The sequence below is a fragment of the Phragmites australis genome, chromosome 10, assembly GCF_958298935.1.
Source record: "Phragmites australis chromosome 10, lpPhrAust1.1, whole genome shotgun sequence".
Classification (NCBI taxonomy): Eukaryota; Viridiplantae; Streptophyta; class Magnoliopsida; order Poales; family Poaceae; genus Phragmites; species Phragmites australis.
The window spans coordinates 11,790,966-11,863,054 of NC_084930.1; the positions used below are offsets into that span (position 1 = coordinate 11,790,966).

Consider the following 72,089-nt stretch of genomic DNA (forward strand, 5'->3'; position numbering starts at 1 on the left):
GGTTTGGCACGCAACCACATAAGTACGAGAAAGCAAATAATGTCTCAACTTGGTGCATGTATAACACAAGGACAAACACAATTTTTTAATAAACATGTACCTCGTTTCCGCATCCAAGAGATGCTAGCTTAAATAAGTGATCAAGTATTCTTTCCCTTCACTTTATTGTGTATGAATAGAACCTATCACTGTCTCTTGTGTAGCAACATACAGCCGAAACGGAATCCCTGTTTTGGGCGCCCTCAACACGGGGGTTGATGACAAATATTTTTTGATCTCATAAAAGGCTTTTTCCTATTCTGCCCCCTAGTAAAATCAGCTTCTTTCTTTAACCGAAGTATAGGAGTAAAGGCACTAACCTTGCCGGACAAATTAAATATGAACTGCCCCAAGTAATTAACTTTTTCTAGTAATTTTTAGATATCCCTCTTCGATTTTGGTTCCTATAACTTGCTTCTGGCTGCTATCTTATTGCGATGTATCTATATGCCTCTCTCATGTATTATGAAACCCAAAAACTTGCCCACTATTGGGGGAAATGCTCCAGCCCACAGGCATTACTAGGAAGTCACCGGCTAGTACCACTTCGGAGCCCTAAGGCTTCGGGCTCCCCACCGAGATTACAACCTCCAGAGGTTCTAATGGCTCATCAGGCCACTCCTTCTCCAGGAAAGGGAGGCAGCTAGCCTCCGGAGGGAATATTAGCAAAGAAAGGACACCCCCTGTAGTCATCTAACACGAATTGACCAACAGTTAATGCCAGTGCAAGTGGAGGCTATCCTGACACCCGGGACAGTGCGGCACCATGCCACAATTGACGACTGGCTCAGCATTGCACCCTTACGGTTGCTTGCACTATTGTATTTGACATAATAGATAATATCTTCTAGGTATGGGTAAAAGTATTTTTACCAGAGCTCAGGCTATGTAAGTTTGACCGGTCCTGGGCCCTACAGTCTGGCGATAAATTGTACCGTTATTTCTACTGGGGCATACTTATACATTTATACCCCAAATGGCACTATAAATACAAACCCCTAACCACCAAACCAGAGGACACACAAAAAATCCTTTAACGATCGATACACATGGTGTTCCTTTCTCTCCACTTCTTCTCCAAGCTTGAGCCATTCGTGTGAATGTGCTCTCACCGTGCTTGTTCGTGGAAGGCATTTTCTTCCTCCAACACCCACCGATACACCAAAAGCACACTTGAGTGGGTTCATCTTTAAACCATACCGGTGCATCCTTTCAAAAACTAAACGCAAATCGGCTAAATGACTATCTATAGCATCCAATTTGATAACAATATAATCAATATATATCTCTAAGATAACACCAAGTAAATCATGAAAGATCAAATTCATAGCTCTTTGATAAGTAGCACCGCCATTCTTTAAACCAAACATCATGACAACCATTCAAATAAACCAACAAAACCTGGGCAACGAAAAGTTGTTTTAGACTCTTCTTCGGCCATGAAAAATTGATTATAACCCACATTACCATCCAAAAAACTAATTCCTTTATGAATTGAAGCATCATTAATCAACATATCGGCGATAGGCATAGAATATTTATCTTTAGGAGTCAAAATCAATGCATACTCTCAACTTACCGTTGTTTTTCTTCTCAACCAGGACAATATTGGATATCCATTCAGCATACCTACAAGGACGAATAAACCCCGCAGCGAACAACTGGCTTATTTCTTCTTTGATCCGCCCATACATGTTAGGATTAAATTTTCTAGCCAGTTGTTTATGAGGTCTAAAACCCAATTTTATGGGAAGTTGATGCTCTACAATCTCACGGCTAAGTTTCGGCATCTCATGATATTCCTAAGCGAAACAATCGATATATTCCTTAATCAATGCAATCATTTTGCCTTTTTGGACATCATACATGTTTTTGTTCACAAATGTCAGCCTAGGAACAGTACCATCTCCTATATGTACCTCTTCTAATGGGTCAGCCAACGAAAAACCTTATCCTAGCTTTTCTACTTCATCAAAATCATCAATAGTTTCACAAATATCATTCTCTTTGGACCGATATTGTTCCACACGCTATTGTAACCAATCTAAATTACTTTGTTTATCCATTTATAACATTACATTGCTAAGCCGAGATGAAGAAATTGGTTGTACAGACACGGGTATAAAACCATCTCTAGTAACACTAAGAAAATCATAATCCGAGAGATCTTGACCGGATAAATATTGAACATTCCCATATTGCCAATCTACCTAAGCATCGGCTAAAACAACAAAAATCCATGTATCCGCATGGACAACCTCTACTTCATATACCCATTGAATCCAATCACGTCTTAATAACACGTTGTAATTACCTTACACATCGGCGACGAAGAAAGCCGTAGGCACCATCTTGCTCCCAATGGTGAGCTCCATAGAAATCATGCTCTTAACCTCCGTAGGATCACCGATGAAGCTGTTAAGCACCAATTTCATCTCCACGAGCTCATTGTCCTCCTTCCCTAGTTTCATGAAAACCGAATATGGCATTAAGTTCACGGTAGCTCCACCATCCACTAGCATCCTAGAAATCAGCCTTCCATCAATATACCTCTTAACATACAATGGTCGCAAATGTTGGCTCTATTCTTTAGGCTTCTCAAATATGACTTCCTTCAGACCAAGAATTAGTTGAGCAACCTCTTCATCAATGGCTCGAAACTCCGACGGCAAAATGAAAACCATATTAACGTCCATGCTGTCATGCAGCGGAGTATCATCTCTAATTATTGGAGAGCCAACTAGCATATCATCCTTATCATCACTAGGCATCACACTAGGCGCTACAACTTTCTTTACTCTCCATTCCTGTCGAATAGGCAACATTGGCTTGATTTCATTAAACACTTGATCTCTCACCTTTTTAGCTTGCGCTTCTCCCATCTCTTGCTTGCGGAATCTTTGTAGTCTTCTCTTTTGGTAGTGTGAGAGACCTCTAGGACACCATCGAGACTATGTTTTAGTTCCGGGTAGCAAGGGCATCTTTCTTTCAATCTTTCGATCGCCCGAACTATCGATCGACTTAGCACTAAAAGCGGCTTCTTCAACCCTTGGCTCCACGGGCTGTGGTGCTACTGTAAGAGATGCCAATTCGGTCCCAACATCAGTACCAACCACCTCTACAACTTTCTCTTTGTTGCCGCCTACAAAGCCTTCATTAACCGATTGTTTTTGCACTTTGTTTTCATCAACAACCGGCTGTTTTTCCTTCTGTTCCAGATCTAATTTTCATTAAGAGCACTTGTATTCTTCACACGATATGCCTTTTTAACTTCCTTTCTATCCCTTCAATCATTTGACCAATTATTTGAACCAAATCAGTCTTGTTTATGATGAGATATCCTGTCAAATGCCGATTGCTTTGGTGTTGGCCACCCCGGATGGAATGGTGCAAACAGCATAGGAGGTGGTGCCCAAGGTCCACACCAACCCCATGGTAGACACAGAGGATAAACCATCGGAGGAGACCGCCACATCATAGGCATTGGCGGTCCGAAAGGAGGAAACTAAGCTGCTGCAATATTATACCCTTATTGTCTCTTCCTTCCTTCAAACTCACATTTAGAGATGATCTTGAGCGTTTATGAGTATTCAGCTGATTGCCTCCCTTTTGACTGACCTTGCCACTTTCATACCTAACCAAAAGTGCACTAAATGTAGGTTTTGGCTTTTCAAGCTTCTTGATAGCTTTGCTCTTGCTTTCAATTACCTTCCAACAACCAACCTCTGGACTTTTTGGTTTGATCATCTTTGGTCTCACATTATCCTCACTAATGATCACATTCTTGCCTTTAGTCGATTCGGCTTGAGATAGCCGAATCAAGACTTCCTTCCCCTCAAAGTTCATCATGTTAATAGGGAATGGATCACAATGAAGCTTCATCTTAGAATTTTTAGCAAACTTCAATCATCCTTCATTAATGGCCGATTGAACCTGTCAACAGAAGACATTACAATTATTAGTAGCATGCGAATACAAATTATGCTATTTACAATACACAAGCTTCTTAATCTCCTAAAGTGGTGGAATGACATGATTATAAGACAAACTAATTTGCTTTTCTTGTAGAAAGAGATTAAGTATCCTATCACACTTAGTGACATCAAATGTAAACTTCATCTCTTCTTGCTGATCCTGTTGTGGAGTCAGCTTTAAAGCGGAGCATACAAATGGCTTAGACTTAACTTCCATGCCCACTCGGCTACACACATGTCTACACTATCATCGTCCGATAAATTGTCCTCACATTCAACTACATTAACACCCGAAAAATCCACTTTGTGTTTTTCACTAAATTTTTGAACTTTTCTATGCTCTTTGGCATGGCTTTCTTGAGGTAAAGCCTGCTACAAAACTTGGTTCACATCTAAAAATTCTTGCCCTTCTAACCTCTCTTTGAAGTATGCATGCAAACCAGCAAAAGATAATTCAGCTAGATCCCTATCAGATAGAGTTACATTAAAACATCGGTTCTTAGTATCTCTAAATCTCATAATGTATTCATAAACGGGCTCATTATACTTTTGTGTAACCGATTTCAAGTGAATTAAACTCAACTTTGTGTATCCAGTATAGAAATATTTATGAAATTTTTACTCAAGTTGTGCCCATGTATGAATAGAGTTAGGCGCAAGCAAAGTAAACCAAGTAAATGTATTGCCGGAAAGTGACAAAGAAAATAAGTGTAATCTTAAAGCATCACTACCTCTAGCTTCACCACATTGCTCAAGAAATTGTCCTATTTGCTTCATTATGGTTCTACCATCCTCCCCATTGAATTTAACAAAATTAGTAACTTTAAACCCTTTTTGCAGTGACACGTGATTTGTTTACAAGCAAATAAGCAAAGGATTTTGATCAGTAACATTGGGGATTGTCGCCTGGAAAATTTATGAGCAAATCAACAAAGAACTACCACCCAAATCATGGGGATTCAAAGTAGCAACTAACAACTACTCTAAAACTACCCTAAAGTGCAGAAAAGTGAAGGAGATGCAATAGTTGTGATTGACTGAGTTGTTGATGCAATTGGCTGTCACCCTCAACTATTTATAAGGGGACGTGGTACTGGTCCTAGGAAATCAAAGTAGGACTCTATTCTAACCCTAAACACGTTTTGTTTGGCCAAAAATGCAAAAAGAATTCGAATAAATTTACGAATCCAACTCGAGTCAGACTCAGACTAAACATCGAATGGTCCGGCAAGGGCAATTTTCTAAGCGCTAAAATGTCCAGTGAGTTCAACTCAGCTAAACTCTAAATACTTTCCTTATACACATTGGATGGTCCGGCGCTACCCTAGATAACATGCCGGATTAATTCTTCTAGAGAGCAAACTCTCTATACAAAATCATCTTTACATTCACCGGATAATCCGATGCCTTGCGGATGCTTTCACCAGACAATCTCTTCTAGAGAGCAAAACTTTCTGTATAAACCACCTTTGAACGCATCGGATATACCGGTGTATACACCGGAACATGCACTGAACTGATTTTTGTAGAGAGCAATTCTCTCTGTAAGATTTCAAATATAACGCACCGGATGATCCGGCATTGACGCCAGAACCTTCATCAGACCAATTCTTGCATAGAGCAAATTTCAGCACCAACTTAAGTTATGTTGACTGTATAGTCGTTCATTTTGTGTCTCATCGGACTATTTTCCAAAGAGCATGTTTTTTGGGGCAATAATTGACTTAACTCACCAGATAGTCCCGTGACTATAAATTTGCCACATCGGACTATCCGACGTTCACAAAAAACCTAGTTCATGCCAATTTTTGCTATCAACACTTCCTCCGTAATTGTTGGCAATGGTTCATCCTTTCCTGTCACACACTAAAAACACCACTGTCTCTACTCCTTCACGTTCTCTACATATGTAATGTCTTATTGCACCACACCTTATAAAAAATATTTTATCTGTTGGCTCTTTTACTCGTGAAAATAATGTGACTGTCGAGTTTGACACCAAAGGTTTCTCTGTGGATCTTCCAACCTGGGTGGAGATTCTGCGTTGTGATAGCGATGGTGATCTTTATCCCCTCACATCATCTTCATCTTCTTCGGCAATCTCGATGTGCTTCACTGCTTCTACCACCATGTTGCACCAGCACCTTGGCCAGCAAGGATTCCTTTCCTCATATCTTGCAATCATTTGATTTCAAATGTCATAAAATTGCGAATGAAACATGCCATGCTTGTCTCCTAGGAAAGCATGCACATCTTCCATTTTCTTCTTCCATGACATAAACTGAATTTCCCTTTCATCTTCTTCAATGTGATGTTTGGACCTCGCGGGTACTTAGCATTTCAGGCTTTCAATATTATCTGACGATTCTAGATGATTATAGTCACTATGTATGGACTTTTCCCATGTGAAATAAATCTGAAGTTGCTTCAATTTTGATTGATTTCCATGCATTCATCTCCACTCAATTCTCTCACCCCATTCTTGTTGTTCAGTCTGACAACGGCTAGGAATTTGATAACAACATCATGCGATCTTTCTACTTCACTCATGTCATCATTTTTCACTTGTCATGCCTATATACCTCTCAGTAAAATGGTAAGGCAGAGAGGATTCTTCGGACGCTGAATGACTTGATGCGCATGTTGTTACTTCATGCTCCCTACCCTATTGGTCCTGGGCTGAAGCCCTAGCCATAGCAACATATCTTCTGAGCCTCCATGCATGCAAACCCAAAAAGTTCACCACACCGCATGAGCTACTATATGGCACTACCCCATCCTATCAGCACCACTCCTCATAAACTTGCACCGTGATCTGCTCTAGAATACAAAGGATACCGATGCTACATCCTCTCTACGCGTAAGGTTATCATGTCTCGGCATGTCTACTTTGACGAATGAATCTTTCCCTTTGTGTAGTCCACCTCACCACAATCTACTCCAGCTCTTATCCCTCCAGACCACAATTGTGATGCCCTTGACATATCCACACGCAATGCTACCGAGCCCATCCCTATCAATCTAGCTATGCCAGTTTCGAGTCTACCGCATTTTGGCTCCTCGCAACGCGCACCTGATCCTCCCTCTACTCACGCACCAAGCGTCACGCCTACTAGCTCACCGCCTCTACTGTCGCAAGCACTGCAAGCCTCAACAAAACCAATACCGGGACATCCGATGACCACAAGTGCACACAAAGGCACTTTCAAACCTAACCCTCGATACTCCCAAATCACAACTGCGAAGCCAATCTCACATCTACCCTCCTCGGTTCGTGCCGCCCTTCGCGACTCGAATTGGAATGCTGCCATGCAGGACGATATGAAGCGCTCATCTCCAACAAAACCTGGACTCTTGTGTCATGTCCACACCATGCTCACATCATGCATGGGAAGTGGGTTTTCGGGCACAAACTTCATCCCGACAACACGCTCGAACGATATAAGGCTCGGTGGGTCATTCGAGGGTTTCGTTAGCACCCAGGACTTGACTATGATGAAACTTTCTCACATGTGATCAAGCCTGCAGCAATTCGTACTATGTTAACCATGGCAGCTTCACGTGACCGACCCATGCACCACCTTGATGTCAAGAATGTGTTCCTAAATGGTGTCCTCATCAAGCAGGTCTTCTACCACCAGCCACCAAGGTTCATCGACAGCAGTAAGCCCGACCATGTGTGTTTGCTCTTTAAGTCCCTTTATGGGCTTAAGCAAGCGCAACAGACCTGGTTCACAAGATTCTCAAGCTTTGATGGTACTCTTGGGTTCAAGAAGTCTCATTCTGATGCATCCATGTTCACGCTATGCCATGGTTCATCTACAGCTTGGCCCCTCCTCCATGTCGATGATGTCATACTTACATCTTCATCGATTGAGTTACTGCGCACAATCATCAATCGTCTCCACATTGAGTTCGTGATGAAGGACCTCAGCCCGCTTTCCTCGGCATCCACATTGAGCACTCTCCTCAAGGTTTCTTCCTGTCTTAGCGTGGCTATGCTAAGGATTTGTTGGAACCGTTCGGGATGAAGAACTCCAAAATGGCGGCAACTCCAGTCGACACCAATCCCAAAATCTCCACATACAAGGGTGATCCAATCTTTAACCCATCTGAATATCGCAGCATTGCAGGTGTCTTGCAATACCTTACCATGACTGGATCTCACATTTGCAGTGCAGCAACTCTGCTTGCACATGCACAATCCACGAGCTCCCCATCTCTCCATGATGAAGCGTGTTCTCCACTACGTCTGGGGCACCACTGGCCTTGGTCTTCAACTTCAAGCTTGTCTTTCTATTGATGTCTGCGCATATAGCGATGCCAGCTGGATCGGTTACCTAGACACATGATGCTCGACGTTGGGGTATTGCGTCTACCTCAATGACTCACTCGTTTCCTGATCCTCCAAAAGGCAAGCGACGGTGTCGCGATCAAGTGCCGAGGTAGAGTATAGAGGAGTTGCAAACGCCGTGGCTGAATGTTGTTGGCTATGATAATTGCTTGGTGAGCTCAGCTGCAACATCAACAAAACAACTATTGTATATTGCGACAACATGTCCGCAGTTTACATGGCAGCTAATCCAATTCATCAAAAGAGAGCCAAGCACATCGAACTTCACATACACTTTGTCAGAGAGAGGGTTGCTCTTGGAGATTTTTGGGTTCTTCACGTTCAATGGTGCTGGAGTAGCCTCTCCATCCTAATTTTAGCTTATGAGATGGTTGCTTCGCAAAAAAAAATGATGTATTTCTCTCACCTCCCTCTCTCTCATCCACATCACTAAAATTCTACGTAACATTATATAAAACAACCTATAAGACGGTTGATATGTACCAATATACTTGCCCTTGGATCTTACGTGCTTTAATTTGGACAACAAATTGATGCATGGTCCTAGCTTCCATTTATTATGTGTTTATATTTCCCCCAATTAAGTATTTGCACAAGATCAGTTTCTACAGCAGTTGTGTCATACGTTGCATGGGTACATAATTGGTGAATGACAGCTATTATGAGTTTCTGTAAATATGGAATCCTTCAATATGAACAGTTCGTTATTAATTGTTGCTAATCAACCCATTTAACCTATGCTCAACCTCTTCGTAGTACATATCCCCATGCGTGTTTAAAAGATGAGGCGTCTTCGTAAAGCTTTGCTAGTCTTTCGCCATCACAATTTTGCGGCAGGGCAGCTGGATTAATTTCCTGCTTGCTTGGAGTATTCATCTATCTCATGGAATTGTTCTGGTGATAAGTAGCCCAATCTATTTTTTTTCAATTACTATATGATTCACATATAAAAATATATATTATTATACACATACATCATACTCACAAACTCGTGAGTACACTGTAGTCACCAGGGTTTTTGAACCACAGACTTCACTCACCAAGAGGTGTTTAACGTGGCCCAATTTAGTTTCAGTGCATAGTGCGTTGTATATTTGTGTGAAGATACCTCAAGAACGAAATATCTTTCAACCCAATAATAACATTTGACCTTCCACTTGGCAACTGGCGGCAAGCCATAGATTACAGAATCCTCCTTGATGCATGTGTTGCTCTAAGGGTTTGACGGTGAGGGTGTAGATGAGTGTACGGTTCTTGTCAACAGCTAGGTGGGTGGGCAGGGCGGATGTACCTTCCTGAGACGACTTGATGACTTCACAGATGCAGATGAGGGAGTTTGGCCACCACATATGCAGATGCAGATGGGCAGCTCTCAACAACTTCTACCTCTCAAGATCTCAACTAGTTCAAGCAACAAGACAAACTGAATTGACGTGGTAAACAGTGTGGTGTTGGGGCTTGGCTCTGAGATGCTCAACTAGCTGGATCACTTCATAGTAGAAGAGGAATTCAACGTAATCTGTACAAACTTTGCAACTCGGACATTCGATGACGACATGCTTATAAGTAGCTCCAGAAGTAACCCACCCTGGAAAATTACAATCTGAATGTCTGAAGGATTAACAAAATCTATTAAAATGAAAGCTGAATTATTTCAACAAAATCTGACCAAACCTTGCTAAGTTGCTACTCAGACTTTAAAGACTAAGACCATCTCCAGCAGATACTTAAAAATACATCCCTTATAATACTATTGAAGTATCCCCTGATACTATTACAGTATCTCCTATTTTTTTAATCTCCAGCAGCTACTATATTTCCTACCTTCTATTACTCTCCTCCTCCCCTTAGATCAACACCCATACTCTATAAACAGTGATACGAACTCCTTTTTGTATCAACAAATTTGCCGATCCCGACTTCCACTGCTTTCCTGTATCACCGGAAAAAGCAACTTTGCCTCCTCCGCTAGAGACATGCGGATGACAAGAAAAGCAAAATCATCAGTACAGTGATACGGCTCGCCAATACCGCTCCTGCTGGAGTTGGAATGCCCCACTGCATGAGAACAATTTGTTCTTAAACAAGACCCATACAAACCTATGGACATGTTTGGCAACTAGCCGTAATCCTTTGCAACGTTTTCAGGAGGCCTTCATCAATGGGCCTCAACTGGGCTATTCTGTTACAATGTGGGATACCAGTCCACTCAAATTAGTTAATTCAAAGAGAATTCAAAGCAATGGAGATATGAACAGATCAAAATCTCTTTCCGAAAAAAAATAAACCAAAACCATGCATGCGTTATACGGAGTAGTTTCCAGGACTAAAATACCATTCTTTTATCTTGCATTTTTACAGAAGAATTCAAATAAAGACTACACGCAGGCTGTAGATCTCAGGCTACAGAGGGCAGTAAGGTATTGTAGTGTTGTACAAGCGGAACGAATGAACTTAATCGTGAATATGGACCAGCCACTGAACGTTACAGAATATCAGAACAGGAGGGGCTCGTTACATTTTATATTACAGAAATTACAATGTACACAATGAATGACAAACTGCACATTGAATGTTGAAAGCCATTACATTTAGGAATACAGAAAGAGCTCATCGCATGGCTTCAGCAGACTATCACCTGTGAACCTCTTTTACAATTGAATCTTCACCAACAGAAGATGTTGGAAGCATGTGTTTCTCTTCCAAGTCATCATCATCGAAGTCATCATTGCTGGTTGTGTTGGAACCATCTAAAAGTCAAGAACAACCATAAGACATATAGCCACGAGATTGGGCAATATTAAGACGTATTGGCATGATGTATGACAACAAGAATATACATAATATTGACCATTATGAATAGCATGATCAACCACCAATGAGGAACACCAGTATCTACCTGAGAAACGACAATCAGTTAGATGCTTTGTCTCAGTCGACTCCAACCGCATGCCCTCTGGTAGAAGACAGTTGCAAAAGGCGCCTGAAAATAATTTGGATTATCCTCCATAAGAAACTACGCATACTATAATGCATTGTTTTTTTTTTCAAGATGTGATGTCTCCTTGCAATAGAACAATACAGAACAGAAAGTGTTCATGTTTTGACATGAACCTACATGATGATAAACCCTGGGATGCTTATAGCCACGTGTTTCATTTGTAAGTGGAAGATACTGGCTTGAAATTTTATGGCTTATTTCTAGTTGTTTCTCTCATGTGGCCTCAGTGCCTCACATGCACCATGAGGAAATCATTGGTATCTGGTCAATATCCATTATCAGAATCTCTGCCAAAACAGATACACAGTGTGTTGCATGGGGCAAGGATAAATTGTTATGAATGACTAGAACTATCCTGTATGAATCACACATTTATCTTTAAAATAAAATCCACCTGTTCTGTTGGGAACTTGCCATCTTTCCCCAGGAACTAACTAATTCTGCTAGCAACTGGTGAAGTATGGTAGAACTTTTAAATTCCAGAATGGATTTAGAAATTGTGTTCTCGATATATTGAATAAGATGGATGCCAAAAAGTCAATAGCATGTTGATCATAGATTTGTATAGGGTCTTGAATCATAAACTGGATCAAAATTAATGTGGCATTCACATTTTAATCACATTTGAGAGGGTATTATTAAACATTTTTCTAGTTTGATCATTCAATGATGTTCATTGGTGCAGCCAATCCTTTCTAGTTTTATGCGCCTCACGTCACTCCGAATAATCCACGTACTTTATGAAGCCATCTCTCTACCTGTCAATGTCAACAGGTGGTACTTAGGCATAAAATAAAATCTGATTATTCAATCCCACACTTGCTCTCGACATATAAAAAAGCAGCACAAAACATCCTTTCATGCTATTAGAAACTACTACTACATCCATTCAGCCTTAGCATATGGCCATCCTCTGATGCTCAAGATACAGTTTCCTAGCACAAAACATCCTTTCATGCTAGGAGACAGAACTCGAGATACTACAAGATGAATTTCTCTGCCGGTTTTCCCTGACCAGTCCTCAGGCCAATGGATAGGCTTTCTTACAAAATTATACACCAAAGTGATATTGTGATATTCTGCTTGGCAGTAATATAATCATTAGAAACTTTGGGACAATAATGTAAAACGAGCACATGTTTATTACCTAGCCTAGCGAGTCGATTAACCCAACCAGGAATTGTCTTTCTTGTCAATCTGATGCTAAGATCATCCGTAAAGTGGTTACAGTTCTTGGAAATGAGGTGGTAAGTATCTCCATGATAATCTGAGGCCATTCTCTGAATAAACTCTCGAAATTCCAAGTGATTCAGACTAGTATGGCCTATGAAAATTGAACACCTGTATATGAACCCCGGGCAGCTCTTTGGTTCCACCTCAAAAACCCCACTTGAGGGGTGATCATGTGCTCCAAAACTGTACTCCGATCCATGAACTGTTCCCCACAGAGTAACATAAATCATAAACAATTTGCACGCTTGGATAGAAATAATAATAATACATAATGATGGATTAAATGTTCTAAACACAGCAAGAAAAAAGTTCACTTGGAATTTATATCGCTTATGGCGCGTGGCATGGCGACAACATACACTTAGAGCATTAGGTGACAGAATATGTTCTATGTATATAAAAAGGAAAGGAAAAAAAGAAAGAAAAGAATAATACCCTTATAAAATGGACTGCCCCAACCCACTAATTCGGCCCATGGAATCCCTTAGCACATACCCCTTCCTTGCCCTAGCAGCCACTCTTCTTTACCCCAACAGCGCCACCTCCCTTCTCTATCGTCTCCCTCAAGCTCTCACCCTCAAATCGACCGCCTCGTCTCGCCCAGCCGCTCCGCCTCCCCACTCCCTCTGCATCCTCATCTCCGACGCACGACACCCGACACCACCGTGGCTCCTCCCTCTCCGACGCACAACACCCGCCGCCTCATTTTCCTTTCACCCACCAGATCTGCCGCTCACGACCGCCGGATAGGGAGGGCAGGCAACGGCTCGGCGGTGGGTGGCACAAGGAGGGTGGGTGGGTGGCTCGGCGGAGAACGGGTGCCTGGATGGGGAAGTGGGCGGAGAGTGACTGTCTCAGCGGCGGCAGCGGATGCCATACACGCTCACGCTGTGGCGTCGGCATGGCGAGAACCGGATTTCCGCCACGCCGATATGGCGACGATACTGCAACACCATGACAACTATGGATACATGCATTTCAGGGAAATCTGTACAGGAATGCTAGAGAAGGAAAGAGTTGATCGGTTGATAGCAGGACAGTTAGTCTCTGCACTATTTCCTCTATTCCTAATAGATCAACTGTACTACCTCCCAGATTTACTAGTTGCTCTACCTGGATCAAAATCCCCAATCTTCATAAATTTAACTATATAGCCTCAGAAACATATGAAGGCACTGGAAAAAAATTGAGTCGGTGGAGAGAGATATTAATAATATCTATCATGGGCTGTTAGCACATCAGATGGGTAATTAGGGGGGATGCTTTCTAGAGAAAGATGAGCATCTGAAGGGCTAACCTCGAATGCTCAAATAACTGTAAATTGGATTACAGGTCGAGAGTAAACACTAACTAGAGTGGCAAGACTTTTCAAGTTGCAATTCGAAGCAACCAAAAAAAAGAGCATTTTGCAACAATTGAGAATCATCTGGGAACAGCATTCCACTGAATGAATTTCACAATAATTAAATAGAAGTAGGATCTTAAATAATATATACGATATGGTTCCAGCAATAAATAAATGCAAGGGTCAGTTCGTAATTTTTTAACTATTACTTTATTACTGAATAGTTGCAAGAGAAAAAAGTGTCGTTTCAGTATGCATACAATTGAACCTTTTATGCTTTGGTTATCAATATCTCTATGAATAATTTTGAGAATAAAAATATGAAAACGGCACATTTGGATTTATCCCAAAAAGTACTTTCATATATATGTTTTTATTGGTATAAAAATATTATAATGGAAATTAGTGGTCGAGATTATGCTTTGTTGATCGTGTCAATGTCTCAAACAACACCCGTTCATGACTGGATATATCATATGCAAAGATTAAATTGCTCAGGCTCTTTCTGAGAGAATGTGCCCATAGGCTCCATAATTCTCAAAGAAGGTTGCAAATGTCAAGCCAGGGTTCCGTCTAAAACACTACCGGTAGACTGTGTCAGTTAGATAGTTGCAGGTTCAAACAAATGCTGAACAAAAGACATTACCGACAATGAAAAAAAGGTGATGTAGTCTTTCATGACACGCAATTCAGGGCTCCTTCAGACGTTTCACCAAAATTATAAGAACTTGTAGAGCACACTTTCAAGTGACTGCTCTGAATTATAAGACTCTCTACTGACAACACAGCAGAGGTCCATTACAACAACAACAAAAAACAGGTAATTTACTATAATATCAAGTAGCCACCACAATTTTTTTAACACACAAAATCTAACTCTACAAGAATCGATCATACTTCACATTCACAACAAATGTGGTATAGCCGTATAAGTAAGCTCCAAAGAAACATTTCGAACTGGGATTACCCCATTTTCCATTACTGTCATAACAGAAACCATATATGTGTACAAATAAGCAAATTTGTTCAAAAGTGATAAAGTGCAAATAAGGTATCTTCCTAAATTTAATGAAAAAGGGCTCCATAAAGAAAAACGAAAGGATCTCTGATGCTATCACCAAAGCAGCAATTGACATGTCTAATATCAACGATAATCTTAGGTTCTACCATATTGGAAACTACACAACGCTTACACAACTGGGAGATGGCGAACATTAATTCTGCGACTGTGATGCAAAGGATTTGGGCCTTCCACTCCCCGTAATCTGAATCTGATCCTACCACCATGTGATCTAGAAACCTTTTGCCATTGTCAATTCGCATAATAATTACCTAAGAGAATCCAAGATCTAGCTGATACCCTCAATAAGCAACCACTCCTAAAGGGAACTCGCCTTTCTGTACAACAAAAGCACGGATTCCGACAAAATCGTATCGAATCATCAAACGATAGAACGGCACGACTTCCCCACAACCCATTTCTCTCGAGCCCAACCAACCCTCTCCCGTCGGACCTCGAGCTGGCGGCTCTCACCTTCGACGGCGGAGTGGAAGATGCCGAGCCCGCACCAGTGGAGGTAGTTGTTGAGCGGCGTGAGGTCGTACACGTTGAGCACCACCGGGTACGTCGCCACTGCCTCCTGCCTCCCGGCCGCCGCGCCGACCGAGGCCGCCCCGCCCATCGGCCACCGCCCCTCACTCCGCGCGGAGATCTCCCGAGCTTCACCCGCCGGGGACCGACCCACCGCGCTGCCGCCGCCGCCTCCGCGCGAGGGCCTCCCGGGGCGAGCGCTAGGGTTTTGATCTGGAGGGGGGAGGCGAGATCGCGAGGGGCGCTTGAGCTGTGGAGGAGAGAGAGAGAGAGAAATGGAAGGAGAAGACGACGAGTCGACGAGCGGAACGGGTCGGGGAGCGTGTTTCGAAATACTTTTCGCACGCTGGTGAGGGGAGGGTCGCGCGAGGGATGAGCCACCGAGTGGTGGGGTCATAAAGTTGTGGGGTCTAAATGGCATTGGACGGGTCAGTGGCTCAAAATCGGACGGTGGTCGGTGGGGACAGAGCTCACAGGAGGTCTGACTGGTACGTGGGACCGAGTAGGGATATGAAGGGATATTTGTTTTACGGAGGGATTTTCGTTTTAAAAGGATTTTTATGGTTTTTTTTTAATAGGACTCTGCCTCATTTCTCTTTACGAATCTTTTCGAGTATAAGTTATTGAAGATGAGAGAAAATAAAGAGAACTAGAATGGAGAGAGAAATTAAGAAGAAAACAAAATAAATAGAATATAGTTGGATGGTCTAACATTAGGATATACTCGATTGGATAGTCATTTTTTTAGTTTTTTCTTAAAAAAGCTAAAAGTTATTCAAATGGTTGGCTTTTTGCACGTTGGTGAGGGGAGGGTCGCGAGAGGTATGAGCCACCAAGTGGTGGGGTCATATAAGTTGTGTGCTCTAGATGGCATTGGACGGGTCAGTGGGCTAGAATCGGACGGTGTTGGTGGGGACAGAGCTCACATGAGGTCTGACTGGTGCATGGGACCGAGTGGGGATCTGAAGAGATATTTGGGTTGAATATCATAAGACCATCCTAAGGGAGTCTCTTCATAAAGGTATTTTCGTTTTTTCAGCATTCTAACGGTTTTTCTTCACGGTTTTCGTCACGAATAGATTTTCAAGGTCATTCCCTTCAGAACGGGATTCTCTCTCATTTCTTTTCACGAATCCCTTCGAATAGAAGCTGTTAGAGATAAGAGAAAATAAAGGAAACAAAAACAGGGAGAGGAATCAGGAAGGGAACGAAATGAAGGGAATAAAGTTGGGATGGTCTAACATCTTCAAGGATATACTCGTTTGGATAGGTTTTTTCAGTTTTTCCTTAAAAAAGCCAAAAGTTATCCAAACGGTTAGCTTTTGGTCTCGGTTTCTAGTGACTTTTAGCTGGTTGAGAAAGTGGATGTGGCTGAAATAAACTAAAAACTGAGAAGTAGGTTCTACATGGCTTTTCTGGCTTTTAGATGTGCTGAGAAGCTAAAAGTTTATTATAAAAGCTAACAACCAAAATTCAACCGTCACAGCTGCTTCCTCAGTTAGCCAGAAGCTCTGAAACCATAGCCTATCCAAACGGGTCCATAATCAACTTGAGGACCGAGCTCGGTTGCTTTCGTTACAGTGGCGGGAACAGCCAGTCGGGAGTTTGATCCCTGGTATCAACTCATAAGCCTCTTCGGGGTACGTATCCGTGTGCGCGTTAGCGAGTTTCCATATATTTTTGTGTGCTTAGGGCATGTGTGCATGTGTTGGGAGTGGATGTATAGTGTGAGTGGGTTATGTGTGTTCTTATTTATAATCTTCTTAAAAAAATATAATCAATTTTTAAGCTATAATAGATGTTCATATCATCTATAAATAGCATCATAGATAATTCCTCTAATGAACTAGCTATAGTATGCTCTTCAAATTTAATATAGACACATAAGTAAGATGACATCAAAATTTTGCATGCATCTTAAAATGCGTTATAGAATGATTACTAATTAGTATCTAGTTTTCCTCTGTACTCTCTTCTTTTCCCCACATTAAAAAAGGCTGAGGTGGATTTCTTATAGCTAGTTGATTGTACCTTATTGGAGATGGGCTTAAAGTGCAGCCATGGTTTTGCCGTGAGATCTGTCATTCTTTCCTTAAATGGTTGAGTTCACTTGCTTGGATCATAGGTTTTTTATAACCAATTCTACTAAAAACATACATGTGATGTACTAAGTACTGTCATCCATGTTTTGCCATGCTAAGTACTGTCATTCAAGTTTTATAGCGAAAAGTTTGATGTATCTTTTATAGCAGAAAATATATATCGTTTTAGCATTCTTAACCTTTTTTAAAATGTATGGCATCTTATAATTTTTAAGTAATTTTATCTCTTTTCTTCCTCCCTTGCCCTACTAAATAAATGTTGTCACTCTCATAAATAAATGAGATGTATCTTCTTAATATATTATAAATGAAGAGTAACAAGGTCATTTGATTCACTTTCTTAATTCTTATATCCAACTTTAAAACATTGTACATTTGTGATCGGAAAGAGTACAAAGCATAAAACAAGGCATTTTTACATTATGTACACGTGTAAAAAGGTGATGAGCAATGAAACACTCTAGGTGTGTATCACGGAAACCGATTGTCATGCCCTGAACACGGGCCCATGCAACAGCCGCCACATAATTATAGATTAAAAATCCAAAATCATATTAAAGCAAAAATAAAACTTACATATAGCAACAATGGTTTATAGAGTAACTAGCGGAAGCTTTATTTATACGAAAAATCATAATTTATATGGTTAAGGGTTTGCCTATACAACTTATTTTGATGTAAACAAAATATTTAGTATGGTACTATTAGTGTCACCCAAAATTTCCCGTGCATATTCCTAGTCGTCGGTGTCTTGATCAGGACCTTCAGATTATGCGTTTAACACTGAAGGTAATTATGAGTTTAAAATACTGCAAGAAACAAATTACATGCAAACAATCTCTCCAGTAACATTAAACATCAATTTCCTATTATTTCTTTAATTAACTCTGTAAAGATTATCAAATCATTAATATCACATCGTGACCCACCACGATGAGATCAGAGCTATAGCTTATCTACTAACTGTAGTATCTTAATGGGGTACTGATGATCTAGATTAATACTAATACTAATATATAGTATGTGAGAATATGTGTGTACATGTGTGAAGAAGACTTGAGCTGGTGTGTGTATGAGTGAAGGAGCAAGGGGCCATCTCTATTAATAGCCATAATTAACTTGGCCCCTATGGAAATCAAAATTGGCTGCTAGCTGTTACATAGGTCGTTCGTCAAGTAATCGGCTCTATCCATATCATGTGCTTCATGTGGATCAGCTGCTTGGCCATAGGATCGATTAAACTATGGGTGGTGTAAGATAAAAGTATCAATGACAAGTGGACCATGGAGTAAATAATATGTAGTAATCTAGTGGCTAGTGGAATGTCGACCATAGAAACTATGTGTTGCATAATAACTTTTACCAGTTCAGTTGCATGCAAGGAGACGGTATACTGATGTTGCGTGGAGGATAGGTGAGAGTATGAATGGTCACACAGATACACACTTTAGGATTCTCAAATTAAACGTATTGGCACATTATTTAGAACATTGATAGCACAATGTTATAATATCTATCACACATTATTCAGAACATAAAGCACATGTATTTATATATCACAAAGGTTAAGAACATCATATAGATGCTAATCACATATTATTTATAACATATAAAGCTAGCTAGCTATACATCATTGATCGATAGATGTCGTATTCCAAAAGGATGAAATCATTGATATTATGTCAACGTTGTCTTCCAAAAAGATGAAAAATGATCGACAAACTTGGGTCGATCGACACCATCTTTCAAAAAGATGAGATGATAGGCATCATCTTAGCTTCCTGCGTTTTAACACAATGTCAACCCAAGCATCATCTTCAATTAGTAGCTCATAGTTATCTGGATCTAGCTGCATCTTGACTATCTCAAGCATGAGCCAGAACCAGACTATGTTGCTACCAAATTGTCAGCCATGGTTCAATAAAAAATGGGCATTCAAGCATGTCTTGCAATTGGCAAAAATATCTCCATTCTAACAAACAACAATGGAGAAAATTCCATCCAGTAGAATAAAATGGAGAACGTGATTGACGATGTACAAATGGTTGATGGAGGGGGTCTTCACAACAGTGAAGAAAACGACGTCCACCGGCCGAAGTCGACACCAAGCATCCATGCGCAAAGACATCATAGGGACAACCCTATCCTGCCACCTCCTGATTGACGTGAATTGTGTCATTGTAGATCTACGATGGAAACAAGGTTGTGCCATCAGTTACACAGGTCAAAGCAATGAAAACCTAACAAACTCTAACTAAAGCACGAAGGGAACCATATGATACTCACATCGGCGCAGAGAAAGGGATTCGGCCCCCGCCAAGATCTCACTTCTCCAATGCTGATGGCGAGTGAGGACGCTTCTCAGTGCAATGGAACACTTGGATACGACGAGTAAGAAAGAATAGCATTCCTTATCACTTTATATTGAGGGGAGACAAGGGGTTGCACGTGTGGGAAGCCAAAAGAGCCTAGGGAGATGAGCGAGTTGTGTGTGTGGAAAGCCAAAAGAGTCAGGGTAGACGGGCGGTCAAATTTGAAAATATTTGTGGGTCTTTAAATACAGATGAATGTTTATAAAATTCATCTATGTCTATCGAATAGACACAAATAATTTTTTCTAAAAACCCTATGTGTCTGTATGATAGAAACGGATAGATTTATAAAAACCGTATGTGAGTTCATTCATACCTAGATATCTATCTTGATATAGACACGTCTATCTTAGAAACCATCTAAAAATATTTTTGTCTGTGGTGGGTCCTAAGAAACTGTCTGTGATATATCGTTTGCTTTCAATGATTCTGTGATAATGAAGAAACAAACCTATCTACACGCACCACTACTGTCGGTGGATGAACACCGCGAGCAGGGATCCTGAGGGACCCCCTTTGAGATTTGGCCGGGGGGCTGGTCCTGGAACTACCTCGTACGCGATGTTAATGCGAATGGGACTTAGGCAGGATGGATCGTCAGCTAGTAGAAATGAATGCACCAAGAATTTAGACAGATTCAGGCCGCACGGAGGCGTAATACTCTACTCCTGTGTGTCCAGTATGTTTTCAATGCTCTTCTCCTTTCCTTTTTTCCTATCTCCCTCCTCAAAGTGCTTTCCCCCCCCCCCCCTCTTATCTACCGGGGGGAAGCCCTTCAGGGAGTACCCAGAACGAGGGCACAAGTTCCCGTAAATAATAAATGAAAAGTGACCACCATTGGTCAGTTGATGTTACAGAGGGTTGAAAATACATCCCTCGGACGGTTCCATCGGTCTTCGCGTTCCAGCTTTAGCAGGCACAGGGGCGCCCACCGGCCAGCTTCTGAGTACTCTCTCATGCCCATTTGGTCAGAGTAGGTCTGATGCGGTCTGATGTGACAGGGCGATAAGCCTCGTGCCCATCAAAGATATCTTCAATCCGTCTTTTCTTCATGAGCCCTGTGAGGGGACATGCGATGGGACTCATCGTATTAATTGTGCCCACACCTTCCTGCTAGGTGGCGGTAGGGACTGGCGTATTCAGTACGACAGGCATGGGGGAGAGTGGTTGGATGTGACCGTCCACGCTCCCCATTAAATACGGCATCGGGCCTCCCACCGACCGACACCTCATCGTGGAGTCCCTGCGGGGTCCACCGGTATGGAGCTTGCTGGGTGCTCGGGGACCAACTGTTCTTGGCCCCAAGCACCAGCTCCCGGACCTTACTTCCCTCGGGTCCTCGGGACTCTCTGGGTGCGCGGGACCACCTGTTCTTGACCCCAAGCACCCACTTCCTGACCATGCTTCCCTCGGGTCCTCGGGGAGGTGGTCCCCGAGGGAAGGTGCCATGTGGCACCGCGCTATCCTAGCCTCGGTACTCGAGAACCCCCGGATCCCATATCACTGACAACTACAAAAGTAGTACTTAGTGTCTGCTCAAAAACACCATCAGTGATGATTTTTGAACCGACACTGATAATCATGGATTACTCAGCACTGATAACCATAGATTATCACTACCAATTATACAACCGGTACTAATAATCAGTATCAGTACCGGTTCATAAAAGAGAACTAGTACTGATACTAACACTATCAATGCCGATTCTTATTACCAACCGACGTTGATACATATTAAGAGCTAAAAAACTCACATTTTAGAAACAAAAATGATTTTAACTAAAATGTAGTAGCCTTGTATATATAGCTCAATCCAACATATCTTGTACACATGTTACAATAGATGTTACAACAGACACCACCTCAGAATCTTGTTCTTGTTGTAGAATTGATAGAAAACGTACATCTAGTACATGCCTTTTTTTTTAGTAATTCTTTTGTTGCATTGTCATCTAGAAAATAGTCTTCTGTTGCACAATCTACTGTTGAGTCTAAATATGTAGCTGTTGCTAGTTGTTGTTCACAAATTCTTTGGATAATTGCTAAACTTAAAGATTATGGGGTTAATTTAGAGAATATTTCACTTTTCTGTGATAACACTAGTGTTATAAGTATTGCTAAAAACTATGTGCAACATTCTCGGACTAAACACATTGATATCATATTTTATTTTCTTAAAGACAATATTGAAAAAGGGAATATTGAACTTATGTGTATGGATACTAAACACCAATCTGCATACAATTTCATAAAACCTTTGGATTCTTCTTGTTTTACTTTTCTTTGAGGAAAACTTGGTGTTATTCATCTAATGGTATTGTTTTGAGAGGAGATCTTATATCTTGTAGCTTGTCGGAATTTTAAAATGAGAAAACAGTGAAATATGATGAGCATCATATCTGACACGCATGTGACTTTTAAAGCCAATGCTTATGATATATGAGAGTTTTTACACCTTTATATCTAAATATGTAGGATGTAGTTTTTGTCATGACTTTCTAAATCGAATGACAATTTAAATTAAATCTTGTCATGGTTAAACTCTCTTGATTGCTTTAATCTTTGGTAAAAAAAAATGCTATATGTGAAAGACTCAAAGAAATGAAAAGATACCGAATAATAGTTGATAGAAAAAAGATCAAGGAAGTATGTACTATCACGCTTCTTCTTTACGAGATTGTTTATCATTGCACTTTGATATGAACTTGGAAGAAGTCGTGTATGACCGTAACCATTGTCTTAAGCTTCTGATTGTCTTTTTGATATAGGCTTCGCATGGTTGGATAGAATAAGGCTAATGGCGCATATAATTCCTTGCAAAATAATATAAGACGTTATTGATAGTACAATTGGTATCTTGTCACATATGATTTCAATCAAAACAATGTCATACTTTTTGTATCTATGTTTTTGATAGAATATAAATTGAGGATTCAAGTAGTTGAGATTGCGAGACCATGCCTTGCAAATAAATCATTAATTATACTTGATAAGTTGTGCTCACACTATATTTTTGCATGTATAGACGAGTTTGTGTAGATATTATTGATAGTGTAGCTTGGTCAAGTATCTATTATATATGTGGTTGATCTATGATGCTCATTATAATAAAAAAACAATTCTCTCTTTTGAATTTTTGATGAAATCATTGCCAAAGGGGGAGAAACTTGTTTATTCGGGAGAATTTTTTGGTTTTTCTCAAAGGGAAAGAGATTTTCTATGTTGAAATTATTTCTTTATTTTTATTTCATTTTACGTTGATTTTAAAATCAAATCATGTATATTAAGAGGTTGCCAATGTTCACATGAGCGTTGCCAATGTTTTCATCAAGGGGAAGATTATGAGATCATGTGATGAAAATTAGTTTGAATAATGAAATTGGAAGAGCAAAGTTGAGTATGCTTATGTTAGCATAGATGGTTTGATGCGCTATCTGAAGTTGGGTATGCTTATGTTAGCATGTTAGTTTTGCTTAGAGTTTGCATGGTGTTGCGCAAACTGATGTTGAGTCACGTCGGGAAGGACTTGTGCCCGTACTAGTTTGTTGTTTGATTAATGTGCAGGTGTTGCTCGAAGGCAAACATGGTCAATGATAGATTGACAAACTAAGTTCAGGGAGGAACTGAGGTTCAGCGACTAGGTTCAGGATGAACTGAGGTCGTAGTGATCAAGGTTGTCATGCGGGACGTTTGGGCTAGTAAACAGTGTACGTGAAGATAATGTTGCAGGTATGCGACTATATGCGTTGCGGGAGTGCAAATGTGCGCGAGATCGTGGGTAACCAGATGATGTGTTCGAATGGTAGAGTCATTCAAGTACATGGCTAGGTCAGGTTGCGATCTGACAGGTTGGGAAGTCCAGTCACATAAAGAATTGAGTGAGGGTCGGAGTTGGACTAGAGCACGAGTTGAATTCAATTATGGGTGGACGTGTTTTGGTATGGTTTGTGTCAAGGTAGGATACGACCAGGCTGTTTCCAAACAAAAGACAGTTTGGATAGCTATATATTGAGAGGGTCTCAGTTAGAGTAAGGAGGACCAAGAAGGAGAACATACTCAGAGAACTTATATTTGATCTAAGGAGTAGATATGTCTAGGGTTTCGAATTTCATGGAAATTCTTATTGGATGCTTTGGAGAGGCATCTTGTAAACTCATCTATCAATGAAAATAAAGTTTCGTAAGTTAATGACTTGCTGATTCGGAATTTTCTTTCTGCTGTATATTCAACGTACTTGGTTTTGGTTTTTGATTAATTTGGTGTTTCTATCAAGTTTCATCTTGGTTTAATTCATCCAAAACCTTGCTAGAATATCTAGTGTTTGATCTAAGAAAATTTCTATTGAATTTGATTTGATCTTGAGTAGCTTGTTGGTCAACTCGACTAGGTTTTGATCTACTCGATTCTGATTGATATAGTCTGCTTCGACTAGGCATAATTCTTGATCTACATCCGATTGACTCGATTCTTGTTTGGTTAGTTTTCTATTTGAATCTAGTTTCAGCTGTCCAAATTTGAGAGTAATCAGACCAGTGGATCTTTCTCTACATTATTTTTACTAAAGCTTGTACAATCTATTTCGAGTGAAATACCAAGTTTAGATTGATTTTTGATTTGGGTGCGTTAATCTTTGAATTTTGTTTCTGCAATCATTCAACCCCACTCTAATTGCCTTATTAGAGTATAATAGATTCTATAATTGGTATCAGAGCCTTAATCCTTTTCTAATTGATCTTAATTGGTAATTAGAAATATAGCTTCAGATAGGTATTTCACAAAACCTTGCGTTTTTTATGGAGTTAATTTTTAGTTATGGAAGGTGAAGATGGAGGCCTACATTCAAGCACAAGGCTTTGCAATTTAGGAAAAGTTCTAGAAGCCATATGTTGTTCTAGAGAACAATGAGGTGACGGCGCAGAACATGTCGGTCGTTGAGGTGAACCGCAAGGCAAGAAACCTAATCATCCAAGGATTAGGAAGGAGCGACTTTGACCAAATTGTACATCTCAAGTCAATACATGAGGTATGAAAAGCACTTTGTGATTACCATGGGGGTTCAATTACTATAAAAAAAGGTATGTTATGATTTATTTAAGAAAGATTACATGTATTTTGAGATGAAGCCTAATGAGCCAAGATATTTATTCCTAGGCAGTTGTTGCTAAACCACATCCTCATTAAGCAGCTTAAAGAGTCATTTGCTTAGGAGACAGATATTTTTGACCAAAAAATTGATAATTCCCAAACCACTTTGGTCCTTGGGTTGGCAAAAAATATCTCAACATGCTAGTCTATATTTTTTTTCTTGTGATTATCTCCTTGCTAGAAGAACCTAGATCGCAGGTAATCCAGCCTTTTTATTACATCATGTAGGATCTCGAAGAATGATATCATGAAAATATGAAGACTACTGAGGATCGAACTTAAAAGCACTAACCGACCTCTAACTGATATTATCTTTCCTTTCCAACTGCTCAACTTCCGATCAAACCTTTCTTCAACCCCTTTCAATCACTATTTCTCTTCAACCCCTTTCAATCACTATTTCTTAATTTTCAGTGATACATTAGAATGCTAAGATATTTAAAAAGATATAATTTTGTATTACACCCAAATAAATGTGCATATTGATCTTCATATTCCTTTGCTGCTCCATAACAGAACAACTTATTTTTATAGAAGTTCACAGACTAAATCGGGCTCCAACTAGGTGGCTCACTGATATGCATCTCCATGGCTAGGGTTAGTTGCAGGAAACAAGCAGGTGAGAGGGAAGAGGGTCGGGAGGTAGAGAGGAGGCTAGGTGTGAAAGAGAAGGAAGAGATAACCCTGATCCCTCGTCTTATCAGTTAACATGTACCCCTTTAGGCCTTGTAATTGAGCCACAATTCCATAGTCTCAAGTTTCAAAATAGCTAACAAATACTGATGATTAAGGGCATGTTTGAGAGAGCTATAGCTCCAATTTCCGTTATAGATTTAGGCAAAGCCCTCCTAAACACCTCAGCTCCATCAATTCGTAAAGCAGCTAACTCCCTTCGCCCTCCTAAACGTAGTCTGCCGTCACCCGCCACCACCCTTCGCCCACTGCCTCCCGTCGCTGTAGATCCAGAAGGCCGTCGCCGCCATCCTCTGTCCGCAGGTCATCACCCTCCTCCCAGCCCAAGGCCGCCACCACCGGTCATCTATCTGTAGATCTAGAGCACTTTCGCTGAATCTGCTATAAGAGAACAGGCTGAATCTGCTCAAGAGGAGGCGTCAAAGTGGAAACGAAAATATGAAGTTGCTGTTAGTGAGGCCAAAACAGCTCTGCAGAGAGCGGCTGTAGCACAGGAGCGCGCAAATAAAGAGGTGCAAGAAAGGGAGAACTTGCTAACCAACTATCTCACAAGGTAATCCTTTCTCTCATTGTTATGGTACATTTGAATATTATTTTTCTCCCAAGTCTTGCATGCATTCTGGTGGTCACTTAACTTTTGCTTATTCTGTATAACAGGAAGAGGAAAATAGCAAGATTAAATGCAAAAATTAGCCAAACCGAAATTCATGCACGAGTTTGGTCTCGAGGCTTGAGGTCTGTCTCTCTCCCTTGCCCTACCTCTCCATCTCCCTGTCTCTTTTTCCACATAATCTCATTTCTGCAAATTCAGGCTACTGAAGCAAAGCTGAAGAACCATGAGTCGGATTCGTTGGCTTTGAAGGAAGAGATCAGATTGTTGACTGATAACCTGGAGTCTATTAGAAGTAAAGCTCTGTCACGTGAGAAGTGAGGATCCTGGAACAAGAAAAAAACCACCTTCAGGAGAAGTATCTGTCAGAGTGCAAAAAATTCATTGGATCCGTATTTATTGGTGAAGATACTTACAACGGGAGCCAACAAGGGACAAAGACCGAAGACTATACCAAGTTCACTGTGCAGGAACTGAAGCAGGAGCTCACCAAGCACGGTTTTGGTGCTCAACTGCTTCAATTGAAGAATCCGAACAAGGACATTGTCGCTGAAGTCTTTTTTTTGGCATTTACCGACGCAACCACCAACCAACATATAAGTTTTCTGCAAAAAGTATCGTAGCTTATAGCATCATGTGCATTTGAGGCCGTATGAACACTTTAAATGAAAACAAGTACAAGCAGATTTCTGTTCATGATTATTCTTCAAGTACAATCTCTAGTACAAGTTTTTTTTTTTAAAGTTTTTTTGCGTGATATTTGTTCGGGGCCTCGTCACGTATGTCGCGTAATACCAGATACGTCACGTACGTCAGTCTGGCTAGCAGCGTAAAGGACATGTAACACGATAAAGGTAAATTTTTAAAAAAATCTCTCATTCTTAGATCCGATACTAACCTACTACCCAAATATCTTCATTATCAGCTTCTGCTTCATGGCAGATCTATTCCATCATGGATTTCTGAAATAGAACTGAAAAAACTAGAATAAAACTCTCCCAAACAGTCCCTTACTTTTGACATGCGCAGAATCCTATTCATCTATAGTTCCTTCTTTATTAAATAAATCGCTCTGCATCCTGTTTTTGTTTTTGTTCAAGCACGGTCGCTGCTAGTAACACGCTCTCAACAGGTGTACTCATTTCAGCAACTCCAGTTTCCTGGCATGTATTTTCGAGGACAGTATCACTAAGAACAGTTGTGTGCAGTTTACCAAACTGACGCAAATTTGCACCAGGTACCACAGACAGCAGCAGTTTAGCCTCTTCTCGTCAGTAGGCCGGTCTCAAGATGATGCTTCTTGGAAGTCTGCCTGGTTGTTCAATGGTCATGCTGGCCCTGTACTTTGTTTAGTGAACCTTTGTGTCAATGGATTCACATTCTCATCATCCTGGGGAAATTTTGATGTGATCTCTGTGATATGCAGTTTAGTATGTACAAGTGTATTGTATGTTGCGACATTTTCTATTCGTTAGTTCTAACGGGAGTTCCAAATTCCAATTTTGCAAGAAAGAAAGAACAATCACACCCAAGGCGGCACGCCGGCACCGTTCTTGGCCAGTTCATAACTATATTATCTTGGCAGTTTAAGTTTGTCCAATTTAATTGTCACAAAAATTAATTTGGCTGATTCCCACCAGGAGTGACCGATATCAGGCATTTGCCAACTGATTTTTCTGTTTGTTAATTTGAATTTAAAAGTTTAAGGTTATATTTGAATGCTTCCGGACTGGGAAAATTGGTTTCCGTCGCCATCTGCCTATGTATCGCTGGTATTTCATAACACATGGTTGTGACTTGTCCTATTTATATTTCAGTACCACTTTGGTTTTTGTTTCATATATTTGTCTATGCTAGCTGAGATTTAAACCATAACTTCAAGTCTTAAAAAACCTATAAGCTCAATTAAAAAATTATCTTGGTTGATAAGCCCTAAACGATATGGAATCATCTCATATGATCTTTGGACTTTTCCCAGTGGAAAGGTCTTAGAGTAAGACACCAATTGGAATTCTATATTTCATTTCAAGAAAAAGCAAGTTTTATAAATTAGTTCTAAATGATTTGGATATTTTTTAAGGCTAATATACTTTCATTTTTTTTCCCTGGAACTAAAAATGACCAGTTCACTGCTATTACACAGCGCAGCACAGACAATTCAGGCTAGACTGGTAGTAGATCAAGCTCTAATGTAAGGTGATACAGGTCTTAAATTATGCTGAAATAAAATATGCCCCAATAAAACAATATAGATGGAGTATTCAATCTCATTGGCGATAAAAGTGCCACTGTCATACTATCTCACTGAAACGGATTGAGTAGTATTTTTGAGCGTCGAAAGAATCCTTTGCTCTCTTTTTTTTAATCCCTTTCATGGGCTCACTCGAATAGTCGATAGCATTTCATACGTGATCCACATAAAAAACGACATATTTATCACATACTCCCTCTTGTCATAAATATTTTATATTTACACATTAATTTGATCAAACTTTACTAACTTTGACTATCATTACAGGTTTAGAGCATAAAAATCATATAGGATTTTCCTCGAAAAGTAAGCGTCTATGTCTAAAATATCAAGTACTCGTGGCCAGAAGTGGTAATATGCATAAATTTAGCAGGGCATATGAGAAGAGACTTAAAACTATCTACATCTTCCTTTGCGATAGATCAAGTTGCATAAAATTGAATTGGAAGGAGTCCAAACTACACCCTTAAACTTTCACTTTTGTCTAATTTACAGTTTGAACTACAATTGTGTGACAATACACAACTCTCGAAACAGTTTACTTTACTCCTAGCCCTGAAACCACCACTGTTTTCGCTAACATGGTGATGGTTTTTACACGTCGTTGTTGATTAGTTGTTTGTATTGCTGACTGAATTGATGACTCAGTGCTACTGCTCTGTTAAAACCATCGCCAAGCCAATTAAAACCGTGATGGTTAAGGATTGGGGTGGGGTGGGGACAAAGTAGACTGTTTGCAAGATTTGATGGTTGTAAGTGTAGACGGTTTCGTAGTTCAGGGTGAATTAGGCAGGCATGCAAGGTTAGGCGTGTAACTTTATTTTTCTTTGCGAGGGTTTAGGTCTGTAACTTTGACATCTTTCCACTTGAAATTGTAGCTACAAATTTCACTACTGCCTGGTGCAAGCCGCAACTAGCATGATAGAATGTCGCTAGAAACCAAATAAACTCAAGTATTTTCCTCTGAACTTATGACTCGTCGAAAAGGAAGAGTAGTTATTTTGGAGCACTGAAAGAACAATTATGCTATATTTAATTCGTTAGTTCCTTTCCATGACGTAGTTGATGGCATTTCATACAATACCCATCTACCCAACAATGTCAAACAAATTGCTTGCTTTGGACTAGCTAGAAAAAGATCTATCACCTAACCACATCTAAACACACGCTTTATGATGTTATATTGGGAGAAAAATGTAACACATCACCTATGATCTTATTGATGATAGATTTTTATCTCTCACCAATAACGACTCATTAGTGACATATTCGGAGTAACAGGTACGGAACTCATCGCTAATGACAGTTAACACCCTTCATCCATTTTTTTTTCATGTAGTGACTATGTCTTTGACATGGAAAACCACATATACAAATTAGACAAACGTGTAAACATTACCAGTCAGGTCCAACCCTCAGCTCACTTGATGGCATTTTCCCATACACGATAGCCATGGATCATGGAACTTACCCAGCATTGTCGAGCAAGTTGCTTGCGCTGCTCTGGCAGTCCGGGTAGAAAATGTTATCATCTTGACCCTCCCAAATACTAGTAAAAGAAGAAGATATTATTAACAGCAAGTTAATTAAATCCGATCGGTCGATGTACCAATGAACGAACGAAATTAATTTTAAGGGATAAATGCAAAAACCCCCCCAAAAGTCACTTGGATTTTGACTTTCCCCCCCAAAAGTTGTTTTGTTGCAAAAAACCCCCCCAAAGGTTTGATTTTGTTGCAAAAACACCCCTAAAAATTCAAAAAAATTTAAAACAAATCACAAAAAATTCTAAAAAAAACTAGAGACAATTATAAGACCTTTTGTGAAATTTGTTTTCAAAAATAATATCCTTTGCATCATATTTCATAGAGAGTAAGTTTGAAAAAAAAGAAAAACGTGCAACTCATTTATTAATTCGAGTTAAATGCATAGTTAATTATTTACTAATCCAAAAATCATGAAACAAAATTTTTTAGTCTTCTTACATGATCCTCTATCTTGTAAAAATACATGAAATCTTGAAATAGTTATTGTAACGTGCAGGATTCAGTAGATGGGTTGCAGATAGATTAATTCATAACTAATCCATAACACCCCCAAAATTAGTGAAACCACTTTTATTAGTTTACTTAAATAATTATTTGTGTAGGAAAAATAATGGTAGACATGACAAATTTAAAATAACATGAGTTAATAAATGAGCTGCATATTTTTTTTTCCCAAACTTCCTCTCCATGAAATATGATGCAAAGGATATTATTTTTGAAAACAAATTTCACAGAAGGTCTTAGAATTGTCTCTAGTTTTTTTTAGAATTTTTTTAATGATTTTTTTATTTTTTTGAATTTTTAGGGGGTTTTTTGCAACAAAGTCAAACTTTTGGGGGGCTTTTTGCAACAAAACAACTTTTGGGGGGGAAAGTCAAAATCCAAGTGACTTTTGGGGGGTTTTTTGCAGTTTTCCCTAATTTTAATGGCGATCCATCACATCGCGTGTGCAAAATATCGTACCGGCACTGATTATCACATCCGATTATCACAGTTGATTAGTTTTAATCGGTTGGAAAACGACTGCAATGACCTTACGAACCGACTAGAATAAACATTTATGTGCTAATGACACGTGCAACGTTCGTGTCCGGTGCTCGCTTCCTAGTCATGCTCTAGTCATGAAATAGTTTTTTCTTAATCTCTTTTATTTTATAAGTTGGTCATGACTCATGAGAGAGTTGTTGGGTTACGTCCATCAGGACACGTTGCGCACCAACTTGTCACTTATTTTTGTTAATAGGGTGTAAATTAATTACCCGAGTCAATTAATGACACTATTTTTTTTCAAGTTGAGCAACTTTTTAAAAAATTAGTGTTATTAGTTAAACTAAAAATGATCGACAGATAACTTTAGTTAATTAATTTGCACTCCTATTTGTTGCCTCGTTTGTCTGCTTATGTTTTGGTGCGCGCCTGCATGCAAGCATGTAGCAGTGCACTGTGCACACAGCCAGGTAAGGAATCCTTGTAATCGACAATGGCTGCAAACGTGCAACACATACAACATGTGTGAGTCAAGCGTGTGTTTGGACAGTTATAGAGCATGTGTCCACAACTCCACATAGCGCCACTTCAAGAGTGTTTTTGGACGAGTGGAAGAAGGTAGCTCCGAGATTCTGAAATTTAGTTTAAATTTGAACTAAACTGTGAGAATTTTGGAGCAGAAGTCCCTTGTATCCAATCAAGCACTTAATAAGAGGGTGAAGTACCGATAAACTGGTATTGCATTCAGATGTTATAAGAGTTAATAAGACAAAAAGATAATCACATTTTTTATACATACATTCTTCATCAGCCGAATATACTGGCTTCGGCATTAGACCTTACTACAGAAAGACAGAGAGAGGAAAGATGTGCACAAGACGTGTCAAACATTAGAGATGTTCTTATAAAAATCTTCCTTAAGAATGTGTGGCGATTTAATTGTAAACTATGTGGTGGATGAGATTTCAACTATTATGTAGTTTGTTTATCTATTTTCCGTTTCAACATATAATGCAACAATGATGTAATAATAAAACAGTATGTGTGCACTGCGAATGCAGAGGCTAAAAAAACTTTTTCATTGTCTTAAAAAAATAAGAGCCAATCATGCCTCAGCAGCATCAAGTGCTAGAGACGATGAAAAAACCTCGAGGCACGCGAGCTTACTCCGATGTAGCTTGCTCGCACCTTGCAAAATATTTGGTCAACAAGTCGAGCTGCACTTTCATCTCGTTCTAATTCTTTAAGGACCAAACTTTCTGCTCGTTAGCTTGTGCGAGTCAAGCTGTGTTGCCAACCCTACTGAAATATCTCAGGTCTATTTGGAACCACGAAATTTTTTATACAATTTTTACCTGAAACAATATAAATCCTACGGAGTTTCTGTGGAAATTCTTCATTTCAAACAGGCTTCAAGCCTCCATCTGCTCAAGCTCTTCTCGTTGTCGGCTCTCACAAAATTGACGAGCCGGCGAGCTGAGGTTGCTTGCTTGTTTCCAGCCGTAAGGGAAGTCTCGAGGCGATAACACGTTCAGTTTGACCCTGCGGGTACACGACGCACCACGGCTTTTACTTGCACGCACGCATGCATCCATCCATCCCTCAGGGACCTGACCTGCACGATCAGCAAACGCGGCTATATATTAGCCAGTTGCCAACTTGGACCTGGACAGCTCCATGATAACTTTATCTGTAGTCATCTCCTAACCTGTTGTGCATCACATAATCTTGTCACTTTGTGCAACAGTCAGTACATATGAGCAGGACATGGATCCTGATCTGCGTCAGTGAAAAAGATCCACGGTTAGCAAGAGTGCAAACGTTGCATCAGCAATGCATATTACTTGGAGCGTATATCTTCTCACCCTCGAACATGTGTAAGAAATATATCTTAAAACCCTTTAACTTAAAATTTAAGTCCATATATTTTCTAAACAAAAAGAACAGGAATTTCTCGCACAAAAAGGTTCCTGCTAAATAGAACCGATGAATTTAGTGGTCCCAGCTCAATAAGACAAACTGACCGGTTAATCCGTGGGTCGAGAATTGCTCTCAAGCAGTCTCCTCTCTCGCATGCTATCGCACACATTCAGGATTCATCCAGACATCCAATTGATGCTAACATTTCAAGGTGTTACCTGATGAGTTGTTAGGTTAGCCATAGCTCTCAAGGATCCCTCGACTCGCAGCCACCAATTCGTCTGCACCATATATGGCCTTGGCTACTTGATGAGTTGTTAGGTTAGCAAACGGGCTCGTACCCCAGCGGTAAGGCTCGGTGGAGCCTTGTCTATTGCCGTCGGTTCGAACCCCGGTGTTTCTCCGTTGCCTCTTCATGGCGCGTCTCTGTCTCTGATGAGTATTGCTCACCCCTCAAGATGTCCTTAGTCTTCTGAAATTGGAGGTGTAGATCTTGTTCGTGGAAAAAAATGGGCTGAAAGAGAGTTCACGGATGCAAATGGGATCCCCGTCCCTGTCGCTGGCCAAGGCCAGCCAATCAGCAAGTAAGCCAGGGGGGGGGGGGGGGGCTGCACCAACTTGTTCATCTATATATCATCTATGTTAATTGGGAATACAATTTAATGTAACAATTAATCTCATATGAGGACTTTAGGTGAGTAAGGGAAACCAGTGATGATAAACGGCTCTCAGTTTGTCCCTGTCAAGTGTCTCTCTGTTCACGGCGTCGCCTTCTTGGCGGATGTAATGGTGTTTCTTGGCGTTCGGACCCATGAGCAGCAGTAATGTCGATAAATGATGGGTGGCGGCGTGGTGTTGATATTTTGTTGGGCTTCTCACCTAATTGCAGATGCGGTGGCGGGGAGGAAGGTCGCCGGTGAACCGGCGGAGCTCCTGCTCGACGGGGGCTTGGTCATGCCGGACTCCAACGCCTTCGGCAACACCTTCAGGTCAGCCAGCTTTATTAATTCTACTGTGTTACTGAAACGAAAAGGGGTGTGTGACTGTCTTGAAAATGCACTCTTTTTTTTCAAAAATTAAAAGCTCACGAATCTATCTATCTATTATCTTAATATTTAAGAAGAAAAAGAAACTACAATATTCTTAAAGTCACAAAATTACCATATTAATCAGAAAAAATCTACACTATTTATTATTATGAACATCTAACGGTCTAGATTAAACCAAAGAGCCCATATCAAATATAATTAATACAGTTAAATTCGAAATTAAAATTATAAAAAATTAACAGTTCTATTTTTATATGATTTGAGAAGCAAAATATCTAAATAAAGAGTCCAAATAAAATAAAATAAACAATAATTGAACTTGTGGTTCGAATAGAAAAAAAAGATCCATATCAAATATAATCTTTAAAAAATCAAATATCTAAATAAAGAGTCATGTAAAATATAATTAATCAAATATTATAATAATAAAATATTAGAGTGAGACTAACCACATTATTAACATAAACAGTTCCTATTAATCCAAGTGGAATCAGAAACAATTTGCATTAGCAGAATACATTTTACATAAGAAGCAGAGTAGCACTACCTTGGACGGCACTCGCTCGGTCTGCCTAGGCTAGTGTAGGTGTCGCTCCAAACAAATTCTGCATTTTTCTTTCCCAGAACACGTGAAAAGATCCGTATAGAGAAAAGTAACAGCAATACAAATCATGTTAACAGCAGCCAGCAGGATCAGTACCTTATTGTACTGAAAAAAATTAAGTTTATACTTGATGTTACTATATATAATATTTATATTTTTATTATAACGAACAAACACTTAGCTAAAATGTTATTCTTAAGTTCATAATGAACGAACGAAATTTAACTGAATTCTCTGTAATTTTTTTGACAAACTGTAAAAAAAGAGAGACGTCATTCTTAACGTGCAGGAACTACGACGCGGAGTCGGAGCGGAAGAAGACGGTGGAGGAGTTCTACCGCGTGAACCACAACAACCAGACCTACGGCTTCGTGGCGCGGATGTGGGCGGAGTACGGGCGGCTGGACAAGACGGAGATGAGCGTCTGGGAGTGCATGGAGCTGCTCAACGAGTTCATCGACGACAGCGATCCCGACCTCGACATGCCGCAGATCGAGCACCTCCTCCAGACCGCCGAGGCCATCCGCAAGGACTACCCCGACGAGGACTGGCTCCACCTCACCGGCCTCATCCACGGTACGCAACACTTCCCCGCCAGAGCGATCGCCGCGAACAGTCACAGACAGATGGGCCCCACGTGTAACATGGAACTCCATCTCCATTTCCAGACCTGGAGAGCTTCCTCGGTGGGCAGTCGTTGGTGAGTGACAACTCCAATGGATCAGCAACAACTCTGGCTGGTCACCTCTGAAACTCTGACGCGTGCTGCGTCTTTCAGGTGACACCTTCCCCGTGGGCTGCGCGTACGACGAGTGCAACGTTCACTTCAAGGTAAGCAAGCAGTCATCATCGATCAAGCCAAGGCAGGCCAGAATCCTCTGCCCAGAAACCTGAAAAATGGAGCGACCTACTTGTGATCCGAGCCTGAAGCTGCTCTCTGCGAGCATCTGTAACTCTGTATCCTTGCAATGCGCAGCACTTCAAGGAGAACCCTGACTACCACAACCCCAGGTTCAACACCAAGTTCGGGGCCTACTCCGAGGGCTGCGGCCTCGACAACGTGTTCATGTCATGGGGCCATGACGATTACATGTACCTGGTTAGTGCCCGGCGATTCGCCTTCGGTGATTGCGTTATGTAGAGCAATTTTTCTTTCTACCTGAAGTGTTTTCTGAAAAGTTCAGACGTTTACTTCTTCATCTCAGGTGGCCAGGGAGAACAAGAAAGAGCACCCTTCCTTCCGCTGGGCTGTTCATCATCAGATATCACTCATTCTACCGTAGGCTCCTCATCCTTTTGTGTGGCCAAGTTCAGAAAGTTTTCTTTTTAAATAAACGGATTCAGAGGTCACTAGTAAGCTTACTGAAATTTTTCATGCATTTTCGATGCGGTTCAGCGCTGCACAACCATGGAGCCTACATGCACCTGATGAATGATGAGGACAAGGAGAACCTCAAGTGGCTCCATGTGTTCAAGTAAGATCCTGTTTAGCAGGGTTGAGCTCTTAGTATCATCTTAGATCTAATGTTTATAAGTTAATATAAAACGGTTTAAGTATAAATTTTTAATCTAGAATGTAAACAAGATAACTCATTTAAACACTTCTAATATAATCTCAGCTTCAACTACATAAATTTCTAGAGCTAAGAATATCCTGCTTTAAATAAATTTTAAATTAAAACTCTGTCAAACATACCCTAAGCTATATTACCAAATCAGTCGCTTCCGGATTTGGAATCAATGGGATGCGAACACTTACAGCTTGTGATGTACAGTTTTTGCAGCAAGTATGACCTGTACAGCAAAAGCAACGTCAGGATAGACGTAGAGAAGGTGAAGCCCTACTACATGTCGCTCGTCGACAAGGTACACATGCATGGTTTGCTCATTTCGCAGCATCTCAGAGCATTCCTTCAGTGCAAATTTGCCATCCTTTTTTCTTAATCATTCTGATCAGCTTATTTTCTCTCTTTTTTGTTTGTGTGCAGTACTTCCCGGCGAAGATGAGATGGTGAAGACAGAGGAACCCAAGAGTTGTTTGAAGCTGTCATGTACCATAGGTCATATATATAGTATGTATCATGTATGAACATTTCATACCCGAGTTGATCGAGTGTACTCATTTTGTATTGTGCAGATCAGAGCTCCATGAGGGCCATGCATTCCGAATAAAAGTGCCATTGTGTGTTCTATGCAAGTGTGCTTCGTTATACTGTCTGTCTGAGCTCTGGTCACAAAAACTGAAATCTGCAGCTGCAAAGAGGAGTACTATCTGGATGGCCTTTCCAAATCCAGTACTGAATACAGTGGAAACAGCCCAAGTAATATTTGTGTTCTGGGGTACGGTTTGAATGAGCAAGATGGTAGTTCTCTCTGATGGGCCTGAAGCCTGATGCTGCGGAAATAGGCATTGGCACACCTTATTCACAGCATAAGAGATATCTGACCGTGTTGTACGATGGTATTTTGCTATGTATATTCGCAATCCTCATATACATATATACATATACGTGAAAAAGAAAAGAAGAAGAGAAAAGAAAAGAAAACAAAGAAAAAAAAAGAGAAAGAGGAGAGGCCCGACCGGCCTCTCTCTTTTTTGGACCAGCCCAGCTCTCTTCCCTTTTCTCCTGCACGGCCCAATCAAATCGACCCGGCTCGGACGCCCCCTTTCTTTATCTCCATGCCCCGCTGCCCTAGGGCACTCGGCTGGGTGTTGTTCCTCTCCTTCCCTTCACATGCACCACCTCCCTCTCCCAAGCGCGTTGCCGCCTCCCTCTCCCAAGCGCGCTGTCGCCTCTCTCTAGCCAGCTCGGCCGCTTCGCATGCGTGCTTGAGCCGGCCCGCTCCTCCCCCGCTCTCTCTCCTTTCCCCTTCTCTGCTCCTGGGCCCTCGCATCCAAGCGCGTGCCTCGGCCACGCCGAGCTCGAGCCGCGCTCGAGCCGCACCCCCATGTTTATCTCCTCCATCCTTATCTCTTCTCCCCTCCGAATCTACACCTCCCCCATCCGAATTCTCCGCGTGGGGAGCCCCTAGCCGCCGCTATATATCCCGGTCGGGGGTGCCCGTGGAGGGGGGGAGGGAGGAGGCCGGATCTACGAGATAGAGAGAGATAGAGGAGAGCTCTTCCTCCTTTCAATCCACCACTTTGCCGTCGCATTTTGCCTCATCGGAGCGCTATGGCTGTAGTTCTTGCCGGTGGGTCACTGCAATAGCTACCCCTCCCCTCCTTGCTGCTACAGGCGTGGTCGGCCCTCGTGTCGTGCGCATGGTGATGCCAACCAGGCTTCGTGCCCCCATCCGTGCATAAGCAGGTGGTCGGCAGGGCTTCATGCCCGTGTCCGTGCATAAGCAGGTGGCCGACCGGCTCTTTGGCGTCATGTCCGTGCATAGCAGGTGGCCGGCTGGCGTTGCCGTGTCCGCACATATAGGTGGCTGGTCGACGCTTCGGCACCATGACCGTGTGTATACAGGTGGATGGTAGTGGTTTCGTGCCCGTGTCCGCACATACAAGTGGTCGACCGACGCTTTGGTGCCGCGTCCGTGCTATACAGGTGTTTGAGCCAGCCCTTACGCAGTGTCCCTGGATTTGTGCTATGATTTTGGGGTGCCAGCGGCTGTCTTTTGCTTTCTGTGGTTTGTCCGGCCAGCCGTGTGCCGTGTCCATGGATGAGGTGTTGCTTTGTGGTGGTGACCGACTGTTTTGCTTTGTGGTGGTTCCAGTCGGCCTCTGTGCCATGGTCGTGGAGGTGAAAATAGGCGATGCTTTGAGTTGGTGTTTGGTTGTGGTGGTGACCAGTCGGCCTTCGTCGCCGTGACCGTGTAGTGATGTTGTGATCGGGCCAATATTTTGTGCCATGATCATGTGAGATACATATGCTCATGTAGCTGGTTGTTGATATTTTCTAATCCCCAGTGGATGCCAGCCGGTGCTTTTGTGCTGTGGCCATATGGATCATTGTTGGTTCATGATTCATGGTTGTGTTCCAGCCGGCTATTGCTTGATGGAGTCCTAGCTGGCCCCTTATGCCGTGACCGAGGAGATTAACGTAGATGTGATTTTGGGCTAGTTGCTCTTGTTCTATGATGAGATTCGGTTGGATTTATGCCGTGATCGTGCGTTATACAGGTGTTTTGGCCGGCGCTTTGCGCCATGGCCGTGGAAGTGCTGTCATGAGTTTTGATAGGTGCTTATATGTTGTTGCCCCTTTTGCTGTTTTATGTAGTGCCTATGTGGTCGGCAGGGTGTTAGAGGGCCGCTGGGATGCCGACAGGGGGTCTAAGCGCCGCCAGACGTGTGCGCTATCGTGTTGGTTTTGAGTTTTGTTGCTGCTGTCCTTGTCCCCTCGCAGTGGTGCTGTGGTAGCACAAGATAAGTGGTGCTAATCCTGTTATGTGATGGTGCCTTGTGCAGTGGTAGCTTGGCATGTTGATTGCTATGAGCTCTGTTGCTTTAGGAGTTCTCTGATGTTCTGAGCCTTGCTGTGTTGATGGCTTGATGTGGGTGCCCCCTGGTGCTGCACCTTTTGAGATCATGTGCTTATGGTGCTGCTCCTAGGTGGTATAGTATTATTGTTTAATATGGTTCTGACATGGTGCGTGAGGCTGGCTATTTGATGTCGTCAATATCCTTATTTTTGCATTGTGGCCTTTTATCTACTACTGATATGGCCCTGTGGTTGAATCCTGCTGTTGCGGTCCGACTGTTGTGGATCCTATGATGAAATTCTGAGGCCCTTTCTACTACTCGTACTGATGGTTTGGTGATCATGTTATGAAAAGGACCAGTGATGATTAACAGGTTCATTGTCCAGGAGTTTGGGAGTTTAGTACTATGTCGTGGCCAATGATCCATATTGAGGCTCGGGCGTGCGGTTGCCCTTTTCGGTTGCCACTGTTATTACCCTTTTGCCTTTGTGGTGTTTGCCTTCGTGGCTGAGTGGTCGGTGGGAGAGTAATAGAGGTTGTAGATAGGAATTTAGGTGCTACACAGTTCGCCAGTGTGAGAAATCGTTCAAACAGTATTCTAATTAATCATCATGAGGATCATTAAACATAATCACAACCTCGACGATTAAGCATAATACCATCCCGGTAGTCTCGGCACGTGTTTTGTGCCCAAGATCGAAACACATACGTTTCCAACATACACATCACAACAAAGCTTAAGACAAAGCATGTAATTAACATTACATTACAAATTCTTAAGCATTCAACCATTTTCAATAATTTACAACAAAAGAGACAACTACGCAGTGGAAGATTAAATCTATACAACAAAAGAGGAAATGAAGTCATATGCCATTAGACCTTATTCCCAAAAGCTCGACCTCCAAGAGTAGGATGCACTACTCTTGCCCGCCACCGGCATCGGCCGGCACGAAGTAGCCAAACACCGCCTTTACCTCACCAGCAGAACCTGAAAGCGCAAGCATGAGTACGAAGATACTCGCAAGACTTAATTCATAAAGATCATATATACATAGACCGACTCCAAGGATTATACATTTGATTGATAGCAAGAAAATAGCCACATGGTTAAGTAACTTCATAAGCGAAAGCAAACTTGTGACATAAACATGTGAGCATCTACTCTAGAGTGCCTAAACTAAAACTATCCTATAGACAACATCTAGAACCTAAATGTAGCTGGAACCATTATAAACATAAGTGTAAGACAGAACCATAATCGCCATGTCCCAACATACCAAACCACCATATATCATCCCATATTCGTGACTATACGATAGATGCAAATGAACAGAAGCTTGCTCGATAACCGAGAGCGCAGCAATTCGAATTGATTTTACACCATGCAAGGGAGTACTCCTGAACCCACACTACACGAGACCACCGCCCACACAACCAGTCGGTTGTGAGTGATGATTCACGTATCAACCTTTCACGTACCCACCCCAAAACTTTGTACCCATGCCCGATGTATGTGGAGACCACCTAAGACCCCAAGCGTCCAACGTCTTACTAGCGGATATCAGGTGCCTCTACAAGCCCTTGCTCACATCCCGGGCGTATGAGTCAAATGAACATGGTGACTTACGGTACTTGGTTTATCGTTATCATATGCAACATGTGGTAAGTATGGAAAAGTGCTAAAGCCAACTACACCGACGGACGGCCTTAAACGATGCAAGTGGTCTATGACATCCGGACTCCTCTCCCGAACTACCCCGAGGGACTCCTCCAGGGCAGAAGATACCCCTAACACCGTCCACATCTCGCCTCATACTCACAACTCATTCAACCAACATCATCAACCCAATAATATTATAATTTGTGACAGTAATTAAAGTTTATGCTCGCGAACGATGAAACATTTCACTGCTTGACTTCTACCGATGACCTAATGAATTGTTAAACATCTCGCAACACTTTTAAGTTAGACAAAATAGTATTAAACCTAGGGTACAAGGACATGGATCAACAATAATTTATGGTAGTGGCAATGCAAATCAACATAGGTTCTACCCATATCATCTGACTCTGGAACTTTAATTATGCAAACATACATACGGTATAATTTATCAAATTGTATCATACGAGATACAAAGTAGTAGGTAGAGTATGCTTAGATGCTTACCTTGCCGCTTTTCTTCAAAACAAGATCAACCACAAAACCTTCCCGTGGAAACTCGTCACTCTCTGGTACGATGATCACTAAAGAAAAGAATACACCGCAATAAGCATATGATGAAATGCTATGAAATTATGCACTATAATGCATGAAAACCTTTCTCCTAGCTAAATAAGTCATAAAAAGACTAGCAAAAGACTAGCAAAATTGGATTCACCAATTTTGGACTTGCAAAGAATTAACAATGAATTAATAAAGCCTTAACCTAATTAATTCATCTCAAAAAGTTAATTAATCATTTAATGGATGGGGATATTTTTAATAGGTATAGAAGGTTATTATGAAACTAACAAAATTGGTTTCATAATTTTTGGAGCTATGAAAAATTTACTATGAATTTTATAAGCCTCAAATCTCCTGATAAACAATAACCGTGGAGCCTCCATGAATTTTCGCGGAGACTCCATATTTTTGCGGAGTATCCGTAATTTTTTGCGGAGTCTCCAAATTTTTTTTCGGAGTCTTCGGACTTTTCAGAACAACTGTTCTTCACTGGTAAAATGGCCAATTTAATTTGCGAGCTTCTTCAATCAAAGAGAGATATGTTTGAGATAGTTTAGAGAGTATAGGATTCACTCATCAACTTAGCAGCACGATTCCTAACTCAAATATCCCCAAATCCTTTAATTTGGTCTAAAACCTCAAGAACTCATGAACTTTACTCAATCACGAAATCGACCAACCAAATTACGAATTCATGCCAAGGGAAGTATAAGAGACTTACCCACGGTGCTTGTGAAGGTTAGTGACTGTCAGGTGATGAAGAAAACAGCGGAAATCACCCGGGAGCGGAAGAAATCCGGTGTTTCGCGTGTTTCAACCCTAAACACCAAAAGACGTCAAATCCGGCTTGAATCTTCCGGGAAAAAAAATGAATTGGATGAATGAAAATCTTAGGAGCTAAGGAACGCGTGAGTACCATATGCATATCTCGATTCCAAATCTTGAGATTAGATTTTGGGGGAGAAAGAGAGAGGGAGCTTGAGAGAGAGTGAGAGGTAGAGCTCCCTGCTGCTTGCTCGGGTGGGAGTGAGAGAGAGCACATGAGGGAGAGAGTGAGCTGAGGGAGGGGCAGTGGTGCTGCCCATGGGGTGGTTGGCCTACATGTAGGGCCCACATGTCAGAGAAAGAGTCTATTTTAACTGCGATTTCTATTTTTTTCTCTCTGAATTTCTTTCTCTCATCCAAATTACTTAGAATGAAGTGCTCTAGTGTGCCAAAATCATTTATCATAATTTTAATTATGACGCTAATGATGCATGGTTAAGCTTAATTACGTGATTACAGAATTTGGGACGTGACAGCCAGGCTCCGTTAGGTTGAAGTTGGTGGCTGCTAGGCATCTAGACTCTCTCTCTCTCTATTCCTTTGTAGTACCTGAGCCGAGGCCGATGATGAGGGGCTACAGATTCTGAGACCTACGTCATCGATAATGATCCAGGATATATAAACAGTCCAAAAGCTCACGCTAGACTATTTGTCCTGTCTTTTCCTTTTAATTATTTTTTTAACACTTATTTTGATCTGTTGTGATGCGTATGATTATAGTCTTGCAGACTCAGAGACAACCTGATAATGACCAGAGAAGCAGTTTAATCGGAAGTTGTCCGAGAAACCGGATGCAATTAACCGACACCCTTGCGGGGCCACGAGAACGAGGAAGACATGATCATCAGAGCATTAGTCAGATAGCGTGTATATTTGTATGTGAGTAAATTGTAAACTATAAAACTGTATTTTATGATTTCGATAATAATGAATAAAGTTACATGTTTTAATTATATTTGTATCATATTTTCTCGTATACGACTGTATACTAAGCACGTCTACCTATATTTACAGTTACGCAATACAACAATTCGAACGTAACGTCATGTTTCAAACGCGAAACACATGTTAAAAAGCGATACTGTAGCGTTTACCGTACTGCGATATTTTGTTGCATCAGCCGAACTCAGCAATTCTCCTCCTGTTTTTGAGAGCTTCTCAGTGGAAGAAGAGAGGAGTATTTACCGGTTTACGTTGCTGCATACCCACTCGACGGAGTAGATTAGACACATACTTAGCTTGTGAGAGCACAATTCCTTCCGATCCCTTCTTGACTTGTATGTCCAGAAAATAGCGAAGCTATTCAAGATCTTTGAGAGCAAATTTAGATTTGAGATTCTGGATCAAATGCTAATAGCTTCATCTGATGAATTTATGATAATTATGTTATCTACATAAATCAGAAGAATAGATTATTGTACTACCTTGATTGTATATGAGCAGTGATATGTCTGTTTTTATGCAACAAATCCAAGATCCTGTAGCAGTGTTATGTAAATCCTGTATCAGTGTAAATCCTGTAGCAGTGTAACAAATCCAAGATCGACCACATGATAAAGCTCCACCCCCGCACAGAGCCGCGTTTCTGATGGTGACGACTGACGAGACGACCGCGACGTCCAAAGTACGGCGAGTGCCGAGCGAGCAAGCTTTACCCGGCGGCAGCGGAAAAGCCTTGGCCAGCACCCAATCAAAAAGGACGTTCCTCTCCCTTCTGATGCAATTCAACACTTCCATTCTTCTCCTTAATTTCCAAAAAAAAAAAAAGGAAACGGAGTTGTGCAGGAGTTGAAACTGAAGACCAAGTCTGAAATGGTTTTTTTAAGCTACGTTTCGTTGTAACAAACGTTTCAGATTCTCTGTTGATTTTTTAAAATTTCTATCAAATATGTTAAAACGTGAAATAAAACGTTTCTCATTTTTAACAGTACGAGAAGAATAATTCAAAATAGCGTTTTACCCGTTTCGATCCAATAATCTGAATCCAAAATCTCTGCTAAATATTTTCAAAAAATTAAGAAAAATTTATCAGTGTCATTTTCATAAAATCTATAATCAAAACGTTTTAAAAAAAATCTAAAGCCCTACCAAATAAGCTCTAACTTCGTGCAGTCGATGGGCTGGATATTTGACCACGGTGAGATGGACAGTTGCCAAACCAGACCACCATTTCGGTGTAAACAAATCCAGGCCGATGTTGATCAACCCTACCTGGTTCGGTGCTCCACGATGAGAAAGAGGATCATCTGACTTTACAAACATAGAAGCACGATATCCGTGACTCGTTCGCTGTGAGCAGTTGGAATAAATGTAGATGTACATGATTTAGTGCTACAATACCCCTAAGTAAATTCAGCACAGTACTGCCACGTTCAGTACCCGTGCGGCAGCATCAACTGTACATTAGTGTATCTACTCTCAGATAATATTATCCACCTATGCCTTTACCCGTGTAAAGTCAGACGAACTGGATCTGGATTGTATGGGAGGTACAAAGTCAGAACATGCTAAATACTAAAAATGATGCGACATGTACTAGTTATTAAAAATATCTTAGGTTCAAGTGAGGGAAAGTTATTCAGCGACAAAATCGATCCCAGTTTTTGGACTGGGAAAAAAGGGACAAATTGTAGGTGTAATAGGGTAGTATTAAACAGTGCATTAGGTAACTCTGCAACTTACCGTTTGTTTTTGTAGTCTTCATGTACCGGATTGAATTGCATTTGAAATTATGCATTGCATTATATCCATCCTCTTACAAGTACCATCACCCATAGTTGAGATTTTCCTAGAATTTTTTAAAACTTTTACACACGATTTTAAGGAACTTGCACATGTAAATATCTAGCGTGTTTTCAGTTGATATGCCCTGTGATCATATTGTACAAGGGGATTCGTCCGCAACACAACAATTTTATATGCACCTACCTATGGTTATCAAAATGTCCCGAGCCAAACTTTTGTTTGACGCTATATCCGTCGGAAGTGCGATGATGCGCAATTTCTCTTCGTGTGTTATTGTTGTAAGCTACGAACTGTTATTGTGTTTATCTGCAAAGTATTTCATTTCCCATCTGATATAAGTGCTCACTCGTGGGAAGTTTAGCCCCTTTTGGTTGCTTCACAAAAGAAAGTTAGAGCTGAAGGATCTCTTTTTGGTACACTACGACTCTGTTTGTTAGAGCTTCGGCTTATAGTTTCACATCAGATTTTAAGATTGTAATTTGATTTAAGTCACTATTTTTAGTTTAAAATAAGAAAAAAATGACTCATTCAACTATTCTCAGTGCACACGTATCTCTAACTTCACAATTTCTGATTCTAAAACTATCCAACCTAAAAAAATTTACTCTTAAAACTAAAACTCCATCAAATAAACTCTACGCCACCATAAACCACAAGAGATGTGTTCAAGATGGCAGCGATGGTGTGCTAGTGGCAACAGCATCCAATGCAACCAGTAGCAACTTTGTTGGGGATGATCTCCGTTGACTCATGGATCCTGGAGACGATTATTAGAATACTGGTGTTATCGGTGGAGTGCTCGTGCAACTGCCGAGAAGTGCGGCACTGCCATTGCGAGAGGAGCGTGCGAATGCGGAGGAGAGACGAACGCCACCGCGTCGCTGCACCATGCGGCCAGCACAAATCAATAGGGAACCATCAGTTGTTTCGTTTCCTGTTTCTTTCCCTGATCCTTCTCCTCCCCCTACTAATGATGATTCTAATATGAACGTTTGGTATAAAGTATAAACCTGTCTTTTATCCCCCAAAACTTTTAAGCAATAATATCATAGACCTCACTGTTTTTGCATGACAATCATAAATTACACTTTGAGAATTCTTGTCATATCGAACGAGCTCGTCCACTTTGTCAACCTCACAAAGGTGAAATGGCTATAATGCTAAAAAAGTGAGATTTTTTTGAAGCATCATGTAAATAGAAGCGTGTAATTTGTTAAAAAAAATTGACAATAGGAGTGCTATTCTTTACTAAAAGTGCGGTTTCTGTTAACACTATGTAAATAGAATTGCGGATCTCTGTGAAAAATTGCTTTTCATTCCATGGGCAACCTTCACCTCGGCAAGGTAGATTTGATTGGATGTGAATCTGCCACCTCCACCTCCTTTTTGATACCTATGGTATTTTTAAGGGAATTCGGAGAAAATCATAGTTTTAATGTGAGGAAAAACTTCCGATCTTAAGGAGGTAAATTGTAGAGATAGAGGTGAAGGAGGGAGAACAAAGAAAATTCAATACAAAACTACTGCTAGGGAAATCTTAAGAAAAAGGAGGGAAACTCATGTGTGCGTGTTGGATGGCATAACTTCAATATCATCGCGTAATTTTTATCATGCTTCAAAACATACTATGGATTTTTATAGATTTGGTGTGATTTCTTGTTTTTGTTCTCCCCTTGATGACCGCCAACGGGAACAATGAACAGCAAGGCTTTGTTTTCCCCAACGGAACGATAAACGGCAAGTCGAGCGTATATGCACTCGCTTTCAAACAGGAGCAAGCGTGTAGTATATCCACGGGAGTAAGTCAGCAACGAACACTGATCCGATGGTCTAAAATATAAAGTTGGATAATATAAGTCATCGTATTTATCAAAATAGCTAATGTTATATTTACATTTTTATATTTATATTTGTTATCTTATTTATCGAAAATTGACTTTTCGATAGAGTGTACGTTGAAAAAATGTAGACCCAATCATATTCGGTACATTAGATGTCAAATATGGGCTACAATATCGTATTCGGCACTTCGTGTGCTGAATATAGCTTGTATCGGCGGCAGACATTTTGATGCTGTCATTTTATGGTGGAACTTTTATAGGGGTACCTCATGTATTAAATACATCTGATTTTCAGTATATGAGGTGTAGAATATAAGTTACAATGCTATATTTGTCATTTTATATATTGAATACACCTGATTTTTAGTATATAAGACGTTAAATATGGGCTACAGTACCATATTTTGCACTCATATGCCGAATATGGTTGGATCTGTGTTTTTTCTACATACAGTATACAAAAGTCAATTTTTGGTAAATAAGATATTAAATACGGATATTAAAATTATAAATACGATAATATATTGTCTATTTTAATAGATATGGTCACATATGTTGTTAAATCTTGAATTTTAGCCGATCCGGTGACATACCGAACGGGTAAATAGCTACCGTTTGATTCACGTCAAAATTCGTGCATTTTACTGTTCGGGAGAGTGTAGAAGCATATGCCGTCACCAAACAAAGCAAGCGTCTCTCGTCTCTTTTCGCTTTTCCCGACACGGGCACACCCCGCCCCGCGTCCAGAATCTAAACCCCACCCGACGCACCGCCCGCTGCCCCAACCAAACCCCTCCGCCGCCGGCGATGCTGACGCGTCGCCGCCGCCGCCGCCCGGGTCCGCTACTCCTGCTCTGCGCCCTCCTCGCGGCGGCCGTCGCATTCTCCTCCCCCGCCGTGGCCGCAGCAGCCGGCAAGGGCGGCGAAGACGAGGGCCGCGCGGGGAAGGAGGAGGCGGAGGCCGTGGCCGCGGCCGCGGGGGAGGGCGGGGATGGGGTGTCCGTGGAGGAGGCCGGCGGGGAGGTGGCGGCCGCGGGCAATGCGACCGCCAAGGAGGGCAGCCTCGCCGACATGATCGACCGCGCGCTGGAGAAGGAGTTCCCCGACTCCGAGGGCCAGCAGGGCGGCGGAGGTGCGTGGATCTGGCGCTCCCTCCGGGATTCCGTGATCTGCACGGGGTTTGGGATCTGGTTCTGAGGCGGGGTGGGGCGGTGGCGTGTGTCGGTGCCTCGGTGGCCCTGCCGTGTAGATCTCGGACTCGGTGGCTCTAGTGTATCGGGATTGGGGGCATGGAGAATCGAGCGGGGGGTTTGGACTCGCTTGTGCTAATCTGTGCTGTGGTTTTGCAGAGACGGACCCGGGCAGCTTCAACAACACGGTCGCTGAGAAGCAGGTGATTTCATCGCACCATTCTGTTTTGTTTTTGCGTTGTCATTTATTTGGCACAATCATGAAGTTGCCATTTGTGTCTTGTTGATTTCAGTTTTGGGAGAATTACTCATCACTTGCCCTGCTGAAACATGTGAATGGAACTATTTTAGACACGATCACATTTCTGGAAGATTTTCGATATTGTGCATGTCTAGATTGGTTGGAGTTGGCATGAGCTGGGCTGACTCTTACACCTGAGATTCTGTGATAGTTACTATGGCTCAACATCGTCTTTAGTGTATTGTAGTGTCCGAGCATTCAATGATCCATCCATATGTCATCATTAGGTAGGTTTTGGGCCTTTTGATCCAGTATATGGCCTTCTGACTTAATGTGGTTTCAGTCGACATTTTCCTAGTGCTTATGACTATCTTGGGTGGTGTTTATTGTACTAGACTTGGTAGAAATTACTAATTAGTATTTGTTTAGGGTGTAACTGAGCTACTATTTGAAACACTTTAATAGTTGTTTGTGGTGTGCCTAAGCTGCTATATAAAAATCTAGGTTTGGATACATCCCTAGCTCTGCGCCCCTGCTGAAACTCTGTTCAATATTTGATCTTCTACTCGGTTGCTACACCCAAATGCTACATACGGTTCCATTTAATACTTGCCAATTCCCATTGAAGTGTATATTACTTTCTCAAGTCTTAATGTACTGGAGTTTGCTATCTCCGTTCTCAAATAGATGTCGTTTTAGAATGCTTACAGTCAAACTTCAAAAACTTTAACCATTAATACACACAAAATTGCTAGGATTCGACACATGCACATGATATGAGTGAATTTGCCATGAAAAATCTTCATATGATTATATGTTTAACAAAAAATTTCACTTAGAGATGATTATAAAAAGTAATGTTAAAACATGTGTATTGGAAACTGTGTTGATGTCCTAAATGACAAGTAAAAAAGAACGGAAGTAGTATATGAGGGGTCTTGGAAACTGTCATGATGCACATTTGGCTCAAGAAAGAAAAGTAATGTCTATTTCCCAGTGCATTCAATGACCCATATATATGTCATCATTATTTAGGTTTTGGGCCTTTTGACCCAGTATGGTCTTTTGACTTAATGTTGTTTGTGTTGACATGTTCCTTGTGCTGATGACAATATCTTGAAAATGTTGGTGCTTATGCACCACAAAATTCTAATGCAAACTGCTTATGTTGTTCTGTATACTTGTACCAGGGAGTTCTCGAAACTGTGGCCAGGAGAGTAACAAAGAAGAATGAGACCAAAGAAAATAAGTATGCCGCTAATCCACATTTCAATTTGTTCTTTTTAAGTGAAGTTAATCATAGTTTCAGAATCTGTAGTAGAACTTAAAATTTGTAATCTTCCATTGTCCCAAGGTCATTTCCATTTAAGGAGGTTTTCTTGGATCGATCCGAGCAAGAGGATGTTCCCACACTGATTGATCGGAAGGTGCAATCACTTAAACTGAGTGGAATTTCCTGTAAATTATTGTATATATAGTATACATGTACGCATAAAGTTGTGGGCCTAACATTATCCTTTGTTTACTAATATTCTGTGTTGACACTATCTTTAATCCAGGATAATGTTTTTATCATATCAAATCCGAAGTCAAAATACCCTGTGCTGCAGCTGGACCTTAGGTATGCTGTCCAATTATTGAGATGATGAATGAAACTATCTCTCTTACGTTACATGGAAACTTGATTTCTTGAATGTGGATTATGATAGGTTGATATCAGATCTTGTTGTTGTTATTGTGTCTGCTACATGTGGTGGAATTGCCTTTGCTTGCCTTGGGCAACCCGTGAGTACTATGTACTTCTATTTCCTCTAATTTCTACCTCATTATTAACAATGGAAAACACAAATTGACTTGGCTATTTGAATTTTGAAGTGATGTTTCGAAAGATTAACCTACCTAAACCTACAACTCAAAACATATTGCAGGTGATTACAGGCTATCTACTTGCAGGATCTATAATTGGGCCTGGAGGTTTTAGCTTCGTCAATGAAATGGTGCAAGTAAGGTGCCTTCGCCTTTGTTGGTTGTTTTTCTTGATGCTTAATCTGTATGGCTACTACAGTTAAATTAAATGTGCATGCCCTTGTGCTCAATCATGTCATTCTTGATCAGGTAGCAAGTTCCTGCTGGTTCGGGTGTATGTAACTAGTTTTGACCATGTAAAATAGGAAATCTGTACCATTAGACTTCTGCATTTATGGTTTCATACCCTATCATTGTTGTGGGAGACCATTTTGTTTCTTAGCCATCAATCGTTATTAGTGTTGTATCTTTTTCATCTGTGTTAGGCTGAATGGGTCAATTATATTGAACAGCCCCAATAGGGCATATATGTAGTACAAGACATGAGACACCCCTAAACCCTAGACTAGAGTACAATGACTATTTTACCCTTAACACCCCCTCCCTCAAATGCAAGGCGTATGCAATTGCGCTGATTTGGAAAGGATAACACTAAGCACTAGACTTAGACGCATTACAACACTAAATGATAAAAGTCTGAGGCTCCATCATGTCGACGTAGCGTGCAAGCCTCAAAAAACCTTGTTGAGCCGAGGAGCTGCGAAGAGAAGCACCTAGGTAGAGAGTCGTGACGATGAATGTGCCTTTAGCCAAGAGTCACGACAGAAGGCGTCGAAGGGTAGCAAGGTTGGAGCGGATGGGTCAGTGTTGCACAAATCCGCACAACAGAAGCTACTAATAGCAGATAGGCTACAAGAAAACTGAGAAGGAAAAGTCGCATCAATGACAGGAAGTGATTAGCCAAAAGGATGGCAAACCACAAAGTAAAAGTAGCAATCGTCTGTTTGACAAAGATTTTGTGGACTCGCATGGCTCAGACTAAGTCAAGGAGAGGAATTAGCGGACTTGGATATGAGACTAGGACACACTAGCAAGCCCATCAACAACAACAACGACAAATATGGAGTGGAAACAAGGGCACAACGGGATCAAGAACCAAGCCTGCGACACGTGATAAGTGAAGCTGAACAAGGAGATGGAGAAGCGGCTTTTGGAGCTTGTTGCTCACCAAGGGCCTGTATGTCTCGGGCGGCCGCAGGTGCCCCATGGAGTAGCACGATCTTGAATCCGGCGTCTAGTTCCTCGAGTCGAACACAACGCTGAGCGTCTAGCAGAAGTGGCTGAAGCAGATGGGCGCGGCGGTGCGGAACGCGTCGGGGGTACCTCAACAGCCTAAAGTTGAACGACGGGCGTGAGGTGGCAGCGAGGGCGCGTCGGGCTAACGAATCTGTGACAGTGACAACGGTGAGGCGCGACACGGATCTGGGTGACGTCGACGACGTGAATCCTAGGCGGAACGGAGACACGCGAGGACGGGAAGGAGGTCAGCGGCGTGCTTGGTCGCTAAGAGGGATCCCTGCCCGCTGCTGCTGAATCTTGCGCCGACAGGCGGAGGGAACACCCTTGCGGCACGTCCCAATAAAGACGGCAGATCTGAGGTGCGAGCGGCTTGGCACGGCGGAGAGGACGATGACCTGGCGGCGGGAGCGGCGCAGTGGAACAAATCAACCCCGTCGTGGATCTGGCCGATGGCGGTGAAGATGGGCGGATCTTCCATGTAGGTCTGTCGATTGAGGACCGGATCGGGATGAGCCAGCGGTGCTAAAACGGGCGACACAGAAGGAGAATACGCCTGGCAGTGGAGTATGCATAAATGCTGCTGCTGCTCTTGAACTAGGACGGCAAAGTGGATTAGGGTTGGGGCTCAAGTTGCCGCCCCTGGGAGTGGAGATTGCTCCTCCCGGGGGTTGCGGAGCGAAAACAAATTTCGTATCTAGGAAACTGAAGCTCTTGATACCATGTTAGGATGAATGGGTCAGTTATATTGAACAGCCCCAATAGGGCACATATGTAGTACAAGACATGAGACACCCCCAAACCCTAGACTAGAGTACAATGACTATTTTACCCTTAGCAATCTGTAGGTTTCCATAGTATATTAAAAGTTAAGGTTGAAGTAATAAATAGCTTTTGTACTATAGAACTGGCCTGCCTACTTGTGGTAAAATATATGTTTGCTGGTTGATTTCTCCTCCCATCATGTTGCTCATAACATACTGGCTGAGAAACTCGATAAGATATATTTCTATTTTGTTTATATGTGCTCAGTTTTTATACATGTGTTTAGAAGCAATCCTACCAGTAATGCAGTGACAAAGTCTACTTGTGAAACTTTTGCTTCTGATAAGGCATATTTGTGTGTATTTCATACTCCTAAATATAACATTTGCTTCTATTCCACTATTTCTTTTCCAGGTTGAGACAGTAGCCCAGTTTGGCGTGATATTTCTCCTGTTTGCTTTGGGACTTGAGTTTTCTACTGCAAAAGTATTCTACTTTTGTGTTTTCTACATTCAGTAGGTAACTCTACTGGCGGTTTGAAGTTAACATATGTGGTGTTTTCATATTGCCTCAGCTCCGAGTTGTTCGCGCGGTTGCTGTTCTCGGAGGACTGCTCCAAATTATGTTATTTATGTTCCTTTGTGGTATTCTGGCTACAGTATGTTTCCTTTGTTCTCTATGTCATGATTTCTACTTCGGAGCTGATTATTTCTTGCATTATGTAAAGCTAGTTCTCACATCTCTAAGGGGGGACATTGGGATCTATTATTATGTATTGTATGTCCAAGCATCTAATTTTTTTTATTGCTCCCTCCATAATTTGTTTTTATCAGAACAACAACATTTGGGCATCCTTATTTGAACATATTGATATTGCCAGTTAATGTGTAGAAATTATAATATGTCATAGAGGTAGCCAAGTCGAAAACTTTCTGGAGTTGGGCTTTCCAGCGTTCCTGTGAAACAAAGTTGATGCATGTTACCCTGTTATCTGCTTTTGTTTGTTTCTAGGATTATATTGCCTTGATGTATAATTTGGGACTCAAGCCATGGCTGACAGACTGTTTTTAATGTTTAATTTCAGCTTTGTGGAGGAAAAACAAAGGAAGGTGTTTTCGTTGGTGTTCTTCTTTCTATGTCTTCAACAGCTGTGGTAAGCTTTAAATATTTGAAGGTTCATTCAACTCTGTAGATTTTGTTGCCTCTCATCCAGGCTAACAATTCATCTGGCACTGTGTCAACCAGTCTTGCCGCTCTTACTGTTTTTTATAGCCCAGTAGTTTGGCCCTATCTGTAATAATATCTGAATGCGCGCACGTGGCCTCATCATTCTACGTTAATGGCTACCTGGCCCTGTCTCAGTCAGTCTTGCAGCTCTTTACTGTACATTATAGCCCAGTAGTTTGGCCCCACCTGTAATAATATCTGAACACACGCAGTGACCTCATCATTCTACGCTAATGGCTACCTCCTGATCTCTGTAACATAGGAATTATGTTGCATTTCTCTCAGTTTCACAGCAGTTTTTGCTGCAAATGAACTGATTCTTTGTGTTCTCTGTTATAAACATTACCTATACAATGAATGATGTCAAAAGGAGGATTTTCAGTTAATATGTCTAGATTCGGTATATGATGCTTGGTCCATGTATATAATATGCATTGGTTGTTGTAGCACTTGCAAATTGCAATGTGCTTATGCCCTTTTTAATAATCGAATGACATGTCATCGCCTATTCATTTTTAATGCTACCAGCATGCCTCTTGGTTTTCTGTTTGTTCAATAAAGGTATATTTTTGTATGCAGGTTTTGAAATTTCTAATGGAAAGAAATAGTATCAATGCCCTTCACGGTCAAGTTACAGTTGGCACACTCATATTGCAGGTATGTCACACTTATTTCTTTATCTTCTGTATCTGCATAGTTTCTCAACTTCTCTTTTTGCATGATGCATTTGTAAACAAGCATAATGGTAAACCCCCCCCCCCCCTCTTTTTTTTTAAAAAGTGGTATGCCCTTTTTAAGAACCGAAAGACATAAAAAAATGAACCAAGACAGTATTTTAATGTGAGATATCTCAGTGTTGCAATGGCATCCCTTCCCCTCAGGATTGTGCTGTTGGGCTACTGTTTGCGCTTCTTCCCATTCTGAGTGGCACATCAGATCTTCTTCATGGAGTTGCATCAATGACAAAGTCGTACGTGCAGAGTTTTAGTCCCTCTTTTGCCCTGACATACTTTATTTATGTTAATATTGTAATTGATTGCTAGGACTTGAATAATGCACCCACTAGAAGTACCGTTTCTACAGTATTCATGTTATCTCAACATGTTAAGGGCAGGTCCACTTGAGACAACAGTGTTTAATTTAAGAGTTTATGACCTGTTTCATATTGTTCATTTCAAATTACTTGTGTTGCTGTTCAAATTACTAATTGTATTGCCCATTATCTATGGCAGCTGCAAACCTGTAGAAATATTCTAAGATAGTCAGTTATTGGATTAAATTTTGATGATACAAAACTTCTTCTCAGGCTGGTGGTACTGATAACATTTCTGGCTATTCTCTCTATCCTCTCCCGTACGGGTGTTCCTTGGTTTCTTAAGCTGATGATAAGCCTTTCATCCCAGGTAAAAGTTTAATTGCAGAAGAACGCAGTTCATGAGTTGTTACTTTATATTGACTTTCAATCTCTAGAACATTCCTTTGCCATGACAGTAATATACTTTATGTTGACTTTTAATCTCTCCAACATTCCTTTGCCATGATATTAATGTTCTCGCTACTCTGCATTTCACAGACAAATGAACTGTACCAGCTGGCAGCAGTTGCATTCTGCTTGTTATGTGCTTGGGTGAGTTTTTACTTCTTGCGGTTTGGTATTTAGTATGACATTTTTCTGTAACATAGAAAAATGATTTTATTTCTTATACTGCAACTGCAAGAGCTTTCATGTGCTATTACCTAGCAAAAAGTAATATTTTAAATGAATTAGGAAAGGAGGACTGAGAATGCTCGCTTTGTATGGAAACTGGATAGAATAAAATAAAGTAACTAGTGTTCTGAACTCCGAATTCATCATAGCTGACGGATTTGGTGAACATTTTTCTCAGTTATTCAAAGTTGTAACATTGTGCTCCTTCAGCCTTCATCCACCATTTTCTTTTTTTAGTTGTCTTATTGGTTTACTAACATACAGTTTCGACATTTTTCTATTTCTAGTCAGAAATTGTATGTTCTAGGTGTATCTTAATTCTCAAAATTTCTATATTCATATGTGGCTGTCGTTCTATGATGCAGTGTAGTGATAAGTTGGGCCTGAGTCTTGAGTTGGGTTCATTCGCAGCTGGAGTAATGATATCAACAACAGATCTTGCACAACATACGCTTGAACAAGTAATTTCTTACCTATATAGTGTACACTGTTTTTTTTTTCCAAATTTTCAAACTTACAAGGGTTACAAAGGAAACCAGTATATAGTTTGATCTTTTTTTACCGCTTTAGCCATATTCATAGCCGAACTCTTGTAGTTAGTAATTCATCATATGTACTCTTATTTCAGGTTTGTTCTTTCTGCAGGTTGAACCTATTCGCAACTTTTTTGCCGCTCTTTTCCTTGCCAGCATCGGGATGCTAATTAATGTCCATTTCCTGTGGAACCATGTGGATATACTCTTTGCAGCTGTAATTTTGGTGATAACTGTTAAGACATTTATTGTTGCTATTGTCGTCAAAGGGTTTGGCTATAGCAACAAAACATCTCTTCTTGTAAGTCTTTGATATCTGCTTGAGCACACTCGCATTTGCCAGTGCTCATGTGGTCACACTAACTGTGTGTTTCCTCATTAGGTTGGCATGTCTCTTGCACAAATAGGAGAGTTTGCTTTTGTTCTCCTTAGCCGTGCTTCAAGCATCCATCTAATTGAGGTTATTTCTCAACATTTTGTTCCATTTTTATGTTGTACCAAGCAGACGGGCACTATAGTTGTCTATGCTGCTCAGTAGTCCTGTAGCACTCTTTAATTCTGGGTTCTCACATTTCCCGTTTTTCGTTTCTGTAGTAAATTGTTTGTGCTGAGAATTTAAAGCCATGAAGACCTTGTGGCTTACATTAATGCATAATTATCTCAGTAATACTGTCTTGTTACTCTGATAAGCACTGACGTGCCATAAATTAACTGCAGATGACTAATTTTAACTTGAACATTTCTAAAGCACATGAATCTTTTTATCCTATCGATATTTTAACTACTATGCTTCCTAACATAATTTGTTGGTGCTAGTCCCTATCTGGTTCCACTAAAGCCCAAACACTACAGCTTTTCAATTTTGATTGATGTGTACTACATCTGATAGCTGTATTGCTTTTCTACAGGGCAAGCTATACCTGCTTCTTCTTGGAACCACTGCGCTTAGCTTGGTAGCTACCTTATCTCTCCATTCCTTTTAAGCTATACAGTATTATCTCTATAAACATCAATATTCGAAATTGCAGCTCAAATGAGATAAACAGATTTTTTAGGAAATGTCATTCGAGAGAATGGCGTTTTGTAAAAGTGCCATTCCGAAGAATGAATCATGAGATGCAGAGTGAAATTACCTCAAAATGCCAGTTAAAATTATTTAGGATTTTTGGCTCTTTTCCATTTTTCTTCTAGTGAAAGGACCCATGTGCTCCCTTGAGTCAGTTTGCCTGACCTGAGATGTCACAGGCTCACAGCATCTTGTACATGCCAGCATGATCTAGTCTTAGCCAGCACTAATGCACTATGAGTATGTCAGAAATTCCACCAAAATTGATCAGATTCCGTGTGCTGAAGTTTCAAAAGTTTTCATTTCCAGAGTCGGAGTGTGTCAAATATAATCACTAGGCCTACTTTTTTGCTATTAGATTCTTGCTATCTTCTACATTTGGTGACCCTGACTCTTGTGTGTACCTCTGCAGGTAACGACACCTCTGCTATTTAAAATGATCCCAGCAGTGGTCCACCTTGGCGTTCTTTTGAGATGGTTTTCTGTTGATAGCAATCAGGTGGAGGTACACTCAACTGAGTTCATCTCTCGATAGTTTTACTCTGAAAATGGTTGCCAATCAATTCACCGGTTCCTCCTTTTCAGTTGGGCCTGAAAAATGATGTCCTCCGCATCGATAGCGCCAAGCGCATAAATTCAAGGCTCACATGACTCATGGCATATTTGACACACTTCAAGCTACTTTTTGTATGGCTTAAGTTTACAAGCTCTGTAAAGTGTTTTCGCATGTACTGAAGAGTTTGTAGCACATATACACGGGAAGGTGGAGGCAAAAGAACTCAGACCTTGCTCCTGGGGTGGGAGATCAATCCTTCCCCATTATGGCGACTGCAAGGGCAAGAGAGTTTGCCGATTTTGGGAGAGCAGTATGTCTTGGATGATCTGCACAGTGAGTAGCTATCGACCCCAAATGAGGGTTCTGTAACATAAGAATGTATGCTGATTAATTGATTGGATTAACATGATAGGATTTAGGCCTGATCGTTATGCCATTGTATTCATTCAGCAAAAGTGTGTATCATCACAAAACGAAAGTGTGTGCGACAATATCCATCGGATCACGAATTCTGTTCTGTAGCCAGAGTTGCCATTGCCTTATGTCCCTGTGTTCTCTTCTGCTTGCTTTGAATCACATTCTGTGGTACCGGTGCCACATTTAAGTCCCATGGCTGCAACTTGCTACTAGATTCCAGTTTATGACATGCATCTATTCGTGCCACATATTTCTTAGGTAAATAATACTGCAGGCCTTGTGGTGCAGGTTGTAGAAGAACAGAGATTTATTGGTTCGAGAATGCATCTGCTGTTGTTTAATAGTTTGATAAAACCGCAACTTGCATGCGAGAGACAATTGTGTGTCCTGGCAAACCTGTTTGCAACCTCTTTGAAAGGCCTTCCCTTCGTTTAGAAATGCCTTCGTTGGAATTCAGGGTAAATACTTAAGCGAATTCATTTGGCATAATTTTATTATGCATATCAAATATTTCTCTTGTATTCTATTGGTGATTAGCTGCTTCAGGATTTTTTTAGGGCAAGCTAACATTCAGGAATTGCTCTTGCATCGGATAACAGTTTACGCGTGGGATAACGTTCTTGGAGCCTTGGATCAGGTGACTTTGTGACCACATACCATATATGTGCTGTTTGTGCTACATGTCCTACTCGTCTACTCCTGTTTGTATTGGCTAATACTTTCTTACCTATGCTGTTCGATGATCGTTTTAGTTCCAACAACAAAAAAGCACACAAAAATTTCCAAAGTGACATAGAAAATGTTCTTTCGACATGAGTGGACGAGATGGATAAGAAAGTATCATGTCACGATATATCAGCGCTTACCATATGCTTGTCTTTATCTCACAGGTGTGTCATTTCTTCTTGATTTCTTGGGGTATTTAACTTTCTTAAATAGTTGCAGCCATTAGGTGAGACGTAGGGTTCAAATGTTCGCTGATTGGAGCATCATGTTTACCGAACCAAGAACACTTGTAAGCCATGATTGTACTGAAAGGTGTTATTTGACACTTGATGTAACTTGTACACCTTGACACCCACCAAGTAATGAATAATCTATCTTACGAGAATTTCCCAAAGGTTAAGCCATATCATTCTTGTCCAAGCTATATCCTTTTAATCTAGTCCAGAAAAAGAAAATTCAGCTTGACCTAGGCAAGAGAAAAAAAATATTTCTGTCCAAAACGACTTGTGTGAGGATTGCCACTCATTCCTGTGGCATTAATCTGCCCCATTTCCTAATCAACACTGGAACTTCCAGCCTCAAGAGTGTGGTCATCAGAGCTTGCCCACTTCCACTCTATTTTCTGAAAACCAAAGCAAGTTTGCTTCTTCAAAGTAATCACGGCTTTAACCTGATTGATTTCTTTTGTTACCTCGTGCTTATCTTGTTGTCTTACAAATCCAGTAAAACAACAAGAACAAGACAAGTCCTTTTACCTTGCAGACAGGGCGAGCAGAGCAGGTAAAGATTCTCGCGACACCAACCATTGGCTGTTCTGTTTGGAAGCAGAAGAAGCCAACAGGTTAAAGGCGGGCAAGTATCGTCCGAGAAAGAAAGGTTGTTCAGAGCAGCCGTGACGCATGACGACTTCGTTCATGTCGTCCTCTTGGCGAATGGCGCATGCATGCCCTGCTCCGTTTGTCTTTGGAGGAGAGAAAGTGAAATAAATCCTATATAATTCTGTTCTACGAAATATCTTCTCTTATGTGTCTACTATATTTTTTTAATCTAACTATTAAACTACATGATAAATAATATAGATAAGCTCTTATAAAAATCTTTTTAGACGTAACCTTATAGATTTGGTTTGTGAGAGCGACTGCTTTGTAGCAATCGTTAGATTACGTGGAAAGGCCTGGTTCGCCGTCCCCGGTTCTGATCCCTTTCGTGGTCCACAAAATGTTATTGTTATCGTACGTCTGCCACATGTCTGCACGCGATAATGTGTCAGCTGCATCGTTTACACCACATGTCAGTGACATGAAAACGCCGTGTTCGTGAGTCGACTATGAAACGGACGGCCTTGATGGTGTCTGGTTGCGACTGTGGATGTTTGATTACCTATTGGATCCGTGATCTGCGCCGTCAGTTCAAAATGCGCTAGATGGAGGAGGGCTCATCGTTTCTCTTCTTTTCTGTTTTTTTACTTCGTCAGCACTGTATCAGAAATCAATGGTTAACAGTTCAAAAAAAGAAAAGGAAATCAACGGTTAAAATCTCTGTGCTAATAGTGTCAGTAGCACACGTGCTAGTTTTCGGTTTGATGATCTCTGTGCTGCACTACTTCCACTGATCGAGCAGATTTGCCCCCAAGAAGTTAGAGCGTCTACAGGAGCGTAGCCACATTTCATGGACCAAGCGTCTTTTAAAAAGATTTTCATTCTATATCTCTTCGCACTCTAGCAGACTATCTATATTTCATTCTCCATATTTCACTCTTCTATATTTTAGTAATATCTTGTAACTAACCATATATTTATAACGGCAACATTTGTAATGGCTATATTTCCAATGACTATATTTTTAACAACTATATTTTCAATGGCTATATTTTAAGAATCTATATATGCAAGTCCATCCGCTATTCGTTATTGTATCTCCTCATCCACATATTTGTATCTCCTTTGTCACATCGCAATGAGTCATCGCAACCTTGTCTTGCAAATGCTCTTGGGTTCATCGTCATCCTCCATGATAAACTCATTTTTGCTACAATATTTGTATCACATAATAAATATCAGTGGTTGAATGCTCCACGTCATGGTGGTTCCGTTCCAGGACATCGGGTAATTCATCGCGCCGGTCATACTAGACTATACCAAGACTACTTTTTCAGAGGATCTTACATATGGCCCAATTATCTTTACGCGAAGGTTCGTAATTAGTCCATATATTTTTATTCACCATTTTTGTTGATCCTCCTGTCTCATTCTTTTATTCCATGTAGGTTTAGAATGACTCGTTCTCTGTTTTTGCACACAGTGCATGCTATATAAGACCATGATAACTATTTTGTGCAGAAAATAAATAGTGCTAGAATTCTTTGCATAAGATCACCACAACATTTCGAATGCTAACTTATAGAGTACCAGTGGACGCTACAGATGATTATATTTGAATTGGAGAAAGTACCATTATATGGAGTCTTAAAAGGTTTGTGAAAGCTATTGTTGAAGTCTTTGGAGATGAGTATCTAAGATCTCCAAATGATTATGATACTACTAGATTACTTGCAATTGGAGCATAGAGAGGCTTTTTTGAATGCTAGGGAGCATAGATTGCATGCATTGAAAGTGGAAGAATTGCCTTGCGGCATGGCAAGGCATGTATACCAGTTATGTGTACGAGTCCACAATCATTCTAGAAGCTGTAGCTTCACAAGACCTTTGAATTTGGTATGCCTTCTTTGGTTTACCAGGGTTTCACAATGATATTAATATTCTTCATCGTTCCCATCTCTTTGCAAAGCTAGCTAAAGGGAAAGCTCCAAAAATGAATTATACCGTTAATGATCACAACTATACAATGAGGTATTACATTACAGATGGTATATATCCACCATAGGCCATATTGTGAAGACAATATCATCTCCACTAGGGAATAAGAAAAAAACATTTCTCCCAAGCTCAAGAATTAGTTAGGAAAGATGTCGAATGAGCCTTTGGTGATCTACAAGCTTGTTTTGCCATTGTTCGTGGACCAGGAAGATTTTGGGATCAGGAGACACTCGAACAAATCATGATAACTTGTGTCATCATGCATACCATGATAGTTGAAGATGAGAGAGATGGAGAACCAGATGACTTCAATTACGAAGGAGTGGGAGAAAGGGTGATAGCTTCCAATCTCCACACACCTGAACTATATGAGTTTATTCAAAGTCATCATAAAATTAGAAATGGGCAAACTCACTGACAGTTTGAAGATAATCTAGTTGAGCACATATGACAATATTATGGAGGGAACTAGTGTTTTAATTATGGAGGGGTGTAGTGTTTTAATTATGAATAAAGATGTATGCAATTTTTCTTAATATTGTGGACCGCCTCTTTCATACAACAAATAATTCATACATCATAAAAGTTCATACAACATATAATTAATACATCATAAAAGTTCATATAGCTAATTGAAGAGTGCGACAAAATAACATCAACTAGTTCAGCTCAACCTGATCGTCGAGCTATGATCTCACCTTGCAAGCTCAAATAGTATTGTTGTTGTGGCCCAGTCATACCACTAAGGTCCATGCTCATAATTTTCTCATCTCTCTCATTTATCTAGAATTCTAACATTTGTTCTTCTAGTGCCAACCTCTTTTCTTCTAATAGAAATGCTCATTCATAGCGCCCATCTTCTTAGCCTCTTTGACATCATCCTTCTCTCTCTTCTTTGACCACAAACTATCCAATGCTAAGATAACAAGAGTAGTATCATTTGTAGAGGCAGCACTTTTACCTTATCTTAATTGTTCTAGACTACAATAGTGTGGCATCAACATGTAAATGAAAATAATGGCAGCACCCTCTTATTTATAGATTAGTGTATCCACTCATTGGAATGTACCTAGTCCTTGTTAGTTGGATAATAAAATGTTTCTGAATTAGGACAAAAGTACCAATTACCATGCAATCAGAATCTAAAATGCAATGGAACAACATTAATATATTATTGAGTTAACATGTGTAACAAGAAAGCAACCAACACAATTGCTCATCTTGTACAAGACATTATCTGATTGTACATTCAGACATAAGTACATTCCAATGAGTTAACATGTGTTAACGGGGAGGAACTCAATGATCAGCAGAAGGCATTTGACTGAAGTACATTCAGACAGAAATGGAACTAGCCACTAAACCAAGACCAGAACAAACGATAACCATCCCTTCAGAAACACTGCAAGATTTAGCTAGGAAGGAAAAAGCCCTCTCCAGACAGTAATTGAATACATCAAGAAACCGAAACATACTCAATATCACCTGACAAAAAGGTAGCTCCTTCAGAATCAGAGGCTAGGATTCCACAGCCAAGATCTCAGTTTCTGTTTGTTCCCACCAAATATGACCATTCAAAATGCTGCACAGATAGGCAGGGGAGGGAAGAGCTCAAGAACAGGCAGCTGGATTTGTTCTCCGGTCAATGATTGAAGCAAACGAGTGGGATCGAGAATAGAAAGAGCTACGGAACATGCAAAACATGAGAGGGGTGGCAAAATACCAAATCAGAATTCAGAGGGGAGCCACAGAGGCCAGTGGCGTCAGGGGCTTGGGGCAGAACCGTGGAGTTTAGATGGTCGCGGGAGTGCACGAGGGTGACCGGAAGTTGGAGGATGGCGTTGGGGGGAGGGGGGGGGGGGGAAGACACGTCAGATTTTGCATTAGGGAGGAGCGGGATGGCGTGCTCGCTAAAATAGTGTGGAGGACGGAGGCTCTGTCGAAGATCGATTTTTGCTTATTTTGGAGTTTGGCTGGGATGGAGCGTGGGATGGCTACTCTCCTAGAGATGCTCTAAGTCCTAACAAGTATAGATGATGTCGCCAACCTCGATCGGCCCCCATCGTTAAACGTTGATCATGCATTTACATGTCTCGATCATGAACACAGGCAATTCTTGGACCCACGAGAAATTAAACCATAGATGCAAACCATTTGGCTTCGTTCAAGCCAACAAAGCATACAAAAGTAGGACTTGGACGCTGAAAATAAAAAAACTAGCTAGGGAAAATATATACAATTTCTTCTGGCAGTGGTTACTCATGTTATTGATTTCATACGCCCGATCAAATTACATAATCTGAAGAAGTAGTTTTGGAAGCATTTTTTGAACTTTTTATGCAAATACACAAAATTTGTTTGTCATTTATATCCTAGGAATCATATATTTAATACATAAATTTGGATGCATAATCAAATGAGACAAAAGGATGGATTGATAAAAGGAATCTTTCAGTTTATTCCTTTCTTCGATATGATTTATCTTCATTAGCTTGTACAGAAGCTAACAAATAGTTTGCTAAGGGCTAAATTTTATCGTAGACCAATATCATATTACTAGTTCAGGCCGGTACATTAGTGTTTTTTGATAGCACTTTTACATTACCTTCAAATATTTATAGGCCGTCCAAATCTTTTTACCCAACAGTGCGGATCAATTGATGCTATTTAGTACGCATACTTGAAGAGTAGAAGGCACCGTAGAAATAGTCTCTTTAATCGATTCGTGTGACATTGCCCTTGTCCATTCGCCACCTCGTACCTTTCCTTGCATGCTATTATTGGATTAATATATTGCGCAGTTGATGGATCTAAATCTGACCTTTGATAATCCCGGTGAGATCTTTTTTGTGTGTGTTTTTCAGCGATAATCCCAGCGAGATCCTTTGCGCATGCTCTTGAAGCTGCAGAATCTCCTGGTTCCATTTGCATACTCCTTTGTCCTCCTACTTCTTGAGCATCCCACTCTCCTCGCTCAGCCTCAAATGGTCGGGTAGCCATGAAAAAACACCTTATGTTTTACCCAGTTGTTGAAGAAATAAGACCGATTCGAATGGACAGAAGAAGTGGAGTGCGTCTTATAGGACTTAAAAAAGTACTTTCTTCTTCGTTAATTCTTACACCGCCTAACGAGGAAGAGAAACTCTTTTTTATATTGCAGCTACCCTATAAGTTGTAACCACGGTATTGTTGGTCGAACGGGAATGTCCCGAGAAAAAAGCCAAGGTCCAGAAACCTGTTTATTACGTGAGCGATGTTCTACACGATGATAAGCTACGATATTCGCAAGTACAGAAGCTGATATATGCAGTATTGATGTCTTCCCGAAAATTACGGCACTACTTTCAAGCGCATAGAATCACCGTCATAACGACATATCCACTGAAGGATTTAATACACAATCGGGAAGCTACTAGACGAATCGCGCAATGGGCGGTAGAACTAAATGAGTTCTATGTAAGCTATGCACCACGCACAAGCATGAAATCCGGAGTGTTAGCAGATTTCATCGCCAAATGGACAAGCGTTGAAGAGATAAGGCCAAACATGGTTGAAGATCATTGGATGCTCTTCTTTGATGGATCGCTCACGCTTCAGGGCTCGGGGGGGGGGGGGGGGGTGGCATTGTACTCAAATCTCCAACAGGCTACGAACTTAGGTACGTTGTTCACTTAGACTTTAAATCTTCTAATAATATTGCAGAATATGAAGGACTGGTAATTGGGTTTCGCATAGCTACATCACTTGGGATTAAATGACTTCTTGTAAAAGAGGACTCACAGCTAGTCGTAAACCAAGTTCAAAAGAAGTACCAGTGCTTGGACGATAACATGATAGCTTACTTACTTGAGGTATGAAAGCTCAAGCAAAAGTTTGAAGGGCTAGAAGTGACGCATATCAAGAGTGATAACTTTGGTGCAGATTGAACTTGCTAGACTCGCTTCTTCTCGGGCACGGGTACCCATAGGGGTCTTCATTGAGAAACTCCTTAAACCATCTGTCCCGACAGTTCGGCGAACGAATGCTGCCCAACCCGACCAGCAGTCTGGCCAGGTTAGCGAGGCAGAACCCGTAGATATGGATGCTGCACTATTCGAACGCAACCCGACTTGGATGACTCCGTACCAAGCCTATCTCGAGGGTCGAGACATTCCTGATGATGATACGTCTGTAGAGAAAATTGCTCGTAAATCCAAGCTCTACGTTTTGGTACATGGCAAGCTCTACCGAAAGGAGAGTAATGGAATCTTGATGAAGTGCATCACTCAGGAAGAGGACAATAAAATATTGCTCGATATCCATGGAGGCACGTGTGGTAATCATGCGTTTTCTCGCACCTTGGTCGGAAATTTTTTTCTGCCAGGGATTCTATTGGCCGACTGCCCTCCAGGATGCTTTCGAGTTGGTCAAAAAGTGCGAGAGCTGCCAATTCTTTGAAAGGCAGACCACTCGACCAGCCCAAGCTCTACAAACAATTTCTCTTTCTTGACCTTTCTCCATCTGGGGCTTAGATATCCTGGGACCGTTCCCAAGGTCCCATGGTGGTTACAAGTTCCTATTTTTTGCTATCGACACGTTCACCAAGTGGATAGAGGCCGAACCTATAGGAAACATAACTGCATAAGCGGCTAACAAGTTCATGAGGAGCATAATTACTTGATTTGGCATCCCGCATCAGAAAATTACTGATTACGGTAGCCAGTTTAGAAGAGGAACCTTTATTGTATTTTGCGAAGAATTCGGCATCAAGACTTGTTTTGCCTCAGTGGCTCACCCTCAGAGTAATGGTCAAGTTGTGCGGGCTAATGGTATAGTCTTGCAGGGTATCAAAACTCGGGTCTTCGACAGGCTAAAAGCCTACTCGAAATGCTGGGTAAAAGAGCTTCCCTCGGTACTATGGGTCGTTCATACATCAACTAATAGGGCCACTGGTGAAACTCCGTTCTTCTTGGTTTATGGAGTGGAAGCGGTGCTCCCGATCAAGTTGCAGTTTGGATCATCTCGAGTGGAAAGTTACTCAGAAGAAGGGCATGAGCACTTACGAGTGGATGACATAAATTTACTGGAGGAGTACCGAGATCGAGCGTCTATTCGAGTAGCTAAGTATCAGCAGGCGTTGCGTAGATATCAAAGCCAGAGAATTTAGCCCAGGCAACTTGCTGCTGGGGACCTCGTCCTGCGAAAGGTACAGAAACAGGCCCAACGCCACAAGTTATCACCTAAGCGGGAAGGACCTTACATAGTAGTCGAAGTCACCCGACCTGGGTCAGTACGGCTATCTACTCCGAATGATGAGATACTCGAGCACTCGTGGAACATCGACCAACTTCAAAAGTTTTATTTATAAGATAGATTACAGAAAGGATCCATCTAGCTCTAGCAAATAGTGAAGATCCACCTCCTCCGAAAGTTTGAAAGCGTATGGACCCCCATTCGCCCCTGAACGAGTTGAGGAACCTTCTATACTCCTCCCTTGGGTGGCAGCTGATCACCCCAGGAATTGGCCACTGACCAGCATACGGGTTAGGAATAGTGGCCGAGGCAAAGGTCCTGATAGAGCTGATGACCAGTGTTGGTGATGCCGAGTGCTCTTCTGTCTAGCGTGAAGGTGATTTGGCGGTTGTTGGTGGAGAAGGTGACCGTGCCTCCTTCGCCGACGATGGCTCCAGGGCTCCACCGCTGAAGACCTCAATGGCGGCTTGGTCGATGATCCGATCAAGATCACCATCACCCTCATTCCACTCTGGTGCAGAGAACTGCACCGAAGCATAGGTCTTGATGTAACGGCGAACGCTGTAACGGCGAACGCACTGAGTGAGGGGATGACAACGATCCATGATGGATGTTTCTTCCCTCTCCTTCTGAGGCCCGTTACTTGAGTCCTTGTCATCGGAAGACATGATGATGATGACCTCAGGAAGTATCATGGCAAGAGGCCTAGGGGAAAGGACTTCTAGATCGGCTCAAGAGGCGGAGATTGAGTGAAGGCCATGGTTTCAAGCTATACGAGTCCTAGGAGGCAATGGGTAAAAACAAAGGAGATGATGGACAAACGGCTTCGAGTTACCTCTATTTATAGCAGGTGAAACGGGTTGTACTTTGTAATGTGGCCGTCAAGATCCGAAAAGATGGTGTCGCCTCGGGCGTGTAGAGCATTTGGTGGAAGTCATGATGGCGTTACGGCTTGTCTCGTCTCTGCAAAGAGGGATGGTCGATCATTATGATGCGTCAGATAAATGTTGCGGTGAAAACGAGTACAAATGGGAGTGGGGTCTTTTAATGCCCACCTGCCCACTGGTTCAAGTTCACTCGATAAGCATATTGCAGTTAAAACCATAACGCTCAAGGGCAGGCATTCTTGAGTATTTTGTTGAGAATGAGCCTCACCCTTCGATCGACTCCGTTATCGAGTACATGGTCGAGAGCGAGCCTTATCGAGTATATGGCGCGAGATTCGATCGAGTACAGAGTTCTGAGCTATAAAACTACTTTCCAATCAATAGTACAGGACCATCGGAGGCATGTCGATGACGAACAATTATACCTCAAGAGGCATAACGGCACAGAGATTGTCAAACATCTCACGCCTAACGGCCAAAAGGGTTCTGAAGTCCTAGTCTGCCTTGTGTGTGCTCTCTATCGAGTTCCTGTTTGTATGCTGATCAAATGCGCACGTTGATAAAAGTTCGCAAAAAAATCGATATGATCTTTCTTTTTCTAGCCCTGTATTAGTCTTTTCCTTACTATTACGGTCTTCTCAAGTACTCGAGGGCCGCGCATCTAATAGCTTATCCAGTTAATATTCAAGTTTGCAGATACATAATCGTATGGTCTTGAGAACAATGACAACATGCCTCTATCAGTTATTGCATCTACTTATGCTAATCCTATTTCATCGACAAGGAAATAGCAGACAATAGTATAGTAGACTGGCAAAATATAGCGTTGTTGTGGGCATTCTCAGATCATAAAATGTATTTTACAAGTGCCAGAACTGGATGGATCATCAATCTGAGGGACTCTCCTCACCATCATCACTAGGCAAACTAAGCCTCAAAGACTCGACAAAGGCTGGAACCACCGGCTGGACGCTTTCAACAAGTTTTGCGGCCTCCTCGCTAGTACAATTAAACTCGACTGTCACCAATGAAGTATCAAGCGCAGGATTGTAACTCTTGAGGATACCGAGCAATGTAGCGGCACTTATAGAGGCTGATTGGGTCATGCAGTCGAGTGTCTGCTCCTTCAGCTCTTGAAAAGCCAGGACATCAACATCCCAGTGGGCAATGGCAGCATCCCTTTCAGTCATCATGGCTTTCTTTTCGGCTCGCGCAGTGTTCACCTGGTTCCTGAGTCTCTCCCGATACTTGACATCATTATCAATCTTCTTTATTGCGTCAGCAAGAAGTTTTTCCTTGTTGCTACAGGAGGACTCAATGCCTGAAAAAAGTAAACCAAAAAAGTAATTTTTGTTAATCACCCAGTAATCGAATCACACGTTTGTGATCAGGGACAAACTTAAGTTCAATTTTCTCCCTCTTGGCTTCGAGCTTTTTGTGGTGGTTGGCCTAGGTGGCAGCTACTTGGGTACCCGTGACTTGGAGAAGAACCTTTATCGCTGCCCACGGGTTATTGGTTGGGATCGATATTGAGGTTTCTTTTCCCTTGAGCCGCAGATCTTCTTTGGGCGTACTCGAGGCAGGATCTTTAACCAGAGGTGTTAGATCCGTATGGCTTGTCAAGGCACTGATAGTGTTGGTTTGCACCTCGGTCGATAGTCTGCAATCAACAGAATAAGGGAAGAAAAAAAGGACTGCTAGTTGACCAATTGAGATCAGAATCCAGAACAAACCTCTTTGAAATTGGAAAGTGTGAGCTGATGCTTAATCTTGGATTTTTTGTGGTCATCTTTTTCGTTCTCAGTTTGGCAAGCAGAACCGGTGGAGGAGTTACACATGTACCAGGCAAGGCCAAGACATCAGTAACCTGCAAAGAACCAGATGATAAGAATTTATTATCGAGTGAAAGTATGACCAACTAAAGAGTGATAGTTTGACTAAAATTACCTCTCTAGTCAAGTCATCAGGCACGATGATCCCTCGAGTTGGCGATTGTGAGGATGCGCCAGATGCCCCTTAAAAAGCCACCCATGCAAATTTGTCATCAGTAGAATGACTGAAAGAAAATCGATAACTCGAGAAGAGTTACCTTTTCGTCCGGGTCATCGAGAGTGGCGATTGCTCGAGGAGGCGATGGAGTGGGTACGCTCGTCATTCCCTAACAAATGGCCACTCATCACAATTGAATGCATTCAAGTATTCGCTTAGGAAATAGTAAGATAATAAGGACTTCTATTTCAATACCCGAGGACTCCTTCGCTTGCACTTGAGAGGGCTCGGATCAGGTAGCAGTTGAGAAGACGGGGATGATCTCTTCGATTGAAGAGACCCCTCGGCCTCCTCATTGGCTGATCCCCTCCCCTTATTGATAGCATCAGTGAAAGAAGTGCCATCGAGAACAAAGACCTTGCTCGAAAGGATGTGTTCTTGGCGGAAGATTGGAGCCTATGGTCATACAAACAAGTCAGATCAAATGGATGATAACCGGTCCTACTTTTTCATTAAGAAAATCCTTACATTTGGTCGAGGATTCCCAATGGAATAAGGTAGAATGTCGCATTCTGGTGCACCGAAAGAGAAAAGCTTGCTCAACCGGGCAGTGACATCCTGGGGTCCCAAAGCTGAGAAAGAAAAGAAAGGTTTATTCGACAAAGTTCTAAATTCATAGCAAAATGGAAAGGGCAAAAGTACTAACTAAGCCTTACATACGGCTGCATCCCTGAAAGCATCCTCATCCCCACTGTATTCCCAAGCCAGGCATGTTCACGCCTTCATGGGACTTAATCTCTTATTACTAAAGTCTTTAGCCACATGCCACCCGGTTAGGCCAAATTGCCTCAGCATGCCAATCCTGTTGGCGAAATAGGTGGTGTGGTCGGATTCTCGGTGCTCTTGTGTTCAAGAAGGATTTTGGACGGGAAAAAGACCTATACACACTAAAGGAAAACCAATCGAGTCAGGATTGTAGATATAAAATCAAAAGAAGAGGTTAGGGGAACCAAGATATAGGAGTTTTTCATTCCACTTCTCAACTGGAAACCACACCCCCCGACACATTTATTCTCAGTAATCCTTTTCAGTTTATAAAAGTACCGAAAAAGATTTAAACTTGGCTCGATGCCAAGGAAAGCCTCACATAGATGGACAAAAATACTAAGCATGGTGACATAGTTGAGGTTCAGGTGGTGAAACTCAATTTGATATTGATCAAGCACATTGAAAAGAAACTTGGAAGGTGGAATGTTAAAACCACAACGTAAGAAGGACTCGAAAACTACAAACTCGTGCTCGATCTTGCAGGAAGGGAATCTCTCACCAGATGCCGTCCTCCATTTAACCAGGCTGCGAGGTAGCATTACTTCTTCTACTTCAAGTTCCACCAGCCGAGATTCTTGCATTGTTGAGGGTGTCCAGGTCTTGATCATAAACCTTGCCTCATCATACTGATCGGGCGAGGTGCCGACAGCTGCTGCATTCGACTACTTCTCCGGCGAGGAGGAAGAGTTGGGATCCATGGATCTAAAAGTTCTTTCTGGTGGTGTTGAGTGCTAGAACAAAGAAAGCTAAAAGGCTTGTGCAGGAAGACTGGTGGCAATAACGAGGAATGGCCACCACAAGTCCGGGTCATACGGGAAAAAAAACAAAAAGTTACCACCATTTCAACCACTCCCGCCTTTGCAATCCCTCGATCAGTGTGAAAAAAGGAATGATGATGATGTGTGAATCTCTGCACACCCTTGTGCCCGCATTAAATGTGCTCATAACCGTCGTTTCAAATTTTGAAAGGTTTTTTAACTCTACTCGGAGTCGGGTGTCAATCAGTTGAGTTCTTTAAATCTTTTCGAGTCTTGAGCGCGGTTAGCCACAGGGCGCTCGACCCGACTTAGCTTCCACTCAATACTTGAGAAAGGATTCGTCCATACTCGATTCTTTCAACCATGAGTTTGAATGACTGTACTCGACCAAGCTTAAACTTAGTAGTACTCGAGTAGGTGCTTATGGAAACCTCTCCTCCAGAGTAGAGTTAGGGGGCTACTGTTGAATATCTAACTATGAGGTATATACGCATAAGGAGTATATCACACAGACAGGGTATGTACAACACATATTAGGAAGCTTCAGATATTACGGAACCGAATCAGCGGTACCTGATATACTCGGAATCAAGGAAGTACATACAAGAAGGTTTAGATTGGTTATCCCACCCGATACGATCAGTATTCAAAATAGATTTATTTACTTGGACATCAAGGAAGACAACTCTCTATTGACTATGGCTGGATAGGAGTCGGTACCTCACCCCTATATAAGGCGGAAAGACTGGGGAGGAAAAGAAGAGAGACAACAACACGAAACACACTAGAAAACTCGAGGCAAGCATCAAGACTCTAGCAGAGAAGATATTCAGCGACTTTAACCTTAAGTTAGATTAGATCCGATCTACTCTCTGTAATTTTAGCCACATTACTTGTACTTGAGATCATCAATATACGGCAACAACACCCCACAGGATGTAGGGTGTTACTCTAATCGGAGGTCCGAACCTGTATACATCGATTGTCTTGTCTTGTGATCAATCCCTGCACTCGAAGGTAACCAGTCAATTTCCGGACATATTGTCAGGAACTAATATTCGACAATTTGCATCCGAATTCTTAACAACTTTGGTCTTGTAGTAGGCAACAACTTTGTTGCTCTGCAAAACACAAACAATCGTATGGATAAAACAATGTCTTGCATGAA

At 41.4% G+C, this 72,089-nt stretch overlaps 2 protein-coding genes and 1 pseudogene across 6 annotated transcripts; 2 read left to right on the forward strand and 1 right to left on the reverse strand.

The window, feature by feature from the left end:
* Positions 1-10,805: 10,805 nt before the first annotated feature.
* Positions 10,806-15,866, reverse strand: LOC133883590 (deSI-like protein At4g17486). Its single transcript, XM_062322964.1, has 4 exons — positions 15,481-15,866; positions 12,516-12,803; positions 11,267-11,350; positions 10,806-11,117 (listed from the first exon to the last, which is right to left on the reverse strand). The coding sequence occupies exons 1-4, from the start codon at positions 15,626-15,628 to the stop codon at positions 11,002-11,004; spliced, it is 636 nt and encodes a 211-aa protein (XP_062178948.1). The 5' UTR covers positions 15,629-15,866; the 3' UTR covers positions 10,806-11,001.
* A 17,952-nt stretch (positions 15,867-33,818) lies between these two features.
* LOC133930405 (probable inositol oxygenase) lies at positions 33,819-37,009 on the forward strand. 5 transcript variants are annotated; one of them, XR_009911753.1, is made up of 9 exons: positions 33,819-34,153; positions 35,085-35,393; positions 35,486-35,517; positions 35,596-35,648; positions 35,794-35,916; positions 36,023-36,096; positions 36,214-36,292; positions 36,593-36,683; positions 36,806-37,009. XR_009911753.1 is itself a non-coding variant. In XM_062377042.1 (9 exons), the coding sequence occupies exons 1-8, from the start codon at positions 33,999-34,001 to the stop codon at positions 36,830-36,832; spliced, it is 1,038 nt and encodes a 345-aa protein (XP_062233026.1). In that variant the 5' UTR covers positions 33,821-33,998; the 3' UTR covers positions 36,833-36,877; positions 36,955-37,009. The 5 variants fall into 5 exon arrangements, 3 of the variants coding, with proteins under 3 accessions (XP_062233027.1, XP_062233026.1, XP_062233028.1); XM_062377042.1 differs by having other exon boundaries at positions 33,821-34,153; positions 35,107-35,393; positions 36,023-36,292; positions 36,806-36,877; positions 36,955-37,009; XM_062377044.1 differs by having other exon boundaries at positions 33,823-34,153; positions 35,107-35,393.
* A 10,567-nt stretch (positions 37,010-47,576) lies between these two features.
* Positions 47,577-57,810, forward strand: LOC133883591 (K(+) efflux antiporter 4-like; annotated as a pseudogene).
* Positions 57,811-72,089: the final 14,279 nt, after the last annotated feature.

Excerpts from the sequence above, each read along its gene's own strand:
- LOC133883590 (XM_062322964.1), bottom strand. The coding sequence starts at position 15,628 with ATGGGCGGGGCGGCCTCGGTCGGCGCGGCGGCCGGGAGGCAGGAGGCA. Across the intron at positions 11,351-12,515 it reads TAATCGACTCGCTAGGCTAG|GCGCCTTTTGCAACTGTCTT; the intron begins GTAATAAACATG and ends AATTATTTTCAG. Across the intron at positions 11,118-11,266 it reads AACTGATTGTCGTTTCTCAG|ATGGTTCCAACACAACCAGC; the intron begins GTAGATACTGGT and ends CTTGACTTTTAG.
- LOC133930405 (XM_062377042.1), top strand. The coding sequence starts at position 33,999 with ATGATGGGTGGCGGCGTGGTGTTGATATTTTGTTGGGCTTCTCACCTA. Across the intron at positions 34,154-35,106 it reads GCCTTCGGCAACACCTTCAG|GAACTACGACGCGGAGTCGG; the intron begins GTCAGCCAGCTT and ends CTTAACGTGCAG. Across the intron at positions 35,394-35,485 it reads CCTCACCGGCCTCATCCACG|ACCTGGAGAGCTTCCTCGGT; the intron begins GTACGCAACACT and ends CTCCATTTCCAG.